Source organism: Podarcis raffonei, chromosome 6 (assembly GCF_027172205.1).
Source record: "Podarcis raffonei isolate rPodRaf1 chromosome 6, rPodRaf1.pri, whole genome shotgun sequence".
Lineage (NCBI taxonomy): Eukaryota > Metazoa > Chordata > Lepidosauria > Squamata > Lacertidae > Podarcis > Podarcis raffonei.
Genome location: NC_070607.1, coordinates 96,359,406 through 96,425,840, shown reverse-complemented (window position 1 = coordinate 96,425,840; position 66,435 = coordinate 96,359,406). Strand labels below are relative to the sequence as shown.

Here is a 66,435-nt window from a genome sequence, read left to right as displayed (position 1 = left end):
TGGCCTTTAAGCTGCTACAACGCATTAATTGCCATTTTTCAGCCGATCAGTGTGGGACTGAATTGTAGGTGTCCTGAGCAAATTTGGTCCAAAATTTGTACCTGGAACTGCAAGCTGCAGATGGGTTAGGGCAGGGGTTTTTCCACCAAAAACTGCTCTCCTCTGTCACTTGACACAAACACACACAGGGCTGTGCTTGTGTCTGATCAGCTCTGCTGAAAGACCGAGACAGAGATAGGAGGAGCTGGAGAAAAAGGACACTTCTTGGTCATCCAGGACCTACTTTCTCCCTTTTGGTTCTACTTCTGCCATTACTGTCTCAACCAAGGGCGTTTGATCGCTCCACTCCACTTGGAAGTCTCCAGCTGAACCACTCCCAACACAAGATGAATCAAGTGACAGCAATGAGGATGTGAAACAGAGAAGAAAACTGTGGCCAAGACAACCAGCTCACTTCTCCAGCCATGGCTGGCTCCCCTCCAGGGCCAGCTGCAGATTAGTGGCTGGGCTGGCTGGGACCGACGGCTGTTGTTTTCCAAAAGATCTGCAGAGCTCCAGTTTGGCAAAAGCTGCTTTGGGAGCTCTTAACAGCGTATCCCAATATTGTAGAGAAGAGAAACTAGCAGTGAACTACCAAAAAACAAAAATCATGGTTTTCTCTAACAAAAGGAAAATATACAGATGGAATTTAGACAATCAGGAGATTGAACAAGTGACATGCTTTAAATATCTAGGAGTTATATTCCAAGCATGAAGGAAGAAGACTGCCCACATAAATTACAGCTCCTCTACAGCACAAAAAAGTACAACAGCAATCCTAAGATTCCATCGCACAACGGGAGGAAATTTCATTCCTGCTACAATTAAACTATTCGTTGCAAAACCAACAGCACAAATACTATACGGCGCACCACTCGTCTCCCTCTCTAATCTAGACCCATATGAAAAGATACAATCAGGTTTCCTTAGATCACTCCTGCAAACACCTAAATGCGTCCCAAACGCCGCCCTACGACTGGAAGCGGGCTTATACAGCATTAAAGCCAAAGTATGGACGCGGGTGGCGCTGTGGGTAAAAGCCTCAGCGCCTAGGGCTTGCCGATCGAAAGGTCAGCGGTTTGAATCCCCGCGGCGGGGTGCGCTCCCGCTGCTCGGTCCCAGCGCCTGCCAACCTAGCAGTTCGAAAGCACCCCTGGGTGCAAGTAGATAAATAGGGACCGCTTACTAGCGGGAAGGTAAACGGCGTTTCCGTGTGCGGCTCTGGCTTGCCAGAGCAACGATGTCACGCTGGCCACGTGACCCGGAAGTGTCTCCGGACAGCGCTGGCCCCCGGCCTCTTGAGTGAGATGGGCGCACAACCCTAGAGTCTGTCAAGACTGGCCCGTACGGGCAGGGGTACCTTTACCTTTACCTTTATGGATAAGAACCTTATGCACTTGGCTAAGACTTAACAGCTCGCCGGTTGGACTACTTTCCCTGATGCTTCTTGACAAATTCCAATCTAGTTGGTTGAAGGGCACTCTCAGAAAACTGGCCACATATGGTCTCTCCCCAGAGTATTTATTAAGTTTAGAAAGGGGAAGGGCCAAGAACATAATCAAAGAAAGACTCAGGGACATTGAAGCCCAAAATGACTTTAATCAACTTCCGATAACTTATAAACTTCTATACAACCCCCAAAGGCCCCATCTAGCAAACTATCTCAAAGTTCTAGACAATGCTAAACACCGATGGGCATTTTCCAGGGCCCGCTTTAACGCTCTCCCTTCAGCTCTTCTAGAGGGAAGATACAATAAAATACCGATCGAACAAAGATTATGTCCCTGTAACAGCAATGAAATCGAAACCATTGGGCATGTCATCTTATACTGCCCATTATATCGAGACTCAAGAAAAGAGCTGATCGAACCGATTCTGAGGAAAATACCTCGTAGTACAGACGACACCTATATCAGACACCTCTTAGCTGACAAAGAGCCCGAAATTAACAGGTCCGTGGCAAAGTACTGTTACATTGCAACAAGAATAAGACGAGCAATGATGTCAACAACGGAGTTCAAATTGTAAACATCGAAGGAACGATAATAAACAGTAGCGACACCTGAATTGAATTTTTAAAACTTTAAAAGTCGAAACCTGGTCATAAATATAAGCACCAATTCTGTGAATTGGCCATATTTCTACTGTTATTTGTAGCACAATACTATTTTTAATGTCATATTTTTATAAATTGCTTCCTGGTCACTGACCGTATTAAAGATATTTGAAAGCTGCTTTGGGATGTTTTTGTTGTTTAGTTGTTTAGTTGTTTAGTCGTGTCCGACACTTTGTGACCCCATGGACCAGAACACGCCAGGCACTCCTGTCTTCCACTGCCTCCCGCAGTTTGGCCAGACTCATGCTGGTAGCTTCAAGAAACTGTCCAACCATCTCGTCCTCTGTCGTCCCCTTCTCCATGTGCCCTTCATCTTTTCCAACATCAGGGTCTTTTCCAGGGAGTCTTCTCTTCTCATGAGGTGGCCAAAGTCTTGGAGCCTCAGCTTCAGGATCTGTCCTTCCAGTGAGCACTCAGGGCTGATTTCCTTCAGAATGGATAGGTTTGATCTTCTTGCAGTTCATGGGACTCTCAAGAGTTTCCTCCAGCACCAGAATTCAAAAGCATCAATTCTTCGGTGATCAGCCTTTTTTATGGTCCAGATCTCACTTCCATACATCACTACTGGGAAAACCATAGCTTGAACTATACGGACCTTTGTCGGCAAGGTGATGTCTCTGATTTTAAGATGCTGTCAAGGTTTGTCATTGCTTTTCTCCCAAGAAGCAGGCATCTTTTAATTTCGTGACTGCATTTCACCATCTGCAGTGATCATGGAGTCCAAGAAAGTAAAATCTTTCACTGCTTTGGGATGATCTTCTGATAATCTTCATAGCCTCCAGAGGGCAGCACAAACCCACAACATGGACCGGTCAGTCATGATGTCAAGAGAGACCATCCCAACCTCAAAGTATGCATACCCTCCAACATTTCTCTGATGAAAATAGGGACGTCCCATTCCATAATGATAATTTTACTATTTATACCCCACACATCTTACTGGGTTGCCCCAGCCACTTTGGGCAGCTTCCAACATATATAAAAAAATATTAAACATTAAAAAAACCCTTTGCTGTACAGGATTGCCTTCAGACAGGGGGTCGGATAACTCCATATCCTCCAACATTTCTCCAGTGGAAATAGGAACGTCTTAAGGAAAAGTGGGACATTCTGGGATCTAATCAGAAACCAGGATGGCTTCTCTAAATCAGGGATGTCCCTGGAAAATAGGGGCACTCAGGGGGTCTGCGTGTGTTTGGGTGCTGTGGAGTTAGATTAACTGCCTTTTTCTTTCCTATTGGTGGCATTTTAATTTTGGGGCGGGGTCCTGTTTTGTCAACCTTTTGGAAACAACTGAGAGTGAAATAAAAAAAAAGTTGGGAGTTCCTGCCAAGCCCCAAAGATCAGCAAATGCTAACATAACAGAAGTGAGTTTGCCCAGTGACAGTCAAAGTATTTAGAACTTTATTTCCTCCTATTCTGAAGGCTTGGTATTGATTATAAAGTAACAACAAAACTCAAGCCAAAAAAAATGAATACAAGAAAGCAATGCTATAAAACTAATTCTTTTTTTCAGATTAGAGTCTATAATTGCACAATAATATAGAAGTGTGTGTGCAGAAATTGCTGCAGAACAAGTTCCCAACATTATTGGACACAGCTACTAAAATTCTCTTTGCTCACAAAGAGCGATAGCCTCCACACATCCAGACTATCACATTCTCTTCCCTAACCTCAGATTGCAAGGGGGGAAAGACAGAGATTTCAGTGTCAAGCTATTATGATGATGATGATGATGATGATGATGATGATGATCCCACCCACCTGACTGGGTTGCTCCAGCCACTCTAGGAGGCTTCCAGCAAATTATAAAACCCCAGTAAAACATCACACACTAAAAACGTCCTGATACAGGGCTGCCTTCAGATTTCTTCTAAAAGTCAGAAGGATGTTTATTTCCTTGGCATCTGTAATTGAAATATATATCTGGGTTCACTGGAAAGAATAACCTCAGGAATGAGCAACGCCACAACCATCAGCCCATTTCACAGATTCTTCCTTTGGCTGAATGGCGCACGAGTGGAATGCCTCATTGCTGCTGGAACAATTAAACCCCTTGGGTGCTGTACCTCGTGAGAAGCTATTTGTGTGAAGCTTCCCATAGTTTGACCACTCTCAAGCACATCACTGCCTTCCCTCCACTACAAAACGAGACCGCAGAAAGCCGTTTCACACAAGCAGATTCCCACAATACGTGAATCTTTCCAGCCGCCTCTCTCGGGGACCTTCTCCTCTCTAGATCCACCTGGGTGCCATTTGCAGCACAACCAAGTGACCAGGTCCCCAGTGAAACTGCCTTGTAAATGAAATCAAATGTTCCGCATAGCTGGAGGGCAGGCAAGGAGCTCTGGAATATTGGCTGCAATATGTATTTTCTTTCGGAATACTTCCCCCCCTTCTGGGTTGCTGGCAAGCCAGTTGTGTTTGTGTGCACGCACGCAAACTGTGTCACCGTTTCCTATCCCTCTGTGCTCCTCAGCGTAATGTAATCTAGCCTCTCCTGTTACTCAGAAGTCTGTGGCTATCAGCGGATCGGGGCGACATCTGCTTGTGGAGTGACTCCTTCAACTCTGCATGAACCCGACTTCAGAGGTGCAGAGGGCTTGTCGATTCACACCCCAGGCCATGTTTGCTTGCCTATCCTGAATGCCAACCTTCTATTAAGAGAGGCGGAGGCATCTTGGCATGCCAGATCCCTCCCCTGATCACATCACTGGCTCCCAGAAACGGTCTTGATGACCATTAACTCACAAAGCTCACAAAGGGGAGGAGGGATGCCTACAAAAATCTTGTGGAGCAGGTGATTTAATACGGTTGCTGGGAAATGACTTTTAAAAGGTAAAGGGACCCCTGACCATTAGGTCCAGTCGTGGCAGACTCTGGGGTTGCAGCGCTCATCTCACTTCATTGGTCGAGGGAGCTGGCGTACAGCTTCTGGGTCATATGGCCAGCAGGACTAAGCCGCTTCTGGCGAACCAGAGCAGCACACGGAAATGTCATTTACCTTCCCGCCGGAGTGGTGCCTATTTATCTACTTGCACTTTGACGTGCTTTCGTACTGCTAGGTTGGCAGGAGCAGGGACCGAGCAACAGGAGCTCACCCCATTGTGGGGATTCGAACCGCCGACCTTCTGATCGGCAAGCCCTAGGCTCTGTGGTTTAACCCACAGCGCCACCCGCATCCCTCGGGAAATGACTTAGACGCTACTTAATTGAACTTTGTTGTTCTGACTTGGTAGATGAAACTGGACCATCTTTGTTTTTTTAATCCTAACCATTTGGAAGGTGTAGCACCTCAGACAGCATGGGATGGAACAAATTGATCCCATGACTCCTAACTGACGTGTCCTCAAAAGCAAAGGCAGAGCAGGATGGAATTTATATATATATATAGAGAGAGAGAGAGAGAGAGGATGGAATTTATGATGGATAATACATAGCATCTTTTAATCTTGCTTAGCTGGATGTTTTTACAGTGCATGCTTGTATTGTATTGTTCTTTTAAATGTCAGGTGTATGTAATCACTGACAGGTTGGAAACTGAGGTCTTGTTTTTGAAAAATCTCTCAATAAAATCAATTTTACAAACAAACAAACAAAAAAGCTCTCAGTAGCTACTAGTCATAATGGCTAAGTCCTGCCTCCCCTGTCGGAGGCAGTGTGTCTCTGAAGACCAGTTGCTGGGAATTGCAAGTTGGGTGAGTGCTGTTGCAGTGCATAAACTATGGAACTCCCTGCCACTGGACACAGTGATGGCCACCAAGCTAGGTGGCTTTAAAAGAGGGTGAGACAAATTCATGGAGGTGAGGGATGTTGAAGCATGCTAGCCATGACATCTATATTCTCCCTCTGCTGTTGGAGGTACTATGCTTCTGAACGCCGTTTGCTAGAATCCACAAAAGCAAAGAGTGCTGTTGAACTCGGGTCTTGCTCATGGGCTTCGGAAGGGTTAATCTAGTTGTCCACTGTAAGAAGGGAATGCTGGACTAGATGGGCTTTTTGTCGAATCCAGCGGCTAGGCCCTTCTGCCTGCATTTGCTGAAATGGGCTATGAAATATACTCAGAGTTGAGTGTGAATTTCATGCTTTTTATTCAGCTCCTAGTAGCAATGAATGAAACTTTCCCCAAAACGTCTAGCTATATATACATTATTTACACAACGGGCCCCGCATGATTGGCTAATTCCAGACTGCTCCTGTAGGCCAATCAGGTTGCGGATTCACCTCTTCCAGAAGCCTGATGGGCTGCTCCTGCAGGCCAATCAGGTTGCTGATTCACTTCCACCTGGAGCTGGATTGGGTGGCTCCTGCGGACCAATCTGACTGCTGCATTCTGGATCCTATTGATCTAGGATTCAGCTCAGTACATAACAGGCTGGCCTCTGGAAATTGGTGGTCCTACAATTTCAAAGCCATATTTACATTCATCGCCCCATAACTACGGAATACCAGAATAGGCCATAACGTTCCTACATCCTCTCCAAGTTCTCCGGTCCCCTCTCCATGCTCCTGGGACACGATGCTTTCCATTCCTTGCCTCTTCTTGACTAGTTCTCGTGACCCCATCAAAATTCTGAATGGACACAGAACCTGGGTGAGGGAGAGGGAGATTCTTCCAAAAAGCACCCTTAAAAAAAAGAAAAAAAGTCCAACGATCTATTTTAAGGCCCTAGAAGGGATGATTCATCATTTCACATTTCAGCCTAAGAGCAGAGATAAAAAGGCTCAAAGGACCGTTGGCTGTGTTTTGTTTATTGAGGTCTGGCCTTTTTCCTGGCTTTTTCCATTGGACAAAAACCGCCCATAAATTCTCTCGCACAAGTCCCACTGAAGTGGAAAGAAGTCACCTCACACTGAGTCATAGCCTTGCTCCATCTTGCTCAGTAAAAAGCTGGACTTTGGTATTTCAAATCTCAGCGGTGCCCTGGAAGAGGTCAGAATCTGGCACCCCACCCAACTCTCGCCTTGCGTTCTGCTCAATCCACTACGTCACAGTTGCGACGCCCTGCAGCGCCCACTAGGCTTCCGCTGCCCTAAATCCGCCTCTGCTCAGTATTGTCCTCATTGACGGACCGCAACTCTGCTGCATTTCGGATGGAAGCTAGCGGATGAAATTGCCAGGCTGAAGCTCGTGGAGGGACCTGGGTGTTGTGCTGTCATTCCCCAATTGTCTCTGATAGATAGATGAAGAAGAAGAAGAGTTTGGATTTGATACCCTGCCTTTCACTCTCCTTAAGGAGTCTCAAAGCGGCTAACAATCTCCTTTTCCCTTCCTCCCCCACAACAAACACTCTGTGAGGTGAGTGAGGCTGAGAGACTTCAGAGAAGTGTGACTGGCCCAAGGTCACCCAGCAGCTGCAGGTGGAGGAGCGGAGACGCGAACCCGGTTCACCAGATTACAAGTCCACCGCTCTTAACCACTACACCACACTGGCTCTTTATTGGCATTAGCCAACGGCCATGGCAACATAAAACAAGCAATATATACAAATAAAAAGACAGCAATGGGTAAAAAGGGCAATCAAATGACCAAGCCAATTGTCTCTGTTTTTTTGTTTTCTTTTTCTTTTCTGAAGGAGCGTCTCCACCTCCATCGTTCTGCCCGGACACTGAGGTCCAGCTCCGAGGGCCTTCTGGCGGTGCCCTCACTGCAAGAAGCCAAGTTACAGGGAACCAGGCAGAGGGCCTTCTCAGTAGTGGCACCCGCCCTGTGGAACACCCTCCCACCAGATGACAAAGAGAAAAACAACTATCTGACTTTTAGAAGATATCTGAAGGCAGCCCTGTTCAGGGAAGCTTTTAATGTTTAACAGACTACTGTATTTTAATACTTTGATGAAAGCCGCCCAGAGTGGCTGGGGAAACCCAGCCAGATGGGTGGGGTATAAATAATAAATTGTTGTTGTTGTTACTATTATTTTCCATGGATGTCTGAGGTTGCTGAGGTTGCCTCAAGTCCCCCCTTGAATAACAATAACAATAATTTTATTATTTATACCCCACGACTCTGGGCAGCTTCCAACATAATATAAAAACATAATAAAATGTCAAACATTAAAAACTTCCCTGAACAGGGCTGCCTTCACATGTCTTCTAAGAGTTGTGTAGTTCTTTATCTCCTTGACATTGGATGAGAGGCAAAGCTGCGTTCTGGATTAGTTGTAGTTTCAGAATCACCTTCAAAGGTAGCCCCGTGTAAAGCACATTGCAGTAGTCCAAGTGGGAGATAACCAGTTTTACCTCATTCGGGACCAGGGAGTCCCCCATCCCACCGCGTCCACCTCAAACAGTACTTTTGCCTTGTTGACAGCAGCGAAGAGAACTTCAGCTCTTAAGCAAACCAGCAGAATTTCTAAATAAACGACTTTCTGGCTTTATAGTGCCTGATTGGTTCAAATTTGGGAAAGGAGTACGACAAGGCTGTATATTGTCTCCCTGCCTATTTAACTTATATGCAGAATTCATCATGTGAAAGGCTGGGCTGGATGAATCCCTACCCGGAATTAAGATTGCCGGAAGAAATATCAACAACCTCAGATATGCAGATGACAAAACCTTGATGGCAGAAAGTGAGGAGGAATTAAAGAACCTTTTAATGAGGGTGAAAGAGGAGAGCGCAAAATATGGTCTGAAGCTCAACATCAAAAAAACGAAGATAATGGCCACTGGGCCCATCACCTCCTGGCAAATAGAAGGGGAAGAAATGGAGGCAGTGAGAGATTTTACTTTCTTGGGCTCCATGATCACTGCAGATGGTGACAGCAGCCACGAAATTAAAAGACGCCTGCTCCTTGGGAGAAAGGCGATGGCAAACCTAGACAACATCTTAAAAAGCAGAGACATCACCTTGCCAACAAAGGTCCGTATTGTAAAAGCCATGGTTTTCCCAGTAGTGATGTATGAAAGCGAGAGCTGGACCATAAAGAAGGCTGATCGCCGAAGAATGGATGCTTTTGAATTATGGTGCTGGAGGAGACTCTGGAGAGTCCAGTGGACTGCAAGAAGATCAAACCTCTCCATTCTGAAGGAAATCAGCCCTGAGTGCTCACTGGAAGGACAGATCCTGAAGCTGAGGCTCTAATACTTTGGCCACATCATGAGAAGAGAAGACTCTCTGGAAAAGACCCTGATGTTGGGAAAGATGGAGGGCACAAGGAGAAGAAAAATAGCACTGGCTGGAAGGCACCAGGTTTGCAAACGCTGCTCTAAGTCAATAGGCTCTTGCGTCCTGTTATGTACTGAGTTGAATAGGATCCAAAAGGCAGCAGTCTGATTGGTCCTAGAATAGGATTCAGAATGCAGCAGTCTGATTGGTCCTAGAACAATGCAGCTGTATGATTGGTCCGCAGGAGCCACCCAATCCATCTCCAGGTGGAAGTGAATCCGCAACCTGACTGGCCTACAGGAGTATCCCAGAATTAGCCAATCACGTGCGGCCCATTGTGTAAATAATGTATATAAAGCAGATATTTTAGGGGAACTTTCATTCCTCACTACTATGAGCTGAATAAAGAGCATGAAATCCACACTCGACTCTGAGTATATTTCACCTCCATAAAGGATGGAACAGTCTGAAAAGAGGCAAGCTTGCTGCAAGGTATGCAACCCGGCTGCAGAGAGAAGAGGAGCTCTGTGGGAGTCTCAGGCTGGCGCTAACTTGCTTTGCTCTGCAGTCTCCCTGTCAAAGCTCCCAGCTGGGCTTCTCTCTCTCTCTGTGGTTGAAGCTGCTGCCCTCAATAGCCAGGCAAGATGGGAATTGATCTTACAACAGGCCGAGCGCTGTGACCAGAGGGGAAGAGGCTTGAAGCGGTGCCAACCCCAACGAAATGGTGCGTCGGGCCACTTGCCAGCAATTGCCGAGCGCTTTGTTTTAGCTGCTTCGACACGTCCCTGCTTTATCCCCAATAAGCAGACGCGATAAAATCAAAACAGCCCTGGCTGCAAATCTGCCGGGAAGGTCTCTTGCACAAGGGAAACCGAGGTGGTGCGATAGCCATCTTCAAATATCCAAAGGGCCTTCACGTGGAAGAGGGAGCAAGTTCTGAGTACGGGAGCTTGTTCAGGGTGCTGGGAACTGTAGCACCACTGGGTGCTGTAACATGGTTCTCTTTGTGTGTGGGGGGGGGGTGCTTTAAAGGTATGGGGTGCATGCAGACAGCCTGGTTTGTACATGCACTGAAGAAATGAACCTATGCTGCCAATTATCGTAATAGACCAGTATAAAGTAAGCAGCACATAAGCAGCATACAAAACACTACCAAACCATTCTACGTTCTAAATCTTATATTAATAATCCAAAAATTGAGAGAGCAATGTGCAAGATCTACTACAGAAGCCACAAACAAAATGGAAGATCCAGTCTTTAAAGTTCCTTTAGCCAGGCTCCTGTAGATATCACCGATGTCACCAACACTTCGTTTGATCAAACCTATCTTCGTTGATACCTAACCCTTGAGCGTAACATCGCTGACACTTCATTTGATCAAACTTAGCTTTGTTGATATCTACAGGAGCCTGGCTAAAGGAACTTTAAAGACTGAATCTTCCTTTTGGACACAATTTGAATGTGTTTTCTGTTTGTGCCTTCTGTAGTAGATCTTGTACATTGCTTTCTCAATTTTTGGATTATTAATATAAGATTTAGAACGTAGAATGGTTTGGTAGTGTTTTGTGTGCCACTTAAAGGTAAAGGTAAAGGGACTCCTGACCATCAGGTCCAGTTGTGGCCGACTCTGGGGTTGCAGCGCTCATCTCGCTTTACTGGCTGAGGGAGCCGGCGTACAGCTTCCGTGTCATGCGACCAGCATGACTAAGCCACTTCTGGCAAACCAGAGCAGCGCACGGAAACGCCCTTTACCTTCCCGCCGGAGCGGTACCTCTTTATCTACTTGCACTTTGACGTGCTTTCGAACTGCTAGGTTGGCAGGAGCAGGGACCGAGCAACGGGAGCTCGCCCCGTTGCGGGGATTTGAACCGCCAACCTTCTGATCGGCAAGTCCTAGGCTCTGTGGTTTAACCCACAGTGCCACCCGCGTCCCGTGTGCCGCTCATGTGCTGCTTATTTTATACTGGTTTGTACATGCAAGCACAAGGGACGCGGGTGGCGCTGTGGGTAAAAGCCTCAGCGCCTAGGGCTTGCCGATCGAAAGGTCGGCGGTTCGAATCCCCGCAGCGGGGTGCGCTCCCGTTGCTCGGTCCCAGCGCCTGCCAACCTAGCAGTTCGAAAGCACCCCCGGGTGCAAGTAGATAAATAGAGACCACTTACTAGCGGGAAGGTAAACGGCGTTCCGTGTGCGGCTCTGGCTCGCCAGAGCAGCGATGTCACGCTGGCCACGTGACCCGGAAGTGTCTCCAGACAGCGCTGGCCCCCGGCCTCTTGAGTGAGATGGGCGCACAACCCCAGACTCTGTCAAGACTGGCCTTTACCTTTTACATGCAAGCACACACACTTTGGATCAGACCTGTTGCAGGCTTGCGGCCCCCAGCAGTTTGGCCAAGGTGGCTGGCAGACCTCAGGCCAAAAAAGGTTAGCCACCCCAGTCACATCCGCTTCACCTCCCCCCCCCAACCCGCCCTGCCGCTTTCTCCCCCCTGACTTGCTCCCCTTGGGCCCTGCATTTTTCTGGGCTAGACCTCACTCTTTCCACTCTGCCTAACTCCTCTTGCCAATTTTCCATCAAGGCAGCCGTGCTCCTTTCCTCTCCTCCCGGTCCACCGCCCCCTCCTTCTCACCTCCCACAGCCGGATGAGAACATGGATATTTTCCTTTTTGTGGTGGGGGGGGGAAGGAGAGTGGGGTTGGGGGGAAGCAAGCAGCCCAGGCATCTCTTGGAGGAGAGGCCCTTCCGTGCCTGGGGTGCACGAAACCATCTGTTGCATTGCAAGGCTGGGGGTGGCGGCGTTTGGTTGGAGAGAAGCACTGAGGCTGCAGTTCCTCTCCAACAATAACAAGACGCTTGACGGTTTGCAGAAACCCTGCTCCAGCGGGCGACAGAGCTAGCCTGGGGTTGTCCCAGGAATGGAACCACAGACCCGTAGAGCTCAAAGGGACCCCTGCAAACCATCTAGTCCAACCCCCCAAAATGCAGGAATATGCAACGATTCCATTGGGGAATCGAACCTGCAACCTTGGCTTTATCAGCAGCACCAGCTGATCTATCCACACATGCCAGGCCAAAAAGAAGCCTCTGTTTGGGCCAGAAATCACAGAACAATAGAATCCTAGCATTGGGTGGGACCCTCCAAAGGTCATCCAGTCCACCCCCTGCAATGCAGGAAATCTCATTTAAAGCATTCCTTTAAATGAGCCTCTGCTGTATACAGCCTCTGCTGTAAAACCTCTGAGGAAGGAAGGCTACCCAAGTTGGTGGCCGTCACTGCCTCCTGCATCAGTGAGTTCCATAGTTTTAATTACCGTATCTGCTGCTGAACCCACACTCCGTGCCCATGCTAGAATTTGCAGTCAAATTCCAGGTCAAAACTTCTTAATAGTTGATTCTTATCTCTGGAGATTTGAGCCCATCACCTGCCACCTGGAGAGGGCCAGGCAAACCTGGGGACTTCAGGTCACACCTGGAGGTCTGGCAACCTCACTGCAGCCAGGGCACCACCACAGCCCACCAGGGGTTAGGAATAATAATAATAATAATAATAATAATAATAATAATAATAATAATATATTATTTATACCCCACCCATCTGGCTGGGTTTCCCCAGCCACTCTGGGCAGCTTCCAGCACAATATTAAAATACAGTGGTACCTCGGGTTAAGTACTTAATTTGTTCCGGAGGTCTGTTCTTAACCTAAAGCACCACTTTAGCTAATGGGGCCTCCTGCTGCTGCCACGCCGCCGGAGCCTGATTTCTGTTCTCATCCTGAAGCAAAGTTCTTAACCCGAGGTACTATTTCTGGGTTAGCGGAGTCTGTAACCTGAAGCGTATGTAACCTGAAGCGTATGTAACCCGAGGTACCACTGTACAGTAATGCATCAAACATTAAAAGCTTCCCTAAACAGTGCTGCCTTCAGATGTTTTCTAAAAGTCTGGTAGTTGTTGTTCTCTTTGTCATCTGGTGGGAGGGCATTCCACAGGGTGGGTGCCACCACCAAGAAGGCCCTCTGCCTAGCTCCCTGTAACTTGGCTTCTCGCAGTGAGGGAACCACCAGAAGGCCCTCGGCACTGGACCTCAGTGTCCGGGCAGAACGATGGGCGTGGAGACGCTCCTTCAGGTCTACTGGACCGAGGCCATTTAGGGCTTTAAAGGTCAGCACCAACACTTTGAATTGTGCTCGGAAACATACTGGGAGCCAATGTCTGTCTTTCAAGACCGGTGTTATGTGGTCTCGGCAGCCACTCCCAGTCACCAGTCTAGCTGCCTAATTCTGGATTAGTTGTAGTTTCCAGGTGACCTTCAAAGGTAGCCCCACAATGAGCGCATTGCAGCAGTCCAAGCGAGAGATAACTAGAGCATGCACCACTCTGGCGAGACAGTCTGCAGGCAGGGAGGGTCTCATCTTGTGTACCAGATGGAGCTGGTAAACAGCTGCCCTGGACACAGAACTGACCTGCGCCACCATGGACAGCTGTGAGTCCAAAATGACTCCCAGGCTGCGCATCTGGTCCTCCAGGGGCACAGTTACCCCATTCAGGACCAGGGAGTCCTCCACACCTGCCTGCCTCCTGTCCCCCCAAAACAGCACTTCTGTCTTGTCAGGATTCAACCTCAATCTGTTCTCTGCTGGGCCTGGACACCACAAACTGGTCCAGGCATGGCAAGGATGATCAGCTGCTTGTTTTGGTGAGAGCACAGTTGCCTTTCTCCTCCTGACAAGATTAATGTCTGCAGAGTGCCTCCTCTGCTCTGCTTGCCTCCTTAAACAAAGCCTGGCTGCTCCCACCAGCGATGGAAACTTCTGACCTGACCCTGAGAAGGAGCCGATCCCCTGAGCTGAAATCAGCCCTGCTGGCTCCGGGCCCCGGTTTTCCGATTAAGCCACCCGTAACTTCTCCTTGCGAAGGCAGCACATATTCCCCGCTTAACCCTCCCAAGGGGGAGAAGCTCCACCAGTTTTGCGACCACCAGTTTTGCTTTCGTTTGGAGGAGTAAAACCAGGAGGCACGGCCGTAGTTGCTTTATTTACAAATGTACAAGCAGTGCCTACTGGAAAAAAGCAGACACTTATTAAACCTTTTCGGTTTTTTTAAAAAGGCAGTAGATTCCCAGAAAACCATTTGAACAGTTCTAAACACACACAAACATATCCTCTCCCGGAATTTTGCACCACCAGTTCTGAACACAAGAAGAGACCCTCCAATTGTCCCCACTTTCCAGGGAAAGTCTTGGATTTAAAAAAGCCGCCCCGTTTTGGATTTGATCCTGAAATGTCCTGCTTTTCCTTAGGATGTCCCTGTTTTCAGCAGAGAAATGTTGGAGGGTATGGAGTTGTGCGACCCACCCCCCCCGCGAGCCAAGGAGATAAGTCATTATACACTATTTTGGAAGACATCTGAAGGCAGCCCCATATAGGAGAGGGTTTGGAAGCCACCCAGAGTGGCTGGGGCAACCCAGTCAAATGGACAGGATATAAATAATAAAATTATTATTATTATTATTATTACAATCATACCTTGGGTTGAAGTAGCTTCAGGTGAAGCGTTTTCGGGTTGCGCTCCGTGGCGACCCAGAAGTAACGGAACATGTTACTTCCGGGTTTCGCCGCTCGCGCACGAGCAGACACGTAAAATGACGTCATGCGCATGCGTAGAAGCGGTGAATTGTGACCCGCACACGCGCAGACGTGGGTTGCATTCTGCTCTGGATGCGAATGGGGCTCCGGAACGGATCCCGTTCGCATCCAGAGGTACCACTGTATTATTATTATTGAATAGGACCTCCCTATTTTCATTGGAGAAATGTTGGAGGGTATGCAAGAACCCTGTGGATGAGGCCAGTGGACCATCTAGTCCAGCATTCTGTTCTCACAGTGGCCAGCCAGATACCCCCACCTGCAAACAAGATCTGAGCACAACAGAAGTTGCCTCACCTGTGGTCTCTAGAAATTGGTATACAAAGGCATAGTGGCTCCGATGGTGGAAGCAGAGCACAGCCACTGTGGGTAGTAAAGGTAAAGGCAAAGTGACCCCTGACCATTAGGTCCAGTCGTGGCCGACTCTGGCATTTACCTTCCTACCGGAGTGGTACCTATTTATCTACTTGCACTTTGAGGTGCTTTCGAACTGCTAGGTTGGCAGGAGCAGGGACTGAGCAACGGGAGCTCACCCTGTCGCGGGGATTCGAACCGCCGACCTTCTGATTGGGAAGTCCTAGGCTTTGTGGTTTAACCTGCAGCGCCACCCGTGTCCAATCAGATAGACGCTGTCAAAAGAAAGGCGTACTCCATGTCTGTACAAGAGGAAACCCCGGCCTGGCATCATAGTCCTATTTCAGAAACAAGGCAGGCGAAAGGATCGAGCAGGATAATGGCCTATTCTGGGACGCTTCCAAAGCAAAACCAAGTGCCAGACGCAGGGGTAGGCAACCTAAGGCCCAGGGGCCAGATCCGGCCCAATCGCCTTCTAAGTCCGGCCTGTGGATGGTCTGGGAATCAGGGTGTTTTTACATGGGTAGAATGTGTGCTTTTATTGTGGAGCAGAGGAATCCATTCATTTTTCTCTCTCCAAAATATAGTCCGGCCCCCCACAAGGTCTGAGGGACGGTGGACCAGCCCATGGCTGAAAAAGGTTGCTGACCCCTGGGCGAGAGCCTGCCATCTCCCCCAGAATCCGCACTATGGTCCCAGTTCAATGTGCTGCCTTCTGATGCAGTCAGAGGTGCCGCTCGAAGTCCTTCCTCCATCACCCAAAATGGTTCTGGCAGGACCCCGCACATCTCCTTCTGGTTCCCCCACAGTTTTTTGCTTCTCCCTATCGGAAGGCCGTGTCCCAAGAGACCCTAGCAAAGAGGAGAGTTTGCAAACGCCTATGGACATGTGGGAAGGGAGCCCGGGAAAACCCCTGGAAAAACCAGAGGCAAGAGCAGGAGGAGGAAGAGGAGGAAGAGGAGAAGGACAGTGGCGTCCGGTTCGCTCAGAGCACGGAGAGGTCATGGCAGGACTTGGAGCGGACTTTCAGCGCCACCTTCTTGTTGTTGCGCGCCACGAGCCGGTCGAGGAAGCGGCGCACCTTCTTGGTGAGACTCTCCTTGCGCTTGTAGAGAGACATGCGCCTCTCGTTGGCTTCCTTGCTGTCGCGGCGCAGGCGGATCTGCCGCACCACCCCCTCAAAGAGCTCAGACACGTTGTGCTGCAGGGCGGCGGACGTCTCAATGAACTTGCAGTCGAAGACCACGGCGCAGGCGCGGCCCTCTGCCGAGAGAAAAGGGGCAGGCGGTTAGGAGATTCTCCAGGCGAGGGGCAGGGAGAGACCCAGAGAACATGAGGGCGTCAAAAGAGCCTGCTGGATCAGGCCCCTCGAGCCCACAGTGGCCAACCAGATGCCCCGGAAGGAAAGCAGCAAGCAGGATTCGAACACAAGAGCATCAAGCAGGATTCGAACTCCAATCGTGGAGGCAGAGCACAGCCATCCTGGCTAGTAGCGATCACTAGTCCTCTCCTCCTGCTTAATCTATCATTGCCTCCTGAGGAAGGGAGTTCCGTAGTGAAATATATATATATAATGAATGTTCATAAATGTATCAATGTCTGGAGCAGCACAGGAAGACCTTCCTGAAACCATTTTGACTCCCAAACTGACCAAATGTTTTCTCTGCTAGGAGGGAGGGGTGAGGGAACCTTCCCATTGTCTTGGGAATTAGGAAATCACCATTTCAAAGGAATGGGCAGACTACCAGGAAAGGCAGTCAGATAAGGCATTATCAGAAAATCTGCCAGACAGGAAAAATGATGACACTCAAATTTCTGTTGTAGACCGCCTTTTCTGTGATGTAGGTATGATGTGTCTGGGGGGTGGTCTTGGGTTACACCCCTTCTGTGAGTATGTATGATGTATGGAGGGCTGGTCTTGAGCTCCAGGGCAGGGAATTTAAAATGTCTAAATAAGGGCAGGCACACCTTTGTTCTGGGTCCTTCTCCATCCTCCTGTGTGTGAGGGGAGCACCCTGTTGCAACAGATCAATAAGGATCAGGCTTACCAGCTGCTTTGCTTCTCAATATTCTCTGGTTCGCCTCTGTTATTTTCTCTGACCGATGGAGAACCTGCAAAGGACTCTATAAGGGCTCTTGTGTCCCCCATAAGGGAAGAAGGGCAGACTTTTGTTTATTACAGAAGTTTAACTATGCGCTGCATGAAGAAGTCAGCATGGATTTCTGAAAAATAAGTCATGTCAGACTAACCTGATCTCGTTTTTTGACAGAATTACAAGCCTGGTAGATGAAGGGAACGCAGTGGATGTAGCCTAGCTTGATTTCAGCAAGGCATTCGACAAGGTGCCCCATGATATCCTTGTAAAGCTGGTAAAATGCGGTCTTGACTATGCTACCACTCAGTGGATTTGTAACTGGCTGACTGACCGAACCCAAAGGGTGCTCATCAATGGTTCCTCTTCATCCTGGAGAAGAGTGACTAGTGGGGTGCCACAGGGTTCTGTCTTGGGCCCGGTCTTATTCAACATCTTTATCAACGACTTGGATGATGGACTCAAGGGCATCCTGATCAAATTTGCAGATGACACCAAACTGGGAGGGGTGGCTAACACCCCAGAGGACAGGATCACACTTCAAAACGACCTTGACAGATTAGAGAACTGGGCCAAATCAAACAAGATGAACTTTAACAGGGAGAAATGTAAGGTATTGCACTTGGGCAAAAAAAATGAGAGGCACAAATACAAGATGGGGGACACCTGGCTTGAGAGCAGTACATGTGAAAAGGATCTAGGAGTCTTGGTTGACTACAAACTTGACATGAGCCAACAGTGTGACGTGGCAGCTAAAAAAGCCAATGCAATTATGGGCTGCATCAATAGGAGTATAGCATCTAGATCAAGGGAAGTAATAGTGCCACTGTATTCTGCTCTGGTCAGACCTCACCTGGAGTACTGTGTCCAGTTCTGGGCACCACAGTTCAAGAGGGACACTGACAACTGGAACGTGTCCAGAGGAGGGCAACCAAAATGGTCAAAGGCCTGGAAACGATGCCTTATGAGGCACGGCTAAGGGAGCTGGGCATGTTTAGCCTGGAGAAGAGGAGGTTAAGGGGTGATATGATAGCCATGCTCAAATATATAAAAGGATGTCACAGAGAGGAGGGAGAAAGGTTGTTTTCTGCTGCTCCAGAGAAGCGGACACGGAGCAATGGATCCAAACTGCAGGAAAGAAGATTCCACCTAAACATTAGGAAGAACTTCCTGACAGTAAGAGCTGTTTGACAGTGGAATTTGCTGCCAAGGAGTGTGGTGGAGTCTCCTTCTTTGGAGGTCTTTAAGCAGAGGCTTGACAACCATATGTCAGGAGTGCTCTGATGGTGTTTCCTGCTTGGCAGGGGGTTGGACTCGATGGCCCTTGTGGTCTATTCCAACTCTATGATTCTATGATTCTAAGAACGTCCTTTTATCTGTCCTGAATTTTTCAACATTTAAGGGCAGGCCTTTCCACCTCTGGACCAAACACAACACCAGGAAAACCCAGCCACAAAACCTAAATTGTGGTATCTTCTATCATATGTGGTGGACTTGTAAAGCTGTAAAGGCTTTCTGGGAAATGATATATAATGAGTTACAGAAAATGTTTAAAAACACTTTTGTTAAAAACCAGAAGCCTTTTCACTGGGTACAGTAGGTGAAGAGGTACCAGAAAAAGAGATAAAAGACTGTTCATGCATGCAACAACTGCGGCAAGAACTCTTTTAGCCCAAAAATGGAAACCACAAGAAGTACCAATGAAAGAAGAGGGGCAGATGAAAACGGTGGGACTTTGCGGAACTGGCGAAACTGACGGGAAAAATCCGAAACCGGCACGATCAAGTATTCCAAAATGACTGGAGTAAATTTACACAATATTGGAAAGACCATTGTAAGCAATTAACGCTGGTAGGGTTATCTGAAGACTAGTCATGAGAAGTTTCTTACCTTTCTATATTTAAATTGTGAGGTATTTTGTAACGAGTTATATTAGAAGTGGGAAATTAATGAAATGCTGCGATATCAAGGTTAGTTTTGAAAGCCAAGAGGCAGGAGGGAAGGAAGTTGACAGGCTCTAAAGAGCCAAAGAAGTAAAGTGGATAATAATGGTGTGATTATATATGTTTAAATGGAAAATTAATAAAAAATATTAAAAAATGAAAACAAAACAAAACCTAAATCAGACCCCTCCATCCATGGGTATAGCCAGGATTTTTGTTGGGAGGGGCAGGCCTTTGTGGGTGGGGCAAAACCTCAGTTAGCTATGTATTTTTATTGATTTTTTATTGATTGGTGGGGGGTAGCTGCCCCTCCCTGCCCCCTGGCTACACCCATGTTTCCATGCAACCCGTTTATTCAGTGTTATGTACTAAGTTGAATAGGATCCAAAATGCAGCAGTCTGATTGGTCCTAGAACAATAGGATCCAAAATGCAGCAGTCTGATTGGTCCTAGAACAATAGGATTCAGAATGCAGCAGTCTGATTGGTCCTAGAACAATAGGATTCAGAATGCAGCAGTCTGATTGGTCCTAGAACATTGCAGCAGTATTATTGGTCCGCCGGAGCCACCCAATCCAGCTCCAGATGGTAGTGAATCCACAACCTGATTGGCCTACAGGCTACACCCATGCCTCCATGTGACCTATTTATTCAGGATTCATCCAAATCTGCTTGCACAAAGTTTACGAGGGGGTTAGATTATATCCGGTCTTTATAGGGTGGAAACCCTGTGTGCATCCTAATATCGTCGTGGGCTGTTTGCACATCTTCCCACTAATAATTCATTCATCCCAAACTTCTCCATGCATCTCGCGGGTTTTTTTAAAAAAATTGATTTGTTGCACTTGGGCAACTGAAGGCTTTAATCCACTTTAAATATGCAAAGCATTAAGTTCTGGTACATGTGCCTTCCTTCCCACAAAATACTGTCAGTCTGGAGGCACCCTCGGCTATTTCTAGGGATTAAAGAAATCTAAAGTCAATTAATCAAATGTGCTTTTATCAAGTCTGTGTGCAAACATTTGCTTTTGGCCAGGAGACCGGCGGGGGCTGTGGGGAATCACACTTTCGTTTGTTTCCAGACATTCCAAGACATCTCAGGAGAGACTGTGCTATCAAGTAGCTTTCATTTATGGATACTGTATTTCTTTTAAAATTATGTACCATATTTTTCAGGGTATAAGATGCCCCCCTGTATAAGATGCCCCCTATTTTGGGGGACTCAAATTTAAGATAATGAAGTGAGATGGCACAAAGTTGTTAAGCTTTTTTTGTGTGGGGGGGGGTGTTACCGAGGGTTCTTGAGCTTTTTGGAGGTGGGAATGCCGAAAATCGCTCACCCACAGCCATCGCGAAATCCGCATCATGTCTGTCCCCTGGTTGGCAGAAGCTGCCAATCGCCCGCCTAAAGGATGCAGCTTCGGACCCTATACACGGCCTATCCATGTCTAAGACGACCCCCACTTTTTAGCATGATATTTAAGGAAATAAAGCTTGTCTTATACAGTGGACGCTTGGGTTGCGAACGTGATCCATGCGGAAGGCATGTTCGCAACCCGCAGCGTTCGCAACCCGTGACCCGTGCGTCTGCGCACTTGTGGGTCGCAATTTGGCACTTCTGAACAAAGCGCGATTTAGCACCTCTGCGCATGCACAAGCACCAAAACCCGGAAGTAACCCGTTCTGGTACTTCTGGGTTCGGCGCGGTGCGCAACCCCAAATTACACAACCCGAAGCATCTGTAACCCAAAGTATGACTGCACACAGAAAAGGACAGTACAGTCATACCTTGGGTTACAGATGCTTTAGGTTGTGTTTTATTGGGTTGTGGGCTGCCGAAACCCAGAAGTACCGGAACAGGTTACTTCCGGGTTTCGGCGGTCGCGCATATGCAGAAGCGCTAAATCGCACTTTGCGCATGCGCAGAAGTGCCAAATTGCAATCCGCGCACCCACTGTATGTACTGTATATTTTGCTCCATAAGATACACTTTTTTCTCCTAAAAAGTAAGGAGAAATCTCTGTGCGTCTTATTGAGTGAATGTGTGGCTGATCGCTGGCTCCCTTTCCGACCTAGCCCCCTTGCCTAGGTCTCCATTGTTGAATGTTCTGCAGACAGAGGCTGTTTGTTTCCCCAGCAACATGTGACTGGCTGATTAGATTGTCTGGAAACTGTAGAAATGGCTCTCTTTCCTTTCCTAAAGAAGCTGCAGAACTGTGAGTTGAACCGCATAAAAACAGGATTTTTTACCTTTGCAAAGTATGCTCAACAACTTTGAGCTGATCCTCAAAAAAGGAGCTTTTCCCCTTTGCAAAAGAAGCTGCACAACTGTGAGCTGATCCCCCCAAAAACGGGGGTTTTCCCCTTTCCTCCTCTAAAAACTAGGTGTGTCTTATGGTCAGGTGCATTTTACGGAGTGAAAAACATGGTATTCCACAATTTGAAAACCACCTTTCGGGGCACATTGCCGTCACAAGGCAGCATAGGATAAATTGAGAAACAAAACAGCACACCATCAAATTGCCTTTCTCCCTGCTTTTCTCCTTCTCCCTCCCGCCGCCCCCCGAAATAAAGCAGGATTCCTCCCGGGGCCCCCCGAGGGTCCAGCCCAAGCCCTTTTCCACCCACCTTCCACAGACACCTCTCGGGAGCGCACCAGGTCTGTCTTGTTCCCCACCAGGATGATGGGGATATTCTCTGCCTGACGGGTCCTGCGCAGCTGGATCCGGAGCTCGGAGGCGCTTTCGAAGCTCCCCCGGTCGGTGATGGAGTAGACGATGACGTAGGCGTTGCCCACCTGCATGCAGTAGTTGTGGAACCAGTTGTCTTCCTCCGGGGCCTGTGGGAAAGGCAAAAGGAGGAGCTGCAATGTTGTCAAAGATAAAGGAAGGCGAGAGGCCTGACATGATGGCTACAAAGGAAAATAAGAACTCGATGATGAAAATCTGGTTTGAAGTGGAAACTGAAAAATGGAGGGATCTCCTTATGTGGAGATCTGAAGACCTAAGGATTACAAATTTGATTAAGGTGGAACGTGGAGCTTTGGGGACATTTGGACTTGAAAGGATTAAGAAACAAGATTTAGGCTCCACTTTTAAATATGGAGGTCTGGCTGGAAGAAACATGGACCTTACTGGGCTAAAGCTTCTCCGAGATTTGGTGCTTAATACCAAGGACTATCAAAAAAACCGGCAGAGAGGAATTGAGAGAGAATTAAGAGCCTCGGACGTGAGATCTCCAGGCTGATAGTAGATGGACTGATGGACGTTTGTTGGGGATTGAAACCGGGAAAGGGGGGGTGGAGTCTGGGAATCCAAAGGGTGTATAATTTAACCTGTTCTGTTTTTATTTTGTTTGGATATTTGTATGACAATTGGGGAAATCGTGGAAGGGAATTTAGGCCGACTTTAGAAAAAGGTTTAAAGAATAAGCAATGATGTATAAATATGAAGTCTACAAGGCAAAATTGGGGTTTTTTTAAAAAGATCTAAATATAAAAAGGTTTAAAAATAGGGACAAGAACTTGTTGAACCAACAATCTGAACTGGAATACAAGAGGGAGAGGTGTGGGGAAGTCAGGGAAATATGTTATAGAAAATAAGGATTGTGAACTTTATGTGTTTTAAAACTTTTTTTGTTTTTTCTTTTTTTAATTTTTCTATTGTATTATGGTGGAAAGTTTTAATAAATATCTTTTTAAAAAAGAAAGGCAAAAGGGCAACTTACCACGGCTCCCCAGGGCAGCGGCAGTGGCTCTGGGAAGCGGCAGGAGGAGGTTTCTGTAGGGGTGCAAATATCCAGAGTGTGGGGGTCAGGTGGGATTGCTATGAGGAATTATGAAATATGGAGCAAGCCATTGTGTCCACGATGAAAGCACTGCGTTGACTGGGTTTGATTCATTGACAATAATTTCTGATCGAATCCCACAAGCCTCTGCTCCTCTGCCATTTGCTTTCTCTACACCTGACAGGCACGTATCAGCATTCTAAATACACAGGCCAGTTGCTTCATCCTGGGTCATAAAGATAGAAGGTAGCTTTGATATAGTTTGTTAATCTTTAGATAGATCTTGCCAACAAAGGTCCATATTGTTAAAGCTATGGTTTTCCCAGTAGTGATGTATGGAAGCGAGAGCTGGACCATAAAGAAGGCTGATCGCCAAAGAAGTGATGCTTTTGAATTCTCAGCCTTCGCCAACCTGGTGCCCTCCAGAACTTTTTGGACTACCACTTCCCATCACCTCCAGTCCAAAACATCTGGAAGGACCCCAGACTGGTGAAATCTGGGCCAGATGATCCAGCGTGGGGCACAAAGATGTATAAGATGTGCAACAAATGTTGGAAATGTAAAGAAAAAGAAGGGACGTTCTTTCATGTGTGGTGGGAATGTAAGAAAGTGAAAAGCTTTTGGGAAATGATATACAATGAAATGAAAAAAATGTTAAGATATACTTTTACAAAAAAAACAGAGGCTTTTCTTTTAGGGATTTTAGGAAAGGATATAAGAAGAAAAGACTGTAAACTCTTCCAATATGCAGTAACGGCAGCCAGAATCTTGTTGGCCCAGAAATGGAAGCAAGAGGAAATACCGACGATAGAAGAATGGAGACTGAAATTGACAGACTATGCGGAATTGGATAAACTAACTGGGAAAATCAGATACAACAAAGACCAAAAGTTCATCGAAGACTGGGGAAAGTTTGTAGATTATCTGAAAAACATATGTGGCGTGAACACAACGCTAGTGGGATTTCAAGAGGCACTGTAAAAATAGAGAAGTATTGTTAATATGAAAGAGTGGGGGAAGGGAAGTATAATGGCAATACGGAAGAAGGGAATGTGTAACTAAAGTTATAAATACGGATGATTGTCAGAGACGCTGAAGGAAGTTCAAAAAAGAGTTAATTTGTTGTATTTTGGATAAAAATGTATAACTGTATGGAAAATTAATAAAAATTTATTATTTTTTTTAAAAAAGATCCAGCGTGGGGCAAGTTGTTTGTGGGTTTTTCCCCGGGCTGCAGTGCCGGCTGTGAGTTTCTGCCCACATTGCATGTGGGAGCATCCATTGATCGCTTTACATTTGTCACGGCTGCTTCATCTCCAAAAGCTTTTGATGGGGAGCAATCAATTAAAAACAAGTGCAAAACATTCCATTAGATTGAGAGCCGGCCGGGCGGAGAGGCACACAGCTGGGGGGGGGGGAAACTACAGTGTTCCCGATTCAGTTCCCTCGAATCATGAGGTTGCCCTAGTCAGGCTTCTGTTGCATGGAGATAAGAGTGGTCTGGCTTACAGGGTTGTTGTAAGGCTGGGAGAGTGGAAGTGGTTGACAGCGTCTCAAGGGCCAGAGAGAGAGGTCTAGTGTCCCGGAAACTGCAACTAATCCAGAATGCGGCAGCTAGGCTGGTGACTGGGAGTGACTGCCAAGACCACATAACACCGGTCTTGAAAGACCTACACTGGCTCCCAGTACGTTTCTGAGCACAATTCAAAGTGTTGGTGCTGACCTTTAAAGCCCAAAACGGCCTCGGTCCAGTATACCTGAAGGAGCGTCTCCACCCCCATCGTTCTACCCGGACACTGAGGTCCAGCTCTGAGGGCCTTCTGGCGGTTCCCTCACTGCAAGAAGCCAAGTTACAGGGAGCCAGGCAGAGGGCCTTCTCGGTGGTGGCACCTGCCCTGTGGAACGCCCACCCATCAGATGTCAAAGAGATAAACAACTACCTGTCATTTAGAAGACATCTGAAGGCAGCCCTGTTCAGGGAAGTTTTTAATGTGTGACATTTTGATGTATTTTTCATCTTTGTTGGAAGCTGCCCAGAGTGGCTGGGGAAACCCAGCCAGATGGGCGGGGTACAAATAATAAATTATTATTATTATTATTATTATTATTATTATTATTATTATTATTATTACTACAGTGGTACCTCAGGTTACATATGCTTCAGTTTACAGACTCCACTAACCCACAAATACTACCTTGGGTTAAGAACTTTGCTTCAGGATGAGAACAGAAATCGTGCTCCGGCGGCATGGCAGCAGCAGGAGGCCCCATGAGCTAAAGTGGTGCTTCAGGTTAAGAACAGTTTCAGGTTAAGACCAGACCTCCGGAACGAATTAAGTACTTAACCCGAGGTACCACTGTATCTTAGCCAGCATAAATGAGCTGCAACTTCCCTCCTTCCCTAGATCCCCGAGCTAGTTCCATTTTGCAGCTTTGCAGGGCCGCCTAACCATTTCCAAACAGAAAAAGTGTTTTTGCTTTTCCTGCACCCAGCTGCAGAGACAAAGCCAGGCTGCTTCCATTCCCCGTCCAGATGTTGCACACCTGCAGGATCAGGCCAGTACGTTGCTGTTGCCTTTCCTGTTCCTACGGGGCAGCATCTTGTTTGGGTCGGTTCGGTGTTGCTTCTGCTGTGCTGAGCAGGCAGCCAGGGATGGTTTGGAAGAGAAGCTCCCTGGGCAGGAATTGGCCACTGACAGATCGACAAGGAGGCTGTGTCAAACAGGGCCCAGAGGCAGAAGCTTTTAATCTGCAGACTGACAGGGTGTGTGTGTGTGTGTGTGTGTGTGTGTGTGTGTGTGTGTAAATAAAAGGACAATGGCACTTCCAGAAAGAGCTGGCTGGATGAAGCAGAGCAGACAATTCAGTCACCCAGAAGCCGAGATGTGTGTTCTCTTGCCTCGGACCGCCATGATCCTAGCCTGGTCCTGTGGTCTAAACCAGGGGTCAGCAAACTTTTTCAGCAGGGGGCCGGTCCACTGTCCCTCAGACCTTGTGGGGGGCCGGACTATAGTTTGGAAAAAATATACGAACACATTCCTATGCCCCACAAATAACCCAGAGATGCATTTTAAATAAAAGGACACATTCTACTCATATAAAAACACGCATATAAATTCCCAGACCATCCGTGGGCCGGATTTAGAAGGCGATTGGGCCAGATCTGGCCCCCGGGTCTTAGTTTGCCTACCCATGTCCTAGCAGATCTCTCCTCAATTTAGGTGATTTCTTCAGCACTTTTAGTAAGCTTCCCATGTTCCTATGCAAAATAATCACTTTCCGAGTCGAACAGTCAGAGGAGGAGAAGAAGAAGAAGAAGAAGAAGAAGAAGTTGTTATTTATACCCCACCCATCTGGCTGGGTTTCCCCAGCCACTCTGGGCGGCTTCCAACAGAACACTAAAATACCCTAAAAATTCCCTAAACAGGGCTGCCTTCAGATGTCTTCTAAAAGTCTGGTAGTTGTTTTTCTCTTTGACATCTGGTGGGAGGGCGTTCCACAGGGCGGGGGCCACTACCCAGAAGGCCCTCTGCCTGGTTTCCTGGATCATATTTCCATCAGGCTCCTCCCTGCAATGTCCCCTGGCATCAGCTATTCTATCAGGCGGCAGCAGAGGAAGAAAAGGGAAGAGTTTCTCCATCAGCTTAGTTTAAGAGAGCAGCAACTTTTAGCTCCTCCTCTCCTTGAAGCTCTCCCCGCTTCATTTAGCACCTTCCGTCTCCCCGATTCTAAGAATCCTCCTTGGTAGTCGTGCAATGTAGTCGTGATCTCAGCAGGAATCTATCAAGATCATTAGCCTACCCGCTTCTCAGCTTCCCATGTGTCAATCACCATCAACGTTGTCTCCTCGCCGTCCACCGATAAGGTGCGCTCGTAGGTATCTTCTGAAAAGAGCAGACAAGGTCAGGATCAGGCAGGAATGGTCACCCTGAAGAACAGAAGCTGCACCTACCCCAGAAAACTTCATTGGGCCCAGTGCATAATAGCTTATTCATGCAGCGCGTCGTTAGACTGTGGAACTCCCTCCCACAAGAGACCACCATCAACCTAAAGGTAAAGGGACCCCTGACCGTTAGGTCCAGTCGCAGACGACTCTGGGGTTGCGGCGCTCATCTCGCTTTACTGGCCAAGGGAGTCATCGTACAGCTTCCAGGTCATGTGGCCAGCATGACTAAGGCGCTTCTGGCGAACCAGAGCAGCGCACGGAAACACCCTCCCAGCAGATGTCAAAGAGAAGAACAACTACCAGACTTTTAGAAGATATCTGAAGGCAGCCCTGTTTAGGGAAGCTTTTAATGTTTAATACGACTATTGTATTTTAATACTTTGTTGGAAGCCACCCAGAGTGGCTGGGGAAACCCAGTGAGATGGGCAGGGTATTAATAATAATAATAATAATAATAATAATAATAATAATAATAATAATAATAATTATCATCATCACCAAGGAAATAAACTGAGTGATGCTAGTTCACATCGCTGAAACTCCGCAAGGCCTTTTGCTAGGCTGTTGGAACCCGCCCCCCCAGCCCCCCACAAATCACATGGCAGCCCTACCTCTCTGCTGCTCAGGCAGATCCTTGTCTTGAACCCCAGCAAAGAGATACATCAGGCTGGTCTTGCCCACGCCAGGGTCGCCCAACAGCACCACGCGGTACAAGGATCCCCAGGATTCCTCAGAGTCGGAGGACTCGGACGACCAGCTGCCACGGGGCTCAGGCAAGTGGACTTGGGGGTCACAGGAGGATGACTGCCCCAGCTGCGGGTGGCCCGGTTCAGCCTGGCTGGGACGGACGCTCAGCATCCCCGGGCGAGACCCATAGGGCATGGGGAGCGGGGTGCTGGCACGCCTCCTGGCAGGGCTGGCGCTGCCTCCTCGCTGGGTGTTCAGAGTCATCTTCTGCAACAGCAGGGAAAGAAGGAGAGAGGGAATCGATCTGATATCAGCTTTTTTTTTGCCAATGGCTGCTTTTCCCCGAAGCGAGTGGACCAAAGTGCCCGGTCCACTTGCGGTGGAGGAGAAGCAACCGTTCTCAGAAGCCCTGCTTCTGTTTATCTGCCTTGGACACCAGCCCAAGGCAAACAGGCATAAATCTTTCCCATCTGGGGGGAGGGGGGGCGGAACCGTCCCGGAAGACGTTGCGTTACATCCAAACAACTTTCAAACTGCGGGGAGCAGGAGATTTTGACGCCAGCCGGACGGGCGGGCTGCTTGCAGAACTTCAAGGTGGGACCAGGATTGGGAAGGAGGGAGTCTCTCTTGGGCGGCCTCCCAAGAAGCATCTCGTGGTCCATCTGGGATGCCGAGGCAGCACCCAAAAACGGCCTTGAGAACGACAGACCGTGTATATATGTATGTGTGGGTATAAATATATATCTCATATATAAACATGAGTCAGCAGGAGGGAGGCTCCAATTAGAAGCAGCTAGCCAAAGATGAACTTTTTCCAAACTTTTGGAGGGGGGGGGGCACCACCCCCTTAGTTCCATAAACAGACCCCACCCTACCCTATAAAATGCATTTCTCAGAACAGCAGTTTGCACGACCCACTAAGGAAGAGAAAAGCACAGTGGGATTCAAAACAGCAGCAATTAATTGCATTCAAAATCCAAGTTCAACTCTTTGGTTGAATTAAGCCAATGATGAACATGATCCCGGGACGGCAGACTTGCAAAGCCTGAGGGTCAACTCCAGCGCCCCCACCCCAGCCTCTTAGTGCCCCCACCAGGTAATCCCACCACTGATGAAGCCCAACAACATCTGGAGGGCACCAGGTTGGCAAAGGCTGCTCCTGGTCAGTCCGTCAGTTTTATTGCACATAGCCAAAGGCTGCCGCAGTGTACACAGAATCATTCAACAAGAAAATACACTGGATTAATACAAAAAAACTTAAAACGTTTATGTTATCAAGACATTACCTACTCTCAACAGAGCTATAAAAGTACCTTAATATACAGGTTAAGACGTTAAACAATAAAATCTATAGGCTAAAATCGTCACATGGCCACTAATATATTAAAAAATAATGTTAATTAATACAATGTGCAATTATATTCGGAATTTGGTGATAAAGATAGAATATAGCTTGATGTAAGATAAAGGGTAAAGGGACCCCTGACCGTTAGGTCCAGTCGTGGCCGACTCTGGGGTTGCGACGCTCATCTCGCTTTATTGGCCGAGTGAGCCGTCATGTGGCCAGCATGACAAAGCAGCTTCTGGCGAACCAGAGCAGCGCATGGAAATGCCGTTTACCTTCCCGCCGGAGCGGTACCTATTTATCTACTTGCACTTTGACGTGCTTTCGAACGGCTAGGTTGGCAGGAGCAGGGACCGAGCAACGGGAGCTCACCCCGTAGAGGGGATTCGAACCGCCGACCTTCTGATCAGCAAGCCCTAGGCTCTGTGATTTAACCCACAGTGCCACCCGCGTCTCTTTTAGCTTGATGTAGATAAAGGTAAAGGTAAAGGTACCCCTGCCCGTACGGGCCAGTCTTGACAGACTCTGGGGTTGTGCGTCCATCTCACTTAAGAGGCCAGGGGCCAGCGCTGTCCGGAGACACTTCCGGGTCACGTGGCCAGCGTGACAAAGCTGCATCTGGCGAGCCAGCGCAGCACACGGAAACGCCGTTTACCTTCCCGCCAGTAAGCGGTCCCTATTTATCTACTTGCACCCAGAGGTGCTTTCGAACTGCTAGGTTGGCAGGCGCTGGGACCGAGCAACGGGAGCGCACCCCGCCACGGGGATTCGAACCGCCGACCTTTCGATCGGCAAGCCCTAGGTGCTGAGGCTTTTACCCACAGCGCCACCCACGTCCCTTAAACAGGCAGGAGCCTTGCCCTCTTTTGCACTGGGGCACCAGGAGCAGCCCCTGGCGTGTAGCACTCTTTTCAACTGCCGCTAGGAAAATTAGAGCAAATTATATAGCCAAGATAGCCACCAACTGTAAAGAAGATGAATTTATTTGACCCTTGATGTAGATAGGGTCAAATAAATTCATCTTCTTTACAGTTGGTGGCTATCTTGGCTATATAATTTGCTCTAATTTTCCTAGCGGCAGTTGAAAAGAGTGCTACACGCCAGGGGCTGCTCCTGGTGCCCCAGTGCAAAAGAGGGCAAGGCTCCTGCCCGTTTAACAGGTGAGCTGAAGATGGCATTTCAGCCGGCGAAAAGGTGCAAGAGGCAGCCCTGTCCTCGTCTGCCTCTTGCCACCCTCCACATCTCCAGTTTCATGCCCCAACAGATGCCCAAACCATGCCCTTCCCTCCTGTAGCTCCACCTCCCTCCGTTGTCCAAAGATCTCCTGAACCTACAAGCCTTTCTCCCATGCTGCCCACCTTATGCTAAGTGCCACTTATGCCCATCTCAGGCTCCTCACCCACATCCTCTCAGATACCTCCTCATATGCCACCTAATTTGGCACAACCCCTCGCAATCACTCCAGACTTACCCAGCTGAAGAACATGGGGTTTAACGTCCCATTCCAGTTCCAGACTCATTTGGAGACCTGAGTTTCTTTTTCACGGTTCCAATGGCAAAATGCACACAGGCCCAGCGCCACTGGCTCTGAATTTTCATTTATTATTATGGCACATGCCATTTTGCAATCACTGGGCTACCCTGCAATCTAGACCAAGATGTCCACTCTGCCTGGGTGCCCCTTATGCCAGCTATGAACATCCTAACCAGCTTTTGCAGACTTCAGGAAGATGCAGCTGTCCCATACGGGGATCGAACTTGCAACCTTGGCATTACAGTATCAGCATCACATTTATCCAGTGCTTTACCAACTGCACTGGTTCCTGGTGGAGGACAGGGTCAGGTTTAAGGTGCTGGTTTTGACCTTTAAAGCCCTAAGCGGCCTAGGACCCACGTACCTAGGGGACCGCCTCTCCTGGTATGTCCCACGGAGGACCTTAAAGTCCACAAATGACAACATTTTGGAGGTCCCAAGTCGCAAGGTGGTTAGATTGGTCTCAACTAGGGCCAGGGCCTTTTCAGTACTGGCCCCGACTTGGTGGAACGCTCTATCACAAGAGACTAGGGCCCTGCGGGACTTGACATCTTTCCGCAGGGCCTGCAAGACAGAGCTGTTCCGCCTGGCCTTTGGTTTGGACTCAGTCTGACCCTTATGTTTCCCTCCCCTTACGGTTTTGATCTATGGGCTACTATTAAAATGAGGCTGCATTTTAAATTGCATTTTAACCTCTATTTTAAATTGGTTCCCCCCACCCTATTATGTTTTTACTGTGATTTTATTGGTGTTAGCTGCCCTGAGCGGGGCCGGGGAAGGTGGGGTATAAATAAATTATTATTATTATTATTATTATTATTATTATTATTATTATTATTATTATCACGCTCTAACCAACTGAGCTACAAGTCTCATATGATGCTGAGGCTTCTGGGAGCATGGTTAACAGTCAGGCATGTGCATGGTCACAGAAGCTCACTGTATGACAAAAAATATGTTATTGTGATGATGATGATTCTCATCACCACCATTTTTATTGCATTTATAGCTCCCATTTTTCTCCAAGGAACTCAAGCTGGTGTACCTGGTTCTCCTCTCCTCGGTTAACCCCCACAACAACCCTGTGAGGTAGGTTAGGCTGAGGGACAGTGACCGGCCCAAGGTCACCCAGTGAGTTTCATGGCCAAGTGTGGATTGGAGTCCTGCCCTCCCAGGTCCTAGTCCGACACTCTAACCCAGGCATAGGCAAACTTGGCCCTCCAGATGTTTTGGGACTACAACTCCCATCATCCCTAGCTAACAGGACCAGTGGTCAGGGATGATGGGAATTGTAGTCTCAATACATCTGGAGGGCCGAGTTTGCCTATGCCTGCTCTAACCACTACACCACACTATTACCCATTTCTACAACGAAATGGTGCTTATTCCTAAGTAGGTATGTTTCACATTAGGGTAGCAGAAGCAAACTCCATTTTACTCATTGCAACCGTAAGGATGCTATGCTTCAAGCAATCTCAAAAGCACAAAAATTCCAAATTTGTTTTACAATGAAGACTAGCAAACTGTTTCTTGTTTGTTTCTGTTTTATTTGGGGGTTTGTTTGTTTTTGTGCTAACATGTCAGGAATGAAGCAGCAGTTGTCAAGCGTGGAATGGCAAGCATTTCACCTCAAGAAGAAAGAAAAATAAAGTCAAGCGTGCCTGGGCTCTCAGCTTCAGCCCTTTGGGTGTAAAACTACAGGATGTCAGAGATCTACCTAGCAAGGTTGCTGCGGCACCTTTGAAGACTGCCACAAAGCACTGGCTATCATAAATTATAGTTGGCAGAATGCATCTCCCTTTCCAATATACAGTGGCTCGACTGGTTCATTCTGCACATCTGGGATCAAGGTCCTGCAAGCAGTTTTGCTGCCTGGCGCAAAGTGAAGCACCCCAATTGTCGCAAGACTCCTTTTCTCTAAGTCAAGTTCCTAGCCCTCGTGGACGCAAGGAAACTTGAAACCATGCAATTGGGTGGAATATCAGAAAACCAAAGCGGAGCCTTGTTCTGATCAGGAGGTTAAAGGAAAATCGAAAGCGGGTGACTTGTTAGGGCACAGCTCATAGTGTAGCAAAACAAGGAACATACTGTATATTAGGGCACAATAAAATCACCATGGTCAGGGTTTGCAGGGAGAATTCCACGCTCTGCAAAGCAATTTCCCAAGACTTGCAGAAGAGCATACTAACCAAAAGTCACTAAGAACACAGTTTTCCTGGGTGCAGAATCCAGATGTTACAGAACAATTTAGGGAAAAGGTGGGCTTTTTTGTGGGGGCACTGGAGCCCCAATCTCCACCAACCAAATCCTGGTGCAGAATTAAAGAACACTGAGACAGAATTAAAGAACACTGAGCCCAGGAATTTGCTGTTGAGCATCCGAAGTGAGCAGCGATCACACACAAAATCCAAGCCTGGTTACCGTTCCGTATAATTTAGGAACGTGAGGGTTGCCATCGTTTTGTTGCTGGTATTGTTAAAACAACATGGAGTCAGAAACCCTCCCCGATCGACTGCAATTCAATTCGTTGTTTTGTATGGGACAATGACACTAAAGATTATCGTATTGTATTGTAAAGGAGGGGGAGGAACTGTGCTATTTTTCTAGAAAAAGAGGCGCCAGGTGTTCATCACGAACACCTCCCTTGTTCTCTTATAACGGCGATGGCCCGCACCTGAGAGGGGGCCTGAACTGAGTTATGGTGAGTTCTGCCTGAAAAAAAGCCCTGGGGAGGAATATGGCTTTGCTTACTTCCCAGTTAGCAGGAGCTGAGCCCCCACTCCCCAGTTCCTGTCTTAAGGAGGGGGTGGCCTGGACTTTATTTATAAGTTGGAAAGGAAGCAAAGGGCAAAGGATGTGAAAGTTAGCCATTGGAAACAGATGGAAAACATCTCTGAATTGCTGGGAAGAGCCAGCCTGGATGGTGGGAGCTCCAGGGTCCTGGGGGAGAACCAGCAACCCCCATGCTAACCCACCCCCACTTTGCACATTGAGGAGGCAAGTTCAAACAGTCTTGTTTAGGGCGGCTCTCAAGAATTGCTCCTGACTCTCAGTTTTGCTTTGCTTCCGATGGCCTGGGTGTTTTCAGATTTTTGCCTGCTGCTGAATCAGCTTTAACAATATTAACTGCTGCCTTCCTTTTTTCTTCATTATAACCATTATCTCTTATCCTGACTTTCAGGATATAAATCCCACCAAGGGGGCTATGTATTCTATTTTGCTGGGGACCCTTTTTTAAGAGCTGAAGTTGTGGATTTTTAGCAGCTGACAAACAAAATAGCTGGAGCCCTTCTCACTCCAAAAATAGTCTCTCTGTGTGTGTGTGTGTGTAACACAAGCAACAACATATCCTGTGGGGTTGTTTTCTTTTTTTCCAACCCAGGGTCTGGTTTCATGGCAGTACCAGTAACCCAATGCCATGGCATGGTTTTGCCAGATTCCAAAACATGGTTAAAAATTCAGAAGGAAAGTTGTTTGCAATGAAGGACGCCATTGTCGTCGCTGCGGTGGCATCGAATTACACACATACACACACTACACAGACCCTATGAACTGGCAACCAGTTTTCACTTCTGGGGTCCGGACCCTGGCATAAGAAGAATAAAGGCAAGAGTGCTCCAGGGCATGTGCAGAGAACATTTCCCTTTCGCTGAGCCCCACCACCGCCAGGCTAGGGCAGGCGGACTGAGCAGGCAGCACCGGGCCTTGGCACATCTCAGAGTATTAGGGCTGGGGAGGGGGATATTCGGAAACTCTCTCTCCGAGGGGCCACGGCTGCTTTTGCGGTAGCCCCGAGGGCGGGATCCAACTTCTCCAGCGGACCCGGTTGCTCTGGACGAATACAGTCCTATCTGAAGCAAGAAGAGGGGCGCATGCAAAGAGGCTGTCCAGAAGTCGTCAGCCCTTAGCGCACTCTGCGCGCGCTCAGGAGCCCTCTCGCCCGCGTTCTTATCCCCCAAAGTTCGGGGCGGCGCCCTCCGCAAGTTTCCAAGGGAGAGCCCCGCTTTCCAGAGCCGGGCGCTGCGAAGAGAGACTCCGGGATGGCGAAGGCTGCCGCGCTCGGATTTGGAGAGAGGACGGAGATGGCGGAGAGCGCGTCCTCGGTCTTCCTCGACTCGCCGTCCGCCCCGTCTCCCGTGAAAGCTATCCAGCCAGCCCTTCTTTGAGGACGCGTGGAAAGTCTCCCCCCCCCCGCCGCCTTGTTCTCCTTACCTCCGCCTGTTGCTGGCGGTTCCGTCGGCAGGGCGCTCTCAAGGGGTCCCCACGCGCGTAAAAGCGCACCGCCCGTGCGCCCCGTCCATCGCGTCCAGCTCCATTGCACAGCGCCGCGGCGCGCCGAAGGAGGGACTTTTAAGCCCGGGGAGGTCCCTGCGCGCCGCTCCTGGTGGGACACACCCCCTGCCAAACCCCAGCGAGCCGCCCTCTCGGCCTCGGCCGGCGAGAGCGCCTCTGAGCGCGTGCAGACGGCCCCGCGTCTCTCCAGCGCGCGACTGCCAGTGGCCTCGACGAGCGCCTCGGCTGGAGAAGCTAAAAGGATCCCCACCCTCTGGATCAGGCCGAAGGTCCTTGAAAACGCGGGCAGGAGGGGGGTAACGCAGGCGCGCGGTGTTTATTCCCCTTTTATCAGATTAGAAAACTCCTCGCTTCTCAGGCACACGGCTCGGTGATCTTCGCTGCAGAGCAAGCGAGGAATAAGCAGTAAATAAACATCACCCGTCGGACAAAGTTGATGTTGTGGGCACCCGAAGTTGTTGCGCTTTCTTTAGCGGATTCGCCAAAGTTATTGAGGGTTTTTAAGGCTATCGCCCCCTATTGAGCTTTTTTGGGGGGAAACCACAGATAGAAATACCCTCCCAAAAAGAGGAGATTGCTCGCCCTCGCTTCCAACCTGCCATTCAGCCACAAGATCACAAAGAAATATGAACTCGGCCAGCCTTTTCCAGCCAATGGCTCGTCTTGTCCAGCATCTTGTTCCTACAGTGGCAGACCAGATGCCTGCAGGGAAAGCAGCAAGCAGGATTCGAACACAGGAGCCCGGCCCCCTCCTGGGATTCAGAAGCATGGCTGCCTCCAGCTGTGGAGGCAGGAATTACAGAAGTTGTCCTGGTTTCTGATTGGATCCTGCACTGTCCTGCTTGTTCTCATAGGACGCCCCTATTTTTCATCGGGAAAATGTTGGAGGGTACAGAGGTGCCCGTCAAAAGATGTTGGGCACTGACTCCATCAGTTCCAGGCAGCCTGGCCTATGGGCATGGAAGGGGAGTTGGAGATGAAGCTGGCATTTTCTGGAGCAGAGCATCCACGAGGCAGCTTGATGATGATGATGATGATGATTTTGGGGACACGGGTGGCGCTGTGGTCTAAACCACAGAGCCCAGGGCTTGCTGATCGGAAGGTCAGCGGTTCAAATCCCCGCAACAGGGTGAGCTCCTGTTGCTCGGTCCCTGCTCCTGCAAGTAGATAAATAGGTAAAGTGCAAGTAGATAAATAGGTACCGCTCCAGCGGGAAGATAAATGGCGTTTCCATGTGCTACTCTGCTTTCACCAGAAGCAGTTTAGTCATGCTGGCCACGTCACCTGGAAAAACTGTCTGCGGACAAACTTCGGCTCCCTTGGCCAGTAAAGTGAGATGAGCGCCGCAACCCCAGAGTCGTTTGCGACTGGACTTAACTGTCAGGGATCCTTTACCCTTAATGATAATGATAATGATAATGATAATGATAATAAATAAATAAATAAATAAATAAATAAATAATAAAACTCTGCCGATCTGGCTTGGTTTCTCCAGCCAATGTGAGCAGCTTCCAGCAAAATATTAAAAATACATTAAAACATCAGTCATTAAAAACTCCCCTAACCAGGGCTGCCTTCAGATGTCTTCTAAAAGTCAGATAGATGTTTATCTCCTTGACATCTGATGGGAGGGCGTTCCACAGGGAGGGTGCCACCACCAAGAAGGCCCTCTGCCCGGTTCATATGTGTTCACCCCCCCCCCATAGCCATTCTGTTCCCCCCACAATAATGCTTCTGGCCAAGAGGGGAGCTTGCAAAGTCTGAGCTATAGATTTATTTTAAAATCAGTTTGGGGGGGGAGGGGGAACCTGAAGGAAGGTTTGTTCTTCTTGTTGTTGCAGCATCAACTTTTAGAGGTCAGAGACAGGGAGGGGAAGACGTCGATCCATCATCATTGTCACCATCATCCAGACAGAGTAACTATTACCAAGTGTTTCTGATTATTCACCAATGATTCTATATTCACATACACACACACAGTAAAGAAATGCCATTTCTGGGTATTAGGAATTAATCCACTTGTGGAGTGCATTGTTCTGTGGAGGAAAGGAGAGAAGAGGGTCAGGAAAATTGGTAAAGAGGAAGAAAACGGGACGATTGATATTTATTTATTAGGAATATTAGTATCTCGCCATCCTAGTTCAAAACTGAGCCAATCAACATAGTTAACAAACTGATAAATTTAGAAACAGTAGATCTTGTGTGTTTTTTGGGGGGGGCGCTTATTTTTTCATTTCGTTCTTGTTTTTATTCTTTGTGTTTTTATCTTATATTTTTGTCTTGTACTTTTATGTTGTGAAACACCCTGAGGTCTTCAGATGAAGATAATAATATAATAATAATTTATTATTTATACCCCGCCCATCTGGCTGGGCTTCCCCAGCCACTCTGGGCGGCTTGACACCAAATATTAAAATACAGTAATACATCAAACATTAAAAGCTTCCCTGAACAGGGCTGCCTTCAGATGTCTTCTAAAAGTCTGGTAGTTGTTTTTCTCTTTGACATCAGATGGGAGGGTGTCCCACAGGGCGGGTGCCACTACCGAGAAGGCCCTCTGCCTGGTTCCCTGTAACTTGGCATCTCACAGTGAGAGAACCGCCAGAAAGCCCTTGGAGCTGGACCTCAGGGTGGTATACAAATTTAATAGCTAGCTAACTAAATAATAACTTACAAACCTACAGTGGACGCTCGGGTTGTGAACGTGATCCGTGTGGGACGCACGTTCGCAACCTGCAGCGCCCACAACCCGCAGCGCCACATCTGCGCACACGCGGGTTGCAATTCGGTGCTTCTGCGCATGCGCAAAGCATGATTTAGCACTTCTGTGCATGCGTGAGCACCAAAACCCAGAAGTAACCCCTTCTGGTACTTCTGGGTTTCGGCACATCCATATCCCAAAAATGCACAACCTGAAGAGTCTGTAACCCAAGGTATGACTGTATTCTGCCCGTGAAAGAACAGGAGATAAAGTGTGTGTGTGTGTGTGTGCATGCATGCGCACACATATTTAATAACTGAATTGTAGGGTTGGAAGGGACCCCAAAGGTCATGTAGTCAAACCCCCTACCATGCAGGAATATTTTGCCCAACGTGGTTATCGAACCCACAACCCTGAGATTGAGAGTCTCCTGGTCTACCGATTGAGACCCGCTTGCCTTACCGGCTCTTTCAAAGAATCTGATGTTCCCCTCGGGAAATCCTTGAGCCAAGGCAAAATCCTTGAATTTATCTTCAATGGCGCCTCCAACGTCCAGTCTCCTACCTTTAAACACAAGCAAAGGTTGGGTAAGTCTTTCAACCTGGAAAGGCCCAAATCTCTGTTCAACATTCATAAAACATCTAACGTATCTTCTTCCTGCCATCTTCCCCGCATGACCCATCAGACAGTCAGGAACAGATTCCATCATGGAGCCAAGGTAGCGCTTTGATGGATGGTCTAAAGGAGTTGAAAGCCTACAAAGGTGCTGACTTGTCCCCAGCGCTTGGGCAGAAATAAAATTAAAAATTCTTGGACAAGGAGCTTTGCAGAGCAAAGCTAAGTGGGGATGAGCCCGAAGGAAGCAAATAGCTTTCTACTGAACCCCAGATCTGCTCCATTAGACATTAGAATACGTACCAGACAGATACATCGCCGCGTAACTGTGCAACGTCACATGGAAAATTATATATCTATCATAATCAGCAGCCATGACGTGAACTGTGGATTTGTCTGCACAAGAAACACCATAAGACGTTAGCTATAAGACAACTTTGCCCCATATCTGTGCTCGAAGGTCTAGGGAGCAGCAGAAGCAACACTCTTAGCCACTTTAAATATTCACAAGATCTCCTGCCACCTCATTTGATATAGCTTTTGGGGGGGGGGATTTACAAAGATGAAACTCTGGGCCCGAAGAAGTGTCCCCCGCCTTTGCCACGACCGACCACCGTTAAAAGTAACGGTAAATTCTAACATTGAACCCTTGGAAATCCACGAAGGTGCTGTCCCTCTCCCGACCCTCTCCCCCAGAACGGCTCACTTTGGTTCCTCCCATGGGCAGGACTCGAACCCATGGCTCCAAGTTACAAGAAAGGAGATTGCAACTCAACATCAGGAAGAACTTTGTGAAAGTAAGAGCACTTCGACTCCCTCGGGAGGGGGTGAACTCTCGGTTCTTGGTGGTTTTGGAAGCAAAGGTTGGATAGCCATCCATCAGGGATGCTTGAACTGAGATTCCTGCCTTTTAGGGGGGTTGGATGAGATAACCTGGGGGCAGCGGAGCTGGACCTCAGTGTCCAGGTAGAACGATGAGGGTGGAGATGCTCCTTCAGATATACTGGACCAAAATAAACAACAATCTGCTGATGACATTGAAATAAAATGAAGGGGTTCTAGTAATAAGAGATAAAAATTATAAATTATAAATTTGGGAGGTAAAATATATAAGGACAAAGTAGTAGGATACGAATTTGCTGAACTAATTGTTAAAAAGGGATATAAAAAAGGGAGGCGTGAGGAAGTCAGGAAAATAAGTTAATTGAAGATGAATAATTAGAAAAGAGTGATTTGTGTTTTTCTTATTCTATTTTTTGTGCGTTGATTGTTCTTTTTTTTTCCTTGTTAAATGTTTGTATTTTATGTATTGTGAAAGTTTGTATTGTTGTGTTTTATATTTTCTCTGTGTTCTATTTTTCTATTGTTAAACTTAATAAAATATTATTTTTTAAAAAAAACCAAAATAAACAACAATCTGACTTTTAGAAGACATCTGAAGGCAGCCCTGTTTAGGGAAGTCTTTAATGTTTGATGTTTTGCCATGTTTTTAATATTCTGTTGGGAGGCGCCTGGAGTGGGCAGGGTGTAAATAATATTATATTATTATTATTATTATTATTATTATTATTATTACTACTACTACTACTACTACTATTCGCTCTGCAGCTGGCAGCAGACTGGCAATGCGAGTGTGCTCCTGGGCTTGGGTTCAGGGCGCTTAGTGAGGACACCATTTGCATCTGCAGCCCGTGGCTCGAAGGGAAGCTGAAGGGAGCTTCCTCCAGGGGGCAGTGCCACCAAGATGAGGGAGAGAGGGAAGGGGTGAAGCTCCACTGTTGGCAGGGCTTCCTGAAGAGAAGAAGAGTAGTTTGGATTTGATATCCTGCTTTATCACTACCCGAAGGAGTCTCAAAGCGGCTAACATTCTCCTTTCCCTTCCTCCCCCACAACAAACACTCTGTGAGATGAGTGGGGCTGAGAGACTTCAGAGAAGTGTGACTAGCCCTAGGTCACCCAGCAGCTGCATGTGGAGGAGCGGGGAAGCGAACCCAGTTCCCCAGATTACGTGACTACCGCTCTTAACCACTACACCACACTGGCTCTCACACTGGCTCCTGGGCACAAACTCTTGCTCAAGGCCAAGTGGGAGACATGGGCAGTTTCCAGCTTGCCCCTAAGAAGCAGCCATGTGGCAGAAAGCTTTCCTCCTACCCCTGCAATTGCCCAAGCTGGCGTGGTCCATGAAAGCGGTTTCCTGCTTTTGAGGTCTGCTTAAAACAAGGGGGGGGGGGTTGACGCATCAAAACTACATGGCACTGGGCTCCATCACGGGCATGCATGACACAACACTGACACCCTCCAATTTCAGACCCAAGCCGCACCTCCATAACAAGATATGAGGGTGACTCGTGGCTCTTATACCTACTGGGAACTTGGAATATACCGGGTCGGTTGGTGTGCATTAAGTTCTTGGTTGTTTGGGTGCAGGTGCCATTCCTGGAAAAGAAAGCTCAGTTGAAGGACTTCCACGCAAGAGACGCGGCCGGCTTCGGCCCTCCCTCCCCTGCTTGTGTTTTCTAGGGTTCAGGAAATAAGCATCGCAGAAACCCACAGATTTGTGATCCATCTTGTCACATGCCACCCGGATCTCCGAGCGTCGCGATACCCCAGGGTTTCCCTCGCATTTGTGATTCCTTTGGGAAAGGAGGCGCAGCGGAAACAGGAGTGTCTTTAGGATGCAAGCTGAGTCTACAACGGAGGGGTTCCTGGCCTCAACACCCTAGAAGGGTCTTTATTCTCCCACAGGTGCAGCTGTGGGTTCAGACAGATATGAGCCATGGACACCTTGACCAGGTCCAACTCCAATCCGAAACTCAACTCTCCAACTCTGCCTTTTCTTCAGACTCAAGGGCATAGCTGTCAACGTTTCCCTTTTTTAAAGGGAAATTCCCTTATTCTGAATAGGATTCCTCACAAGAAAAGGGAAAAGTTGACAGCTATGCTCAAGGGAGGCAGCCCTTCCATTTGCCATCCATTTGGCTTTCTGAATGGCTCGTCGCCTTCCTTTCGCTCTTCCCAATGGCTCATCTCCCAGGCGATTTCCTGAACTCGGATTATATTTTAACTTTTGCTTCTGTGCCTAGCACCCAGGTTAACCCTCCAAGCATGGATTCAGTTCTAACTCCTGTTGGACCCGGGAATTTTGGGGAGTCTTGGTGCCTCCCAACTGTACCATCTTATGATTCTATGATTCTGTTACTATTGGCACGTAAAACCCGTAACAATTTGGGACTAGTTTACCTATGAGATTGCCTTACTCTACATGTGCTCTCTCAAACATGTTGATCAGCAGAATTGGAACTGACACAAGTGTCACATATGACCCATTGTGCTGTTGTACGAACTGGGTCATTCGGTGTGGCAGCGTCAACACTTTAGAACTACTTGTGCTCTTTGTGGTGCCTGCTAAAAATTTCCCAGGTGGAAAGTCCTGCCCAGTATGAATGAATTTTATTATTTCGGTCACAGACCAGTTGCAGCCCACATACAATAGCAAGGAAGTCATAAAACACGATAGGGATACATTTGAATTTGCAATTGGGTATAACAGGGACAATACAGATATAGCAACAGTTAAAAAATATATAAATTAAGGAACCAGCATTTGCCCACAGACAGCTTTCCAGGTCATGTGGCCAGCAATACTAAACCGCTTCTGGTGCAACGGGACACTGTAACGAGTGCCTGAACTCACGGAAACGCTGTTTACCTTCCCGATGCCATGGTACCTATTTATCTACTTGCATTGGCGTGCTTTTGAACTGCTAGGTTGGCAGGAGCAGGGACTGAGCAATGGGAGCTCACTCTGTCGCAGGGATTCGAACTGCCGACCTTCCGATCAGCAAGCCCTAGGCTCAGTGGTTTAGACCACAGCGCCACCTGTGTCCCTCTATAACCTCTTAAGATACAGGAAGATAATGAACTGGAACCCGTGACCTTCCCAAGGGACCAGCTTCATATCAAATCGGACCCTTCTTCCATCCAGCTCAGCATTGCCTACGCTGCTACACAACCTGGCAAGACCGAGCAATGGCCAAAACACCACCCAATGATTTCAGGAAAAGGGTCCTAGGCCAGCATCGATTCGACCACTTTGAGGGTACTAACAGCATAACGTTAGCAGTGAGTTTCAAGTCGCCGCTATCAGAAACCGTCACACGGTGGTCCATCTGCGCTGTCAGATTGTCGCGTTCCGGCACCTCGGGTGTAGAGGAAACCATTGCGACGGGATGCCATAAGCCTGCAACCTGAAACAGAATAACTGCGTTGAGCAGCCAAACTCCTCCTGAGTATTGTCCTACCAGGGGTGAAAGCAGCAATGTTCTTGTATCTGCAAGAGAGGAGAAGCAAAAGGGCTTTTACTCTAGAGCAAAGCTGCTCAGAGGAAGAAGGCTGTCCAGAGTCTCAAGAAAGGCAAGACCAAGGGAGTAAACAAAAGGGTCGCCAATATCCCCAGGAGAATCTGCCACTGGGTTCTGCCTTCTCTGCTGCTGATATCATCCCCTCCAACATTTCTCCGATGGAGATGAAAAGATAAAGGGACCCCTGACCATTAGGTCCAGTTGTGGCCAACTCTGGGGTTGGGAGATGAGGTTGCTCATCTCGCTTTATTGGCCGAGGGAGCCGGCATACAGCTTCCGGGTCATGTGGCCAGCATGACTAAGCCGCTTCTGGTGAACCAGAGCAGCGCACGGAAACGCCGTTGACCTTCCCGCCGGAGCGGTGCCTATTTATCTACTTGCACTTTGACGTGCTTTCGAACTGCTAGGTTGGCAGGAGCAAGGACTGAGCAACGGGAGCTCACCCCGTCGCGGGGATTCGAACCGCCAACCTTCTGATCGGCAAGCCCTAGGCTCTGTGGTTTAACCCACAGTGCCACCCGCGTCCCGCCAATGGAGATAGGGGCATCCTATTCCTTCGCCTCCAACATTTCATGAAAACAGGGGCATCCTATGCCCACTAAACGAGGCGTTTGAGGGTCAAGCTCTTGGGGGCTTTTTCATCATGCCGATCTGGCTTGAAAGTCCCACCTGAAAATCACTTACCTTTCGGGGCTCGAAGTCTGACTGCACAGGGATGTGCGCAGCGACTGGGAATATGCAGGCAGGAGACAGTCCCAACACCAACAGCAGCGCAGGCCTCATCCTGGAGGTGCCTTTCTCCTGATTTTAGCATGAACGGAGAACCTGGGAAGATGAGAATGAAGGACCAGCATTGCAGCAGCCCAGTTTATAGATTTGCCTCCCAATGTCTTCCAAGCGAATCTACCCAGCAACGTAGGGGGCAAGAGTGAGAGCAACAGGCTATGTTGTGGGCTGATGGAGGAATAATAGCAACACTTTTGATTCCCTTCCATCCTACCCTTCATTTACAAAGATGGGTGGAGAACTGTCTTGCCCAAGGGGCTGTTTGGTGTTGGTCAAAGATTGTGGAGATCTCTTTGTGTATCAGAGGAAAGGAGTGTATCACACTTGTTCTTTCAGGGAAGGGAGGTTAAAGACTGACACATGCCAGTTTTGGGTAGGAGCTGAGATCACAGGGGCTTAAAGACCTGTGATTTTTTTTTCCAACAAAAGAGGGGAAGAATAGAAGTATGCAGGGGCACATCCCCTCCAACATTTCTCCAATGCAAATTGGGGTGCCTTTCTGCAAAATGGCAGTGAAGTGTCAAGTATCCTGATACCACTGCGAGAAACTTCAAATGGTGCAAACAAAAACTTCTAAAACACCACAAAGTCCCCCATGACTATTCTCGCAAGAAAGCTGGTAAATTGTGGGTTGAATGAGATAACTGTTAGGTGGATTTGTAGCTGGTTGGCTAACCAAACCCAAAGAGTATCCATTTAATGGTTCCTCATCATCCTGGAGAAATGTGACCAGTGGGGTGCCGCAGAGTTCTGTCCTGGGCCCATTGTTGTTCAATGTCTTTGGAAACGACTTGGACGAAGGAATTGAGAGGACGCTTATCAAATTTGCAGATGGCACCAAACTGGGAGGGGTAGCTAATGCCGCAGAAGACAGAATCAGGATTCAAAATGACTGTAGCAGACTGGAGAACTGGGCCCAAGCTAACAAAATTAATTTCAATAGGGACAAATGTAAGGTTCTGCACTCAGGCAGGAAGAACCAGGTGCACAAATATAAGATGGGGGACACCTGGCTTACTAGCAGTACATGTGGAAAGGATCTAGGGGTCTTGGTGGACCACAAGCTGAACATGAGCGGCGAAAAAGGCTAATGCTATTCTAGGCTGCATCAATTGTAGTGTCCAGATCAAGGGAAGTAATAGTACCACTCTATTCTGCCTTAGTCAGACCACACTTGGAATACTGTGTCCAGTTCTGGGCACCACAATTTAAGAAGGATGTTGACAAGTTGGAATGTGTGCAGAGGAAGGCAACCAAGATGATCAAGGGTCTGGAAACCAAGCCTTATGAGGAGCAGTTGAAGGAGCTGAAGAGGAGGCTGAGAGGAGATAATGACAGCCGTCTTCAAATATCTTAAGGGCTGTCACATGGAAGAGGGAACAAGCTTGTAGTCTCCTGCTCTGGAGGGTAAGACTCGAACCTTGTGAGGTTGTGGACTCTCCTTCCTTGGGGGGTTTTAAGCAGAGGTTGGGTGGTCATCTGTCAGGGATGCTTTAGGTGAGATTCCTGCATCGTGGGGGTTGGACTAGATGACCCATGGGTCCCTTCCAACTCTATGATTCAATGAGCTCTGTAAATGGCAGGAAAAAAACTACACTTTTATTATCTCACACAAAAAGCCAAGAATAAGCCCCAAATACCTGCACCTCCCCTCCTCAGAAGGAGGGTGGGGAATTATCAACGTAGAATTATACTACATCGCCAACCCAGTGCGCCACATAATCCCAGGCATTCTAGAAGACAAGATGAAACAATGGGTTCGCGTGGAGAGAGACACAGACGAACACACATGTCAGCGCTGCCCAAGGTCCCAGCTCACACAAGACCAACGCTGCTTCTTTCTCTAGTATAAAAGTCTTTATTGAAGTTCAGTTTCACTTCCAGACGCGCAGCGTGCAACGCTACGTCTATACCTTAGACCGTCGAAGCTCCATCTGAATCTCCTCCCCCCTGACACCAGTTTAAGATTCTAGCCTTACTCCACCTCTTCCTCTGTTCCTTCCTTCTCTGGGTCCGCCTGCTAGTCGGAGTCTCAGCCCTCCTAGACTCCTCTGACGCTGAGTCCCCTGACTCTTCTCCCTCCCTCCTTCGGGCTTTCGGACCTGGCTCCCAATCCGGGTTTTCTGCTGTCCCGCGCTCCTCCGCATTTGAACTTGGCGCGCGCGCGCAGCCTCCCACTTTCCTTCTGACCGTTACACTTGTGTCACTGCTCCCTCTTTCGGGGAGGCTAGCTGGACCTGGCCTTCCCTCCGTTTCCCCACTTCCCGATGGGGGCGTGGTTACCCCTGACTCATCTTCTCTCCCCGCTGGAGGAGAGCCTGGTCCTGACTCATGTGACTCTTCCCCCCCACTGTGCTCTGGTGGGGGAACTGGTCCTGATCCTCCGCTGCTCCCTTGGGAGTCCCCTCTGGTCCCTTGTTTATGGAGCGTCCCCCCTGGGACCCCCCTCGCCCTTACCATAGGCGTCCCCTTCTGGGAATCTTCTGATTCGCTGGAGAAGCTCATGGAATCTCTCGGGTCACTGTCATATTCCCCTACGCTCCCCTCGGATTCCTCTCCTCCGCTCTCTATTTGCTCTCTCCCCTGCTCTTCTGCTCCTGAGCCTCTGACAACACAGCATACCCATTTATCCAAAACAAACTAAAGAAAATCACCACAACACTAGAAAGGTTCTCACAGTCCATGCGTGAAGCATGGAAGGAAAACGTAGGCAAACTGTCCCCCTCCCCACTAACCCCCCCCCCGGCTCATCACCCAATATTCCATCATGCAGCACAAAACTTCCAAATAAAGACTTGCCAAGCCAAAGGCTAATGCCGCTTAGCAGACTCCTAAAAAAAAATTACAAACCCTTATCATTTTCATCCCCCAAAAGTTTTTGATTTGAGTTTCCACTGAAATGAGGCTGCATTTTAATGTTGTACTTAATCTTGTTTTTAAGTTGTATTTTAATCAATTGTTTTTACCTGGTGTTAGCCGCCCTGAGCCCAGTCTTGGCTGGGGAGGGCGAGGTATAAATAAATTTTATTATTATTATTATTATTATTGACACAAGAAATGCAAGACAAACTAAGGGACACCCGAATACCCTGGCTAACACACCACCAGCTACATGCCTTCTTAAACAATGCAGTAGTAAATTCAGCAGCCACTAGGTCCTTGACCACCTTCGGAAACCTTCTCCTGACAGCAAAGGGACATGGCAAGGGGATGCCATTGCATTCCCAATATACAAAATACTGCTCCAGAATCCCACAACCTGCATTGATACAATCAAAAAACAATGGGAGCACAGCACAGGCTACAAAATAAACCCCACGCAATGGACTAGAATGTGGTCTAAACCTTCCTTTTTTAAAAAACAAATTTAATTTTTAAAATTTTTTTTTACCGGCAACCAAAACACAAACAGTGGAAACCCCCAGGCAGCTGATACATTGGGTATACATAATCAATAATAACATATTCAAATCATGTACAGTGATCACATTATAAGAACAATAAAAAAATGAGAGCAGGAGGATGCCCCATCAGAGTTCCTTAATGAATACGAATGTTTTGTGGGAGCTTCAACAAGAAATACATGCCGTTCTCAAAAAGACTGAGGGGAAACTGGTCCGTCCCCCCTCGTGCATTTAAAGTAGGTTTTGCTCAATAAAAGAATGCATCTGAGTAGGGTTGCCATATTTTGAAGAGCAAAAAAGAGGACACATTTGTCAACTTCTACTGTTAACAATAGATCGCTGTGACGACTCTCATGTTACACGACTGTGAAAAAGAGTGTGTATCCTGGGAAAAGATGACACATGGCAACCCTACATCTCAGTCATTAAAATGGACAAGGAGAAAGCATAGCAGATTTCTCTGAATGGGCAGGATACTGGCAGTCTCCACCCAGCGGCAGATTAAGAGGCTGCAGGCAGATGTGCAGGATGGAGAAGACGTCGCTGGAAGACAGTTGTCTTCCACTGATGTTGCAGAAAATATCCCATAGAATCTCGGCTGTAATGCAAACACATTCCTGGGTCTCTGCATTCAGAAGGTGCACAATGTGTGTGTGCGTGCGCGTGTGCATGCGTGCGTGCGTGCGTGCGTGCGCGTGCATGGGGGCGGGTGGTAGAGATAGAGAGAGGTATTTTTTTTAATGCCCCTTTTTTAAAAAAAGAAAGAAATGCAAATGTGAAAAAGCAAAGGAAACAAAGAATAAGAAATTTAAACCATAAAGTGCCACAGTCTGGAAGGATGAAAGTACAAAAACAGAGGGGTCGGATCCAGCTAAGCTGGTGTGCCAGCAGAAGCCAGTGTAATAATAATAATAATAATAATAATAATAATAATAATAGTAATAATAATAACAACAACAACATTTATTTATACCCCACCCTCCCCGGCCAGAGCCAGGCTCAGGGCGGCTAACACCAATAAAATCACAATAAAAACATAATAGGGGGAAACGCCACCAATTTAAAATACAGGTTAAAATGCAATTTAAAATGCAGCCTCATTTTAAAAGTAGCCCATAGGTCAAAACCGTAAGGGGAGGGAAACGTAAGGGTCAGACTGAGTCCAAACCAAAGGCCAGGCGGAACAGCTCTGTCTTGCAGGCCCTGCAGAAAGATGTCAAGTCCCGCAGGGCCCTAGTCTCTTGTGATAGAGCATTCCACCAAGTCGGGGCCAGTACTGAAAAGGCCCTGGCCCTAGTTGAGATCAACCTAACCACCTTGAGACCTGGGACCTCTAAAATGTTGTCATTTGTGGACCTTAAGGTCCTCCGCAGGGCATACTGGGAGAGGCAGTCCTGTAGGTACGTGGGTCCTAGGCTGCATAGGGCTTTGAAGGTCAAAACCAGCACCTTAATCCTGACCCTGTGCTCCACCGGGAGCCACACAAGCATAATAGGACTCCCCACACTTTCCAAATTGGCTCTAGGGCATCTGGGAAACCCCCAGATCAGCACACAGTTGTGGGGCGGGGAAGAGAGGAGAAACTGTTCCAACAGGAAAGCTGAAATTGCGACGATGGAACAATTGGAAGAGAATGACCCCAATTTCCTTCCTGGGTTTTGGATTCCACCCATGGGGTGACTTTGGGCCCAGAGGAGTAGCGTGGGCAGGGGGAGCTGCCAGGAGATGATGGGCCCTCACATTGCCATCCCCCATCGGTGAGGAAGGCGGGCAGATGGCGAGATTCGTGGTGGCACCCCAGCCTCAGGAGGCACCGATTAGGGGGCACAATACTTTCCTTGCCCCGGGCGCTTGGCAATCCATGCTACGCCACTGTTTGGGCAGTCCGCTTCTCTCAACATGAACTAGCTCACAGGGTTGTTGTGAAGATAAAATGGAACTGTGGGGAGGCAGGCACTCCTTGGAAGAAAGATGGTAGAGGAATGAAATAAACAGCAATATTGGGGAGGTTGGATTTACACCAGGGGCAACCCTTTCGCTAGGCAGTGTGAGGCAACCACTTCAGGCAGCAGATGTGGGGTGGTGGCTGTGAAGGGGGAAAGCTGTGGGTCTCACGCCACCTATCCAAGACCCCCAAAGCTGACCCTCAAGTGCAGAGGAAGCAGGCGGTGTTGAAGACCCAACTTCCAGCTGGGACACCTTTGGGAAACGGAATTACGGGGAGTGCTGTTTGCGAAGCATCTGACCTCAGAGTATAGGAATTTGTGGCACAAATCATAAATGCAAGCAGGTCAAATGGGGGGAAAAACATACATGAGACCCTTGATATCAGGATTGTGGGTTTGAGCCCCCCATTCAGCCAAAGATTCCTACATTGCAGAGGGTTGAACGAGATGGACTCCCAGGGTCCCTTCCAATTCTATGCTCAAAGTGCCTTTGGAAGAAGCTGCTTTGACCCCTCCGGTATGTTTGACTGATTGTACTATTGTACTACCAACCTTACTGTATGCTTGTGAAACATGGACCACTTATAAACCCCATCTCCAACTCCTTGAAAGATTCCATCAATGGTGTCTCCGGAAATTTTTACACATCACTTGGGAAGACAGGCAAACTAATGCCAGAGTACTGGAAGAAGCAAAGATCACCCGTGTTGAAGCAATGATTCTTCAACATGGACTGCTCATGTTGTGTGGATGCCTGATTATCATCTTCCAAAGCAACTACTCTATTCTGAACTTAAAAATGGAAAGCGTAATGCTGGTGGTCAACAAAGAGGTTTAAAGACTCTCCCAAGGCAAATCTAAAAAAATGTAGTATAAACACCAACAATTGGGAAACACTGGCCTGCGAGCGCTCCAGTTGGAGAACAGCCTTTACCAAAGGTGTCCTGGGCTTTGAAGACACTCAAACTCAGGACACAAGGGAGAAACGTGCTAAGAGGAAGGCACAATTGGCAAATGCACACCGTGATCAACTCCCGCCCTGAAACCAATGTCCCCACTGTGGAAGGATGTGTGGATCCAGAACTGGCCTCCACAGTCACTTACGGACTCATTGTTAAAACCATGTTTATGGAAGACCATCTTACTTGGCTACGATTGATCGCCAAAGAAGACAAAGAGTTTGACTGATTATTTGCAACTGTTTTTCTGATGATTCTTTTATTCTATGAGATTTATGTTGTATCTGGGGCGTTCCATTACGTTCTCGTTATTTATCATTTGTGAGCGGATTTGTGATTCGTGTGAGTGAAAAGCAGCACAGAAATATAATAACCGAAATGAAAGAGGCAGCTGTTGCACCATCAGTACAGTGTGGATAGTACGACTTCCATGGAGGAGTCATGATTATTTGAGACACTGACTCTCTTTGAACAGATAGGACTGGCTTTAATAGAATCTAATGCTGGAATATTTGCAGGCAGGGTTGCCAAGGAAAGCCCCTGCAGCAGTTCTTAGCAGGAAGGTTTAAAGACGCCAGACCGGGAGTAAGGCAGGCCGCTGGTTCTGGGTGCAGCTCAGCAAAGCAGGAGGGAAATTGGCTCCCAGAGGCCTACAGGGAGGGCGTTGCGTGATTGAGGTGCATAATCCCAAGCTCGTTTCCAGGAACTACAGGGGGAAATCCTCGTCCGTGGGGATGTTGAGAACGATATCCATATCTGGGGTGCACCTGGAAGGAAAAAGCAAAGGGCAAATCAGAGGAGAGGAAGCGCAAATGTCTGAGGCAGAAAAGAAGGGCAGAAGAGCAGCAGCAAAACTGCCATTTCCCTTGTCTCTTTCACAAAATAGAAGTCTTCATGCAGCGCAGTAAAAACTATAGGACTAGCTCCCCTGGGAGGCAGTGATGGCCTGGATGGCTTTAAAAGAGGATTAGACAAGACTGTGAAGGAGGAGAGGGCTCTTGAAGGCTACTGGGAGTCATTTTGGACTCACAGCTGTCCATGGAGGCCCAGGTCAACTCTGTGTCCAGGGCAGCTGTTTACCAGCTCCATCTGGTACGCAGGATGAGAGCCTACCTGCCCACAGACTGTCTCGCCAGAGTGGTACATGCTCTAGTTATCTCCTGCTTGGACTACTGCAATGCACTCTACGTGGGGCTACCTTTGAAGGTGACCCGGAAACTACAACTAATCCAGAATGCGGCAGCTAGACTGGTGACTGGGAGCGGCCACCGAGACCACATAACACCAGTCTTGAAAGACCTACATTGGCTCCCAGTACGTTTCCGAGCACAATTCAAAGTGTTGGTGCTGACCTTTAAAGCCCTAAACGGCCTCGGTCCAGTATACCTGAAGGAGCGTCTCCACCCCCATCGTTCAGTCCGGACACTGAGGTCCAGCACCGAGGGCCTTCTGGCGGTTCCCTCACTGCGAGAAGCCACGTTACAGGGAACCAGGCAGAGGGCTTTCTCGGTTGTGGCACCCGCCCTGTGGAACGCCCTCCCACCAGATGTCAAAGAGAAGAACAACTACCAGACTTTTAGAAGACATCTGAAGGCAGCCCTGTTTAGGGAAGCTTTTAATGTTTGATGTATTACAGTATTTTAATATTTTTTTGGAAGCCGCCCAGAGTGGCTGGGGAATCCCAGCCAGATGGGTGGGGTGTAAATAATAAATTATTATTATAACTAGCCAAGATGGCTCTGCTCTGCCTCCACATTCGGAGGCAGTGATGCTTCTAAATGCCAGTCACTGGAAAGCACAGGAGGGGAGGGGGCTCAGATCCTGCTTGCAGGTTTCTCACACATATCTGGGTGGCCTCTGTGAGAACAGGATGCAGGACTCGATTAGGGCTGGGCGATATATCGATATGTCGAGGGTCAATTTCGTCCGGGGGGTCCGGCACACTTCCTTTGCGCTCTGGTCTTCCCCCCTGGGACCTTTGACTCAGCAGAGCTTGTAAAACACAGCGGAAGCAGAAGCAGAAACGTTCTTCGTGTGAAGGCAATAACTCAGGCTGAAACGCAGCAGTCTCCTTATCTTAAAGTCTTTATTCCTTAGCAAAACACAACATCTATAAATCTCCTGGCGACAGTTCGCCCATGTTGCTCCTTTCTCCACGGAGCTAACACGCACACTGTAAGAACACAGTAAACCACTCCCTTCAGTGTTCTAAGCCCGCCCTCAGAATGTGAGGCGTCATCACTCAGAACTCTTAACCCTGTAAGTTCTGAGCCTCTCCTAACACGATATACCGTCCAAAACTGGTTTCATAATTTCAGACCTGGCAACACATGCCAAAATCACAATGTGGTGGAAACCGTGAAGCCAGCCAATGCTTCTCTCAATTCCTGCTGCCCTTGTTCAACTCTGCCGGCCCAGCTCTCCCCTGCCTCATGTAGGGGGGCAGCGAATCACAAGAGCAGGAGCCGGCAAAAATCAAGATGCAGGAAAAACCATGAAGGCAGCCAAAGTCTCTACATAGCTCCACCTTATTTCAGACATTGTGCTATATCGTTATACAGTGGTACCTCGGGTTACATAAGCTTCAGGTTACAGACGCTTCAGGTTACAGACTCCGCTAACCCAGAAATAGTACCTCGGGTTAAGAACTTTGCTTCAGGATGAGAACAGAAATTGTGCGGCGGCGGCAGCAGGAGGCCCCATTAGCTAAAGTGGTGCTTCAGGTTAAGAACAGTTTCAGCTTAAGACGGGACCTCCGGAATGAATTAAATACTTAACCCGAGGTACCACTGTATATAGCAATGTTTAGCTGGTGATCTATCACGTTGTTGAAAACCAGATATTGCCCAGCCCTAGACTAGGATCTGCTTATGTCCTTGTGATTGGCAGCAGGAAGCTGGCAAGGAGGACAGGAACCAAAGTGGTCCCGTCAATTCTCATTGCCTAAAAACAGGGTCCCACAAGAGACTATGAAGCTGCAGACTCCTTTATTTCACCCTGTAACCTGCTAGAAAGCCGCCCTGCTTCTTCCTGCTTTTCAGTCCCTGGTGCAGCCCCTTGGCCAATGCAACGCATCACACCCCCCCCCCCAGGGCTTGCTCAGTGTGAAAGCATGGCCCAAAGTGTCCCCAGAATATGCTACTGCTTGGGACACAGGCTAAGGGACTTACTTGGGTCTACGGAGGAGGACGTCTTCAAAGATCACTTCCCGTGGATCCCCAGTGGAGTGATGGAGTGTGTTGAGGTTCTTGTGCAACGCGGCAACGTCTTTTACCAGTCCAGCAATTACCTGAAAGGAGAAAGAAGCAAGTCAGGGAGATGGGTGAAGTGGGTTCTAGCCCACGAAAGGTGACGCCATAACAAGCCCATGAGTCACTGAGGTGCCGCAAGACTTCTTGCTGCTGTTGTAACAACTCCTGCCCTTGCAGTCCGGCCCCAAACACTTCCTATTCCCCTGCTCCAAATTGCCTTCCCCCTCCACAGAGTTTTAAACACGTCGGGCTTCCAGATCAGAAGTTCACCGCTTACTCACAGGTAACTCTGAGGGTGCCCTATTGCTGCCTCCGCCGAGTCGTAGAGAAAACCTCTGCCTGAGTTTAGCTACCACCATCAGGCCGAGCCAGAGATGTGGAAGATTCTCTCCGTATGATGATCCAATTATTTTAGCTCCACCTTCAGTCTACACTCGGCTCAGCATCTCAGCCAACAATCCACCGGGGGTGGCATTTCATGTTCATCGCGAAAGATAGAACTCCCTCCCAAAGCGCCTCCATGCCAAAGACCAGCCTCCCCTCGTTCCAGCCCCAGTTGTGAGATCGTTTCCCAGGGATGTTGGGAGTAACGACCAGTCAGGGTGGAGTAACGACCAGGAACACTAAGCCCCTTCTCGGGACTCAGTCCACCTCGGAAGGTGCTGGACTCTCCTTCACTGGTTGGACGGTCATCTGTGAGGGATTCTTCAGCTGCGATTCCTGCATTGCAGGGGGTTGGACGAGATGGCCTTTGAGGTCCCTTCCGACTCCACAATTCTATGACAAGGAGTGTTGGGAGGTACCAGCTGGTACTCAAGGAAGACACCCCACCCCACCAAGGAGGAAGGCTCAGAGCCCAGAGATTGCTGGTGGGACCGGCAGAGGTCAGAGGAGCAAGGGTTGGATGCTGAAGGAGCAACAGGGTTTAGTGAGCAGGGAGAGCCGGTGACAGAGAGCAGTTCAGACTCTGAGGCTGAAGCAGAGGAGGGCAGAGATCAAGAGACTGCTGAAGAATCCAGGGAGTCTCCCTCTCCTGCTGAGACAAGCTCTTTCCTCCCCGCCCTGTCTCCAAGAGTACACAGGACAATGAGGAGGGCAAGACAGAGACCAAAGTTGCACAGATGCAGTTTGGGGCTGCTGGGACAGGAGGAGCCTTAGAAAGGGTGGAAAGCAGGGGCCGTCAGTCCTGCTCTATAGGGGCAAGACCTACTGGAAAGAGTTGCTGAGTTTTATGTTCACTTCCTTGAATAAAAAGTGAACTTCGCTGGCAACTGACTCTGCTTCATCTGGCTCCAGCCCTGACACCCCAGCCCAGCCATTGGCAGAATTCCCCGCCGAGCCATTTGCTGCCGTCCCCAAGCCTCTTGCCTCCTTTTGTTTGCTTATTTGTCTTTTCAGCTCCAAATTGTTCTTATCCATCTGGTGAAGGCCGTCCTGGTATTCCATCAGTTTCTTCTGCACAGAGAAAGGGGGAAATGCGATTTAGAAGCAAAGATGGACAAAGGATCCCAGAAGGCAACAAGAGGGTACCCTGAGCTCACGGAATGTGCGAGTTCCCAGAGGACAGTTCGACAGATTGCTTTGCCAAGCCGCACGCTGTGGCTCAATTGACACTCAAGCTGCCACTTGACTATCATAAATCAAATCATTTTTCAGAGGGCATGAATCTCCATGCCAGAGATTGGGGGGGCGGGGGCGGACTGACTATTCCTCCTGCACTTTCTGCTACAGTAGACAGAAGAGCATTTCCCAGATATTTTGAATTATATATGCATATATGTGTTAAGATGTGTTAAGAGGAACAGGCTGTTGTGTGTCACGTGCCTGCTTACATTCCAGCACAGCATGCTGGGAACTTCCGTTTGTGTATAAAAAGATAAAGGGACCCCTGACCATTAGGTCCAGTCATGGCCTACTCTGGGATTGCGGCGCTCATCTGGCTTTATTTGCCGAGGGAGCCGGCATACAGCTTCCGGGTCATGTGGCCAGCATGACTAAGACACTTCTGGCAAACCAGAGCAGCGCACGGAAATGCAGTTTACCTTCCCGCCGGAGTGGTACCTATTTATCTACTTGCACTTTGACGTGCTTTTGAACTGCTAGGTGGGCAGGAGCAGGGACCGAGCAACGGGAGCTCACCCCGACGCGGGGATTCGAACCACCGACCTTCTGATCGGCAAGTCTAGGCTCTGTGGTTTAACCCACAGCGCCACCCGTATAGCTTTTGCTTATGCTGTCTGCTTGGACATGAAGGGGAGAAGACATGTTTCTCCTTTGTCGTGATGCTGAATAAAATGCCTGTAAATACACTTTACACAGCCCCTAACCTGCCCTTCTGTTGCGAAGAGTTCTTATCTCTTCTGGCTTGCGTGCTCAGCTTCTGAAGGTTTCTGAAGCTCGGCTCGCAGTTACATGCTGATCCAAGGACCGGAATTCGCCCGGCTGCCGGCCGGTGGGCTGGAGCCAGCTGGGGGCCTGACAGTTGCCCCCGTTTCCTTGATCGCATCCCAACAACATGTACACAGTTGCCTTATCTTGCATTGGGTCATCGGTGGATCTAGGCCACTACTCTCTGGGCCTGGTGGCGGCCCAAACAGAAACGGCATGAGAAAACTGTGATCAGATCCCCTGACATTCTGCTTTTTACTTAAAAGCATCTGCCAAGGTTTGTGGGTTTGTTTGCAACAGCAACACCGGGGAAGGGAGCGTTTGAGAGTGTTCGCTCAAAGGCAGAGCATGTGCTCTGCATGCGAAAGGTTCCAGGTCAATCTACAAGTAGGACTGTGCCCTGTCTGAAAACCTCAAGAAAACTGCCTGTCGGAGGAAGACCACAATGAGCAAGATGGGCCAATAGTCTAACTGGGTCGCAGGGAGTTCTCTTCCCTCTCACTTGCTGCTGCCACACCTGTTGGCTCCGCTAACCTGTCTTGGCCCCTGTGGGCACTGCCCTGGAAACTCCCAATGTAGGGAAATAATTTACAAAAAAGTCCTCAAGGAAAATCTGCAACTTTGCTTTTTTCCACCATGGTAACAAGCTTGTAGCCCAGGAGAAGATCTCTCCGGACCTCTGGCTAAGTGAGGAAGCCCAGACACATTGCACAGAGAGTAGACAACCCCAACCAGCCCCACCCAGACCCATCCACTGGGCAAAGCACAGACAACCAGCCCTGCCCCACGGACCTCTGTAACGCGCTGCAAAAAGCGCTCCCGCTCCTTTTGCGCCTTCGTTGCCATATTATCCAGGTACTTTTTGAACACATCCTCCATCTCCTCCAGTTCGTCCTGGGGGCAGCAAAGCAGGAAAAGGGATCAAACCGGTACCCAAGGGGACCAGGGAGAAGAGTCGGTGGAAGAAGATTGGAAAAAGTTTAAAGACTATTTACAGAAATACTGTAAAATTAATGAATGTTAGAAAAATGTGGAAATGAAGTTATATGGCTTTAGTAGAAATGCTATAAGGAATTAAGTATAAATAGATTATTAGAGTATTAAAGGAAAAAATAAGGTTAGAATATGTTAAGATAATTATAGGATAGAAAACAGAGGAAGATGGAAAGGAATTGCTGAAACAATTAACAGAAATGGAATACAAAAAGGGAGGTGTGAGGAGGTCGCTGAAATAAGTGAATGAAAGATAAGATATTGAAATTGTTTGGTGTGTTTTAAACTGTTTTTATTTTGTTTTGTTAGTTTAATTGTATTGTTCATTTTGTTTTGTAGTGTTTAAATTGTTGGAAAAGTAATAAATATTATTATTATTTTTAAAAAACCAAACCGTTACCCAAGGGCTCTTTGCTGCCAGCCCCGCGCCCAAGAAGACAAGGCAGAGGCCAGCAAGGGCTCCCTCGGCTCACCTGTTGCTCTTCGTTCAGGTTTCGGACGCTGCGCATCAGAGAGGCTATCTGGACGGCTTTGACTGGGTACTCCTTGTCCATATAGGTTCTCAGGATGTTGAGCTCCTCCTGGAGAACGTGCACTTTGGCCTGCATGCGTTTCATCTCCTGATCCAGTTCTGGGGTGGGAGGAAGATGGCAAGGCAAGAGGAAGAAGATAAAAGCAAAAGTTGTTGTTGTTTCTATACTGCTTTATATTTTTAAGAAAAAATCTCAAAGCAGTTTACACCACATAAAAATGTCAAAGCAAAAAATCCAGAAGAAAACATTACTGAAGAAAGTCAAATATAAAGTATACAGTCAAAGCAACATAATTAACTCAAACATTGTCTTAAAGATTTCAAAATAAAAATTACAAAGGAGGTCAACTACAGAATACGTATTTAATACAAACAAAGTTAAGGAAAAAAATCTTAAACATTTCAAAAGAAAACGTTGCTAAATGAGGTCAAATATAAAATGCACATTTAAAACAGCAGAATTAACAAGAGAATAAAACATTCCTCTTCTCCCAGGCCTGTGGCTAATTAAAACAATCTATGGTATTTAAAACTGTGTGCGTAGCAGGGGATTGTTTGCATTTGTTACTATGATTTGTATTTTTCTGTTTTCTGCTAACTTTCCACTACAGCTAAATCCAAAGATCTCCTTGGGTTTACTGGTTTGAGCTCCTTCTCTGCCCCACCCAGCTGGGAGCAGGCAGGGTATCTGAGATCGCGTGCTGCTTACTTCCCAAATTCTTCTCCACCGTTTTCTCTGCTGCCGCAAGATCTGCTTTTGCTACACCAGCCTGGTTCTGACTTGAGTCCCGAAGAGATCGGATGATTGTCTGCAGAGACAGGAGCAAAAGGCACCAGTTCTTGGGACTACCAAGAACCAAAGCTAGTTCATGAACCACTTGCAGCTCCTAGTTTGTACAGAAAAGTCAATCGGGATTCCATAGGGTGGGTGCCACTACTGAGAAGGCCCTCTGCAGTGACGGTAGGATGGAGTACGCAGCAGAAACTGAAAGCTCCTGGAGAAAATATTTTTAAAGACGGATTTCTCACTCTGAAGAACAAGTATCAGGAAGCAAAGAATACCGGCCTGAAGCCTGATTGCATCTTGGAGACTAGATTTAATTGAAGCAGAAAGGAATAGATGAGAGGAAGACTTTGGTAGCATTTACTCCCACCTCCCCGTTGCAGACGTAATCTCAAATGTGCCAAGCTACATTCTAAAGGGTTTCCCCAAGCTATGGACAAGCTACCAAAGACGGTGGAGTGAAAGGGAGAACCCCAACACACTAAGATAGTTTTGAGGACTGAAAGAGAAAGAGAGGGACAAACAGTGGAGCTAGTTTGTACAGAAAAGTCAATTGGGAAGAAATCCAAAAGGATCCCTCCAAACCGGGTGGCTGGGGATTAGAATGGCCATGTAAGCAAGTGTCAAGCAATGCAGGTTGGGGAAAAAATATCCCAACTTCCCAAAGTTACTCCTGGAGTCTGAACTAGTGGTGACTGGCCAGGGCAAGTGCCTGGGAGTCATAGTGGAAAGCTTGATGGAAAGGACAACCGCAGTTTGCAACAGATGTGAAAAAGTCAAAATCTATGTTGGGGTTGTTGGGAAAGGGACTGAAAATAAAACTGCCAATATCACAATGCCAATATCTGTGGTGCACTACGTAAATTGGATTTTATAATACTTCAGAGCGAATAACACAAAACAAAATATTTAAAACATGCACAGCATTCAGGATTAACACTCACTGTGCTCAGTGGGGATTACTGCCTAGAAAGTGTGTTAAAGATTGCAAGCAAAATTGTTGGACTTCTTATCCAATGATTTCGGTTGCATAAGATTGCACTAAGACTGTTTTCCATAGCGATAGGTTTCACTGCCTCAGAATGCTTGTGAACGTTCCATGACATCACAGCAGGCTGGCCAATAAATTGCAGGCGGGCAATTTATAATCTAATTGTATGAACTTCAACCGCTCCTAGATATATGGGAAGAGCTGTTAAGTCAGTGGCAGAGAACACGCTTCACTTGCAAAAAGTTCCATATTGAACTCCTGTCTGGGAAAGACTCCTACCTGAAACCCTGGGAAGTCACCGCTAGTCAAGACAATCCTGTGCTAGATGGACCGTTGCAGGGGGCTGGAATAGATGGCCTTTGGGTGTCCTCTCCAAATTTACTATACTACGATTCTATGACCAATACTCTAACTCAGTATCAGGCAGCTTCCTACGTTTTTAGAAGCATAGAGAAGCTGTTTAGTTCAAGCAAAAGGCTGGGATTCAGGAACTTCCTTTCCGTGTCAATTATTGCCAGGTACAGCCACATGGCGGGACGCGCGTGGCGCTGTGGTCTAAACCACAGAGCCTAGGACTTGCCGATCAGAAGGTCAGCGGTTCGAATCCCCCGCAACGGGGTGAGCTCCCGTTCCTCGGTCCCAGCTCCTGCCAACCTAGCAGTTCGAAAGCATCTCAGAGTGCAAGTAGATAAATAGGTACCGCTCCAGTGGGAAGGTAGACAGCGTTTCTGTGTGCTGCTCTGGTTTGCCAGAAGCAGCTTAGTCATGCTGGCCACATGACCCGGAAGCTGTACGCCGGCTCCCTTGGCCAATAAAGCGAGATGAGCGCCACAACCCCAGAGTTGGCCACTACTGGACCTAATGGTCAGGGGTCCCTTTACCTTTACCTACAGCCACATGGCCCTGACACAGAGCGATTCAGGTATCTAAGGCAGCTTCCTGACTACACCAGCCTTACCCTAAACATGTCGTACTGCTGGAGAAGGCCCCTGGCCTGGACGACGGTGTCTGCATCCATCTCCTTGATCTCCTCCATCAGCGCCCGGTTTTTCTCCAGGAGAAAGTTGGAATGGCGTTTTATTTCTTCCAAGCTGTTTGTCTTGTGCTTGATAAACCGCTGGGAAATTTTTGGAAGGAAGGGGTTACCAAACAGCTCACCTCTTCTTCTTCTTTTTTAAAAATATATTTTTATTGAACAATTTTAACAAAACAAATTATCAATCAACGAATATATCCAATTACATTCCCCCCTTTTTATTCCCTCCCATTCCTCCCTCTCCCACCCTCCTATAACTTCTCGCAGCTCCCCTCTCTGATTTGTTTGCACATATTATTCTCTGCATGTTAAAAAGTTGTGCATATCATTACCTTATCCTATGTTCTACTAATAAATTTGTGAATGTTTATTCAAAACCTGCCAAGGAATCCAAGTCCTTTTGTTGTCTTTATAAATAGTTTGTAAAAAGTTCCCATTCTTCCTTAAAGTCACAGTTGTCTTTCTCTCGTAGTTTATATGTTAACTTTGCCAATTCCGCATAGCTCATCAGTTTTTCTTGCCACTGTTCTTTCGTTGGGACTTCCTTGTTCTTTTCAGCTCAAATCTTCTTAACGCCACCCAAAACCGGAGGATGCCAGCAGTCTAAGAATGCTGCAACCCTCCCACGCCCTTTTGCACTGTCGTGGAAACTGCACAACTGGTTCCCGTCGCCAAATTTGGAGTTTCTGGTCAGAAATGCAGAAATCAAATCTACACCCGATTCTGGGCACACCCCAAGGCTTTTACCAGACTACATGGAGTCCTGTGTCCAGGACCGCAGTTTCAGAAGGATATTGACAAGCTGGAAGGTGTGCAGAGGAGGGCGACTGAGATGGTCAAGGGTCTGGAAACCAAGCCTGCTGAGGAACGGTTGAGGGAGTTGGGTATGAGAGCCAGTGTGGTGTAGTGGTTAAGAGTGACAGACTCGTAATCTGGTGAACCGGGTTCGCGTCTCCGCTCTTCCACATACAGCTGCTGGGTGACCTTGGGCTAGTCACACTTCTCTCAAGTCTCTCAGCCCCACTCACCTCACAGAGTATTTGTTGTGGGGGAGGAAGGGAAAGGAGAATGTTAGCCGCTTTGAGACTCCTTAAAGGGAGTGAAAGGCGGGATATCAAATCCAAACTCTTCTTCTTCTTCTATGTTTAGCCTGGAAAAGAGGAGGCTGAGAGGAGATAGAATAGCCACCTTCAAATATCTGAAGGGCTGTCACATGGAATGAGCTTGTTTTCTGCTGCTCTGGGGGGTAAGCCCTGAACCAATGGATTAAAATTATAAGGAAGGAGATTCCAACAAAACATTACAAAGAACTTTCTGAGGGTTAGAAGAAGAAGAAGAAGAGTTTGGCTTTGATATCCCGCTTTATCACTACCTGAAGGAGTCTCAAAGCGGCTAACATTCTCCTTTCCCTTCCTCCCCCACAACAAACACTCTGTGAGGTGAGTGGGGCTGAGAGACTTCAGAGAAGTGTGACTGGCCCAAGGTCACCCAGCAGCTGCATGTGGAGGAGCGGAGACGCGAACCCGGTTCCCCAGATTAGGAGACTACCGCTCTTAACCACTACACCACACTGGCTCTCTTTATTTTGGAAAAACGGAAAGTTAGCGCTGTTCGACAGTGGAATGCTCTCCCTCGAAGGTGGTGGACTCTTTATCACTGGAGATTTCTAAGCAGAGGCTTGATGCCCATCTGTTATGGGTTCGTTAGTTGTGCTTCCAGCATTGCAGGGGGCTGGAGCAGATGATGCTTGGGGTCCCTTCTAACTCTACAATTCTATGTTTCTGGACCATCCCTATGTCTGCATCAGCAGCACCTGATGCCACAGTTTCAACGCAGGGTATCGCTTTATGTACCTGAATGATTCTGATATTCTCCAGTCTCTTGGCCCGGGCCATTTCCTTTGTCATATTTAAATTCCAAGTGGACTTCTGTCGCATAGAGGGCATCATTCTCACAACCGTTCTTGCAGTCGTTGCCCATTCTGAAACAGAAAAGCGGCATTAATTCGTTTTGGGTAAAGCACTCAGTTTACAGCTGCTGGGGACAACATGGCAGAGAAGGGGAGAAAGTGCTGAAAGTTTCTCCAGCCTAGAAGAGTTTGGGGTAGCAAGCAACTCCTCCTCCTCCGCCCAGGGGCCGGAGTCCAGGCACACAAGCAAAACCTTTCCCAACCTATTTTCTTCTCTTTCGGCTTTTCTGGAGAACCGACACCCCCTTTCTTCTTCAAGTCCTTTGATGGCGAAATTGGAGGCATGTTTAATTTCAGTGCGGACTTCCGTGCCACATTGTCTCTTTGCCATTTGCTGTAATCCTAAAGGCGACACAAGAAAGGGACAGGCTCATATGGAGAAAGCAGACAATATTCAGCAGAAGAACACCCTTAAGACAAAAAACAAACAAACAAAAGGCCCTAAAAGCAAATGTATCCCTGGGCATGTGCAGAGTGCCTTTCTGTTTGTGAAGCAAACTGTTCCTTGCCTGTCTGAAGAGAGTGTAATCTAGTGTTCCGCACCTCAGCCTATTCCCCTAGAATAGCAGGGGACCCACAAAGGCTCTGCTTCTTTTCACAAATAGCTGGTAGTCATTCAACTGTGAGAAAGCTCAAGGGAGACCAACATATGCAATGACCTACTGGTTATATAAGGGATAAGGTGATCTCTCAAACATAGGACCTTATAGGTTCATATCAACACCTTGAATGTTTTTATGCCACCAATCTTATGCAGGTAATTAAGAAATCATCTTTCTGCAATTTCCAATTCTATTTTTTTTATTGTGTATAGATATTCCTGCAAAATGCTTTGATATCTATTTTATTTATGCACTTATTAAATTTGCATACCGCCTTTCATCCGAAGATCCCAGGGTGGTTGATAACAGAAGACAAAATGAGAGTTCAAAATACATAATAAAACAAAAACAAAATACGTAATAAAACGAATCCTTAATCGCTCTCTTACAACACATTTTATACAGTATTCCATGGTATAACTGTATGCAAGTACTTTTAGAAATATATATGTAAATACATTCGGGGGAGAAAGAAGTGTGGGTAAACTGGATTTAGTTGTTTTATTGTTATTTATTGGGCCAATTAGTCACTTTGTTTACAAAATGCAAACTCACAGCGACTTACAATATAGTTGCCGTACTGTTTTGTAAAATTGCCCCCTCCCCACTTTCTGGGACTCACAGTTTGTCTTATGGAGCTGATGAGGCTCTTGGGGAAGATAGTTGGACTCTGGAAAGCCATCTTTGGAGCAGGTGGCCAGGCGGGAGGGAAGGAAGTCAGTAAGCTCTAAAGAGCCAAAGAAGAAAAGTGGAGAATAATAATAAGAAATTATTATTTATACCCTGCCCATCTGGCTGGGTTTCCCCAGCCACTCTGGGCAGCTTCCAGCAAAACACTAAAATTCAATAACCTATTAAACATTCAAAGCTTCCCTAAACAGGGCTGCCTTCAGATGTCTTCCAAAAGTCTGGTAGTTGTTGTTCCCTTTGACATCTGGTGGGAGGGAGTTCCACAGGGTGGGTGCCACCACTGAGAAGGCCCTCTGCCTGGTTCCCTGTAGCTTTGCTTCTCACAATGAGGGAACTGCCAGAAGGCCCTCAGAGCTGGACCTCAGTGTCCGGACTGAACGATGGGGGTGGAGACGCTCCTTCAGGTATACTGGACCGATGGGCATTTAGGGCTTTCAAGGTCAGCACCAACACTTTGAATTGTGCTCGGAAACGTACTGGGAGCTGATAAAGATCTTTCAGGACTGGTGTTATGTGGTTTCGGCAGCCGCTCCCAGTCACCAGTCTAGCTGCCTCATTCTGGATTAGTTGTAGTTTCCAGGTCACCTTCAAAGGTAGCCCCACATAGAGCACATTGCAGTAGTCCAAGCGGGAGATAACCAGAGCATGCACCACTCTGGCGAGGCAGTCTGTGGGCAGGTAGGGTCTCATCCTGTGTATCAGATGGAGCTGATAAACAGCTGCCCTGGAACACAGAATTGACCTTGACCTCCATGGACAGCTGTGTGTCCAAAATGACTCCCAGGCTGCGCACCTGGTCCTTCAGGGGCACAGTTACCCCATTCAGGACCAGGGAGTCCCCCACACCTGTCCGCTCCCTGTCCCCCCAAAACAGCACTTCTGTCTTGTCGGGATTCAACCTCAATCTGATGTGAACCTCAATAATGATGTGATTATATATGTTTAAATGGAAAATTAATAAAAATTATTTTAGTAATAATAATAATAATAATAATGGTTATGATGATGACGACGACGACAGTAATAATAATAATGATAATAATAATAATAAATATTAAAAATTAAATTAAATTAAAATTAAATAATAATAAAATATTGAATGGCCCTTTTCGGGACCAAGCGCAGCCTCCCCGCTTGTTCTCCTGGACCTTTGGATCCCGTTGACCTGCCGGGCTCCAGTCGTGTCTCCCGCCAGCGCCGCTCCCCCTCAGGGATAGACTGCCCCTGGCCAGGGAGGCTCCACGCGGCCTTTACCTGCTGCCGCTCCCCGTCGCGCTTTCCCCGAGCCTCCCGCGTCTCCTAGCAACCGGCGCGGCCGGCCGCCGTCTCCATGGCGACCGAGGGAAGTACGGAAGCCGAGCCGGGGTGGCTGAGCCTAGCGGGGGGACCGTCCGCAAAGTACGACACGCTCTCGGAAGCGTTGCGCACCCTAAAGAGCAATCGGTGTGGAAAGGCTCTCCTCATCCTCCCTGCCAGCAAACCCTTTGGAAACATTTAATGCTGTATCTGAGATTTCGGCTTCCCTCTTTCGCGCTCCCCGCAGAATTCTTCGCCTCCCGGGATCGGGTACTTTATGGACGGTCCCTAGAGGTAAGGAAAGCCCCGCCCCGGCAGTGGCCACGCCTCCGCCCTCCAGCATTCCGCGCATGCGCGATCGCCCTTTCGCACAAGTGCGTTTCTCGAGGTCGTGCGGCCGGTTGCAGACGCTGCAAAAGCGTCTTATTGTATGTTCGTTTGTCTGTTTCCCCGCTCTCTCCTCTGCAAAGCAAATTGCACCGAAGGAAACGCCTTGTCTTCTTAAGTTGCAGCCCCATATTTCCCCACCCCGTTAAGTAGAAAGCTGCTCTATGTTGAGTCAGGCTGCTGCTCAATTTAGCTCTGTATAGACAGCGTCTTAAAAAGCAGAGACATCACCTTGCCAACAAAGGTCCGTACAGTTAAAGCTCTGGTTTTCCCAGTAGTGATGTAGGGAAGTGAGAGCTGGACCATAAAGAAGGCTGATCGCCGAAGAATAGATGCTTTTGAATTCTGGTTCTGGAGGAGACTCTTGAGAGTCCCATGGACTGCAAGAAGATCAAACCTCTCCATTCTGAAGGAAATCAGCCCTGAGCGCTCACTGGAAGGACAGATCCTGAAGCTGAGGCTCCAAGACTTTGGCCACCTCATGAGAAGAGAAGACTCCCTGGAGAAGACACTGATGTTGGGAAAGATGGAGGGCACAAGGAGAAGGGGACGGCATAGGACGAGATTGTTGGATAGTGTTTTTGACATGAGATTGATCAAACTGCAGGAGGCAGTGGAAGACAGGAGTGCCTGGCATGCTCTGGTCCATGGGGTCACGAAGAGTCAGACACGACTAAACAACAACATTGTCTGCACGGACTGGCAGCAGCCGTCCAGATTTACAGACAGGGAGCCTTGTCCATCGCACTTGGGGCTCCATGCAGTGTGCACGAGATGCTGAATTAAGTGTGGTTTTTTGCTCAGCGTTAATTTATTGTCGTTGTGATACAGGAGCCTTTCCTGCACAGCATGATTATTGCTTTTTATTAAATTTGTATACCACCCTTCACCCAAAGATCACAGGGTAATTCGCAATATAAAAATAAAAAATGAGAACACAAAACACAATCAAACCGATCACCCCACTCCCAAAAAACCACATTTAAAAAACCACAGGACATCAATAAGTTGAATGCCTGGGAGAAGAGGGATGTTTTTGCCTGGAGCCTAAAGATAATGTAACGAAAGTTCCCGGTGAGAGCATCCCACAAATGGGGAGCCACTGCAGAAAAGGCCCGTTCATATTGCTGCTCTCCGGACCTCTTGTGGAGGAGGCATAGGAAGAAATGCCTCTGATGAAGGTCACAGGGTTCAAGTCGGACCCACCTGAAGATGCTGACGATTAAACATGGGACCTTCTGCATGCCCGGCAGGGGCTCCCCCAATGAGCTGCTTGGGCCCTTACCCTTGCCCATGTCCCACATAGTGCACTGTATTGGCAAATTAAACTATGGCCTTCTAAACTCTCTCTCTCTCTCTGTGTGTGTTTTTTTTCCCCAGGAGATAATTGCTCTTGTTACTATGTTATGTATTTGTGTGTTTTTATATTGTAAAACACCCTGTGATCCTCGGGTGAAGGGTGATATTGAAACTTAATATGTCCCCAAGGCTCCTGGTTTTTTTCAAGGCTCAGGGGGCCCACTGAATTGAATGTGGTTTAATTCCCATAGTTGCCACCTCCACCTGCCCTCCCACAACCAGAGACTCGTTTCTTTTGCATTTTTAAAAATAAGACGCTGAGAATAAAGGGATCCCCCCAGTTGTAATGCCACCTAGAATGGCAGTTCCCAGATTTGTGGGGTTAGGGTTAATGCTTGGTAAAAAGGTAAAGGTACCCCTGCCAGTCTTGACAGACTCTAGGGTTGTGCGCCCATCTCACTCAAGAGGCCGGGGGCCAGCGCTGTCCGGAGACACTTCCGGGTCACGTGGCCAGCGTGACAAGCTGCATCTGGCGAGCCAGCGCAGCACACGGAATGCCGT

The 66,435-nt window shown here is 48.0% G+C and overlaps 3 protein-coding genes across 7 annotated transcripts; all 3 read right to left on the bottom strand.

Moving 5' to 3' along the window:
* Nucleotides 1-15,390: 15,390 nt before the first annotated feature.
* REM1 (RRAD and GEM like GTPase 1) lies at nt 15,391-35,263 on the bottom strand. 3 transcript variants are annotated; one of them, XM_053394665.1, is made up of 5 exons: nt 34,801-35,256; nt 27,634-27,976; nt 26,878-26,960; nt 21,947-22,129; nt 15,424-16,518 (listed from the first exon to the last, which is right to left on the bottom strand). In XM_053394665.1, the coding sequence occupies exons 2-5, from the start codon at nt 27,971-27,973 to the stop codon at nt 16,282-16,284; spliced, it is 843 nt and encodes a 280-aa protein (XP_053250640.1). In that variant the 5' UTR covers nt 27,974-27,976; nt 34,801-35,256; the 3' UTR covers nt 15,424-16,281. The 3 variants fall into 3 exon arrangements, with proteins under 3 accessions (XP_053250641.1, XP_053250640.1, XP_053250639.1); XM_053394664.1 differs by having other exon boundaries at nt 15,426-16,518; nt 21,919-22,129; nt 34,801-35,253; XM_053394666.1 differs by lacking the exon at nt 26,878-26,960 and having other exon boundaries at nt 15,391-16,518; nt 34,801-35,263.
* A 1,377-nt stretch (nt 35,264-36,640) lies between these two features.
* On the bottom strand, nt 36,641-45,125 carry LOC128416654 (epididymal secretory protein 4-like). The gene is made up of 7 exons (XM_053394673.1): nt 44,988-45,125; nt 43,246-43,386; nt 42,308-42,447; nt 40,566-40,636; nt 38,501-38,593; nt 38,045-38,146; nt 36,641-36,917 (listed from the first exon to the last, which is right to left on the bottom strand). Exons 2-7 carry the CDS (start codon nt 43,342-43,344, stop codon nt 36,892-36,894), a joined length of 531 nt encoding a protein of 176 aa, XP_053250648.1. The 5' UTR covers nt 43,345-43,386; nt 44,988-45,125; the 3' UTR covers nt 36,641-36,891.
* A 4,997-nt stretch (nt 45,126-50,122) lies between these two features.
* On the bottom strand, nt 50,123-64,241 carry C6H20orf96 (chromosome 6 C20orf96 homolog). 3 transcript variants are annotated; one of them, XM_053394660.1, is made up of 11 exons: nt 64,147-64,241; nt 62,825-62,929; nt 61,804-61,942; nt 61,485-61,612; nt 59,554-59,712; nt 57,530-57,629; nt 56,762-56,919; nt 56,088-56,189; nt 54,276-54,362; nt 52,827-52,945; nt 50,123-50,423 (listed from the first exon to the last, which is right to left on the bottom strand). In XM_053394660.1, exons 2-11 carry the CDS (start codon nt 62,882-62,884, stop codon nt 50,363-50,365), a joined length of 1,113 nt encoding a protein of 370 aa, XP_053250635.1. In that variant the 5' UTR covers nt 62,885-62,929; nt 64,147-64,241; the 3' UTR covers nt 50,123-50,362. The 3 variants fall into 3 exon arrangements, with proteins under 3 accessions (XP_053250635.1, XP_053250638.1, XP_053250636.1); XM_053394663.1 differs by lacking the exon at nt 64,147-64,241 and adding an exon at nt 64,041-64,115; XM_053394661.1 differs by lacking the exon at nt 59,554-59,712.
* Nucleotides 64,242-66,435: the final 2,194 nt, after the last annotated feature.

Bases quoted from the DNA above. Each gene is read 5' to 3' on its own strand.
- REM1 (XM_053394664.1), bottom strand. From the start codon at position 27,973: ATGACTCTGAACACCCAGCGAGGAGGCAGCGCCAGCCCTGCCAGGAGG. The intron at 26,961-27,633 runs GTAGGGCTGCCA...TGCTCTTTTCAG, and splicing joins TCTGCCTGAGCAGCAGAGAG to AAGATACCTACGAGCGCACC. The intron at 16,519-21,918 runs GTGGGTGGAAAA...TTCTCTCGGCAG, and splicing joins CCGAGAGGTGTCTGTGGAAG to AGGGCCGCGCCTGCGCCGTG.
- LOC128416654 (XM_053394673.1), bottom strand. From the start codon at position 43,344: ATGAGGCCTGCGCTGCTGTTGGTGTTGGGACTGTCTCCTGCCTGCATA. The intron at 42,448-43,245 runs GTAAGTGATTTT...ATTCTGTTTCAG, and splicing joins CAGACTTCGAGCCCCGAAAG to GTTGCAGGCTTATGGCATCC. The intron at 38,147-38,500 runs GTACGTATTCTA...TTGTGTTTAAAG, and splicing joins CGCGGCGATGTATCTGTCTG to GTAGGAGACTGGACGTTGGA.
- C6H20orf96 (XM_053394660.1), bottom strand. From the start codon at position 62,884: ATGGCTTTCCAGAGTCCAACTATCTTCCCCAAGAGCCTCATCAGCTCC. The intron at 61,943-62,824 runs GTGAGTCCCAGA...TGTCGCCTTTAG, and splicing joins TCAGCTCCATAAGACAAACT to GATTACAGCAAATGGCAAAG. The intron at 50,424-52,826 runs GTAAGTCCCTTA...TTTTCCTTCCAG, and splicing joins GTCCTCCTCCGTAGACCCAA to GTGCACCCCAGATATGGATA.